The sequence below is a fragment of the Notolepis coatsorum genome (assembly GCF_963971535.1).
Source record: "Notolepis coatsorum genome assembly, chromosome: 2".
Classification (NCBI taxonomy): Eukaryota; Metazoa; Chordata; class Actinopteri; order Aulopiformes; family Paralepididae; genus Notolepis; species Notolepis coatsorum.
In genome coordinates this window covers 206,755,435-206,827,523 of record NC_140166.1, presented here as the reverse complement: position 1 = coordinate 206,827,523, position 72,089 = coordinate 206,755,435, and positions in this window count along the sequence as shown.

Below are 72,089 nucleotides of genomic sequence, written 5' to 3'. Positions count from 1 at the left end.
TGCATCCATGGGATATCACAATATTACAATACTGTAATGTGCACTGGATAAAATCTATACTTCACACACTAATAAAACGAATTGTCTATTGGCTGAGCGTGGCATTCGTGTGACATCATGCCCGGATTCACATCAACCAGGAAATAATTAACGCTATAGTTGTTGTTTTTGTCGTCGTCACAAATTGATAATAATCACAAGATACATCCAGTGTGAATCTAACTAAATTGATTCATGGATGGAGACGCATTCACGCAACGGCTCTTCCAATTCGTTCTACCGGCAGCAAAAAAAGTGAGTTTCAGCCTCTGCGTTATGATATTATGATATGAAAATGTAATTGTAGTGCTGTCAGACCCGGATACGGATTGTCTTTTCCCTTTATTTTCTTCTCTGAGTGCTTTGTTTACATGTTAAAATCACAATGATTTTCTTCTGTGAGACAATGCCCCCACACACCCACCACTCTAAACAACTTTTTTTTTCACCGATAGACTATGCAATGTCGCCCCCCATAGGATCTATAATGATTGAATAAATGTATTAAAAAAACGATGGTTTCGAACATTCGTTCAAAAAACCCTAGCAAAGTTCGAATCCTAAAAACTTCGGGGACAGCTCTAGTCCTCCATTAACACTATGATCGCCGCGGACGAGTTTGCACGTCATTCCGAGCCATGCTCATTCTGCCGAAGACGCCGTAACTCGTCTTTGATGTCAATATTTCAAAAATCTGTCATCGAAATCATATTTCCTTTCCGGAGCCCTGAGACACACTGGTGATCTCCTCTCAACTCTCTAGCGGTTCAAGAGCGCCATCTGGTGGCCGATCGGCAGATCGCCAACCGGATATTAACCTTTGAACCGGTAGTACTCATCCATATGTGGTCCGGCCACTCGCTATAGCTCCCGCGACTCCATCTTGAAACACTGGATAATAGATTGCTCGCCCTAACTCAATAAACAACGTTATTTGGACGTATATACTATTATACAACCTGGAAATGGATCGGGCATTTCTACATCCCATAATAGAAAAAAATCTGTTCCACGCTCATCTGCCAGCGGCGCGAGGAAGCCACGGTAAGATTCAGCGTTATTTTCTAACGTATTCTATACTAACTGATCTGATGAACATATGACCCACTCTGGATGAATCATCTAACGCTGCCCACGGAATTATAAACGATCCCCCACCCATCCGGTCATCATCAGATGGTGCGTAGAAACTTCTAGAACCACGTCCAGTTGAAACTTTTTATCTCGCACAGATTCCTACCAAACTGTATTTGATCATCAATATAATGCATTTAGGGCTATAAATCACGTTCTGAAGAAAGCTGCAGAAAACGATAAAAACATACTTATACTTTAGACCATATTTTAGTATGAATATGTGAATGAAAAAGTTTAACGTTGCTACACCCTGAACAATACATATAGGACATTGAATGGGCCATAATAATGGCAATTTAGCAATAGAATTTAAAAAGTTATAGCCCTGCAAAGAAGGGGAACTTATCCATAGACAAATAGAGCTGGCGAGGGATGGTAAATTATGAATTTAACCCATGGCGATTAAAGTGTTAAAATGTTACTTAAGTAAAAGTTGAGAAGTATGTGCTCTTGAATGTACTTAAGTATCTAAAGTAAAGGTATGCATTCTACATAATGTTTGTGTATTCCAGTGCTTGGGAGCATTCAATTCTCTACCCATTGACATCTATAGGTTATTATGTTAAAGTGGTATGTGGTCCATTTATGCTGCTCTGATTAAAGGTTGTGTTAAAGTGGTACAGTATGTGGTCCAGTTATGCTGCTCTGATTAAAGGTTGTGTTACTTAAAGTGGTACAGTATGTGGTCCAGTTATGCTCTAGACTAGAATGCTCTGATTACGTCTTTTTGCAGTTGACAGGCTTCAAATATGAAAGTATTCTTCATACATTTCTGCCATGTTTTCTATGCAAAATGATTGTATTCAAAGTAACTAGTAACTGATGGGTTGAGATAAATATAGTGGAGTAAAAAAGTACAATATTTCCTTTGAAATGTAATAAAAGTGGTACTGTAAACATAAAGTTCCCTAAAAGCTGCTTGTGACTGTCTCATTAGTCCTTGCCCCACAATGGTGGAATTAACTACCCACCCCAGTTAGGACAGCCAAAACCCGTCCAATCTTTTGCCGTCGACTAAAGATGCACTTCTTATCTGAAATGAATAAGTCAAGATAGACTGCGCTCACAAAATATAACACTGGGTGCTGAAATCCCGTGGAGTATATTAGAAAAAGAAAGCAATACGCTTGGACCAGCACTCACAGATTTTGATTATTTAATGGCAGCCTGAAACATACATGTTTCGGAACAATTTATGTTCCTTCCTCAGTGTTGATGGCTAGCTAATGTTCTCACCGACAATAATGTTTATATACCAAGCAAAGCTGAAATGAAAAAATATATATATATTTAACCAAGTTTCAAGTTTCTTTAATAGTTGTCATACAGAAGTACAGAATACTTTTGTACAAAATGCTTCTTACTGTTGCGCTCCAGAGACTGTGCATGACAAGATAAGTATGAAATAAAAACATAGTAAAAATAGTAAAAATTAGAAGTAAAAAAAGAGGTCACAGTGTTCAGTTTAGACATATGTACAATGTTCGTAGACGTAGTTACCATACAATATACAATACTGTGCAGTGTACTAATATACAATACTATATAGTGCAAGGCATAAATGGACGAGGTGCAGTTTAGGTACAATTCACAGTAGGTGTACGAGTTGTAGTGCAAATCCTTTATCAATAAATATAAAGTGTAAGTGTGTTTGTGTGATCTAAAGTGTGGAGAGTGGGTGCTGCAGTGTGTTGTTTGTTTGAGTGAGTGTGTGCGTGTGGGTGTGTGTGCTGTGTGCATTTGATGGTTGTTGCATAGTGATTATTGTTCGTTTAGCGATTATCGTTCGTTTAGCAGCCTGATGGCCTGGGGATAGAAGCTCCTTCTGAGTCTTTCTGTGCTCGCCATAAGACTCCGGTATCGCTTGCCTGACGGCAGCAGTTCAAAGAGGCAGTTGTTCGGGTGGCTCGAGTCCTTAATAATTCTCTTAGCCTTCCCCTTGCACCGCTTGTTGTAAATGTTCTGGAGGGTGGGAAGCCCCCCTCTAATTGTGCGTTCGGCTGAACGTGTCACTCTTTGTAGTCTGCTACGGTCTTGTGCAGTGCTATTCCCAAACCAGGAGGTGATGTTGCCGGTCAGGATGCTCTCTATTGTACATGAGTAGAAGTTCCTAAGGATCTTCTGACTGACTTGGAACTTCCTTAGGCGCCTGAGGAAGTAGAGGCGTTGTCGTGCCTTCTTCACAACACTGTCAATGTGTGTGGTCCATGTCAAGTCCTCGGATATGTGGGCTCCGAGGTACTTGAAACTGTTCACTCTCTCAACTGGTGCCCCGTCGATGCTGAGGGGGCTGTAGTCCTTGACCCCCGACCTCCTGAAGTCCACAATCATCTCTTTTGTTTTGCTGACGTTCAGGGAGAGGCAGTTCTCCTGACACCACTGTGACAGGTTCTCTACCTCTTCCAGGTAGGCCCTTTCGTCGTTGGCAGAGATCAGGCCCACCACTACTGTGTCATCAGCAAATTTGATGATGGTGTTGTTGTTCCGCTGTGCTACGCAGTCATGTGTGTACAGGGAGTAGAGGAGGGTCTACTCCCTAACCCTAACTAACCTTACTGTCATGCACTAATAAACTAACCTACACTGTAGCACTCAACACTTTGATGAACATTGTTACTCAGCTGATAGAGTTGTGCCCTTCCTGATGACTTGTCGTACAGAACTTGTAAGTCGCTTTGGATAAAAGCGTCAGCTAAATGACTAAATGTAAATGTAGCTAACAATCGTATATGGGTGTTTGTATGCCGCTCTTCATTGAACCCTGAAGAGAGCATGTAGCCTCCTGACTCACATTGCCTGTCAATGATAAACATGGACTGAGAGTTTAAAAACAATTCATATTAATCCAAGACATTCCACTTTGAGTGAGTAAATCTTAAAATAAATGCCATTAAGGAAAATAGCTTTCAAATGGCAGAATATCTCAAGTGCCCCTTGAATCAAACACACCAGTGCCAATTAACACCTTTACCACAACTTCCACCTGTTTCCAATCAACTAATTAGACAAAGAGAAAGGTGACTTGCTGTCAAACCTGCAGAACACCTGAGTGTTTCCATTAAGAGGTCTGTGAGGAAAGACAGCTCCAGTGTGTGTTTGCTGAAGGTGGACAGAAGGGCCTGGAGTGGATTCAAGTTTCTGGACTAGATTGAAACTATGGCTAAACCCATAGGATTTGTTCTAAGGTAGGGTTGCTCCTTTGTGTTGTCATTCTGACATAAGTAAATATTTAATCTAAATGTAAACATTTGTTTTGTGTAGAGTGGTGCTGCTGTCTTTGCTGGCTGTTGGAAGACATCATGCAAGCGGTGAGAACCCTTTGTTTTACAACCTGATTGTCAGGCTTATGTGCATTTAACTTTTAAAAAACTTATTTACTGTAATTTCTATTCCTACAGCATCTGTGACCAATGCTAAAGGGACAAGCTACCAGCACTACAGTAGCTCTAATGTTGATGAATCACTTCCTAGTAGTTATGGTCCAAGCTCAGGTTCACTCAACACTTATGGCCCTAGTGAATCTCACAGTAATTCCTTCAGTAAGACCAAGTCTACTGCTGAGCCTAATTCTGGTTATAGCTCAAATGTCAACACTGCCCAGTCGGGTTCATTTGCTAGCCCAGGGAGTAGCAACAGACAACCTAGTTACCAGCAGCAGCCTAGCTACCACAAGCGGCCAAGCTATAAAAAGCGACCTAGCTACCAGCAGCAACCTAGCTATCAACAGCAGCAGGCAAGCTACAATAAGCAGACTCCACAGTCTAGCTACCAGCAGCAGCCAGGCTATGATACGCAGCCTATGCAGCAGGCTGGCTACCTCGGTGTGCCTGGACAGCTGCCTAGCTACCATGTCAATCAGCAGCATCCCCAGGTGCGTAGCTTTTCTCACCCTAGATACCAACCCCAGCAGACTGCCTACCAGTCCAAGCAGCCCCAGCAGACTAGCTACCAGTCCAAGCAGCCCCAGCAGACTAGCTACCAGTCCAAGCTGCCCCAGCAGACTAGCTACCAGCCCCAGCAGACTAGCTACCAGTCCAAGCAGCCCCAGCAGACTAGCTACCAGCCCCAGCAGACTGCCTACCAGCCCCAGCAACCCAAGCGGCCCCAGCAGACTAGCTACCAGTCCAAGCAGCCCCAGCTGACTTCCTACCAGCCCCAGCTGACTTCCTACCAGCCCCAGCAGACTAGCTACCAGCCCCAGCAGACTGCCTACCAGCCCCAGCAACCCAAGCGGTCCCAGCAGACTAGCTACCAGCCCCAGCGGCCCCAGCAGACTAGCTACCAGCCCCAGCAGACTAACTACCAGTCCCAGCAGACTGCCTACCATCCCCAGCAACCCAAGCGGCCCCAGCAGACTAGCGACCAGCCCCAGCAGACTAGCGACCAGCCCCAGCAGACTAGCGACCAGCCCCAGCAACCCAAGCGGCCCCAGCAGACTAGCGACCAGCCCCAGCAGACTAGCGACCAGCCCCAGCAGACTAGCGACCAGCCCCAGCGAACTAACTACCAGTGCAAGCAGCCCCAGCAACCCCAATGGCCCCAGCAGACTAGCTACCAGCCCCAGCAGACTACCCAGCAACCCCAGCAGACTAGCTACCAGCCCCAGCAGACCGGCTACCAGTCCCAGCAGACTGCCTACCATCCCCAGCAACCCAAGCGGCCCCAGCAGACTAGCTACCAGCCCCAGCAGACAGGCTACCAGCAGACCGGCTACCAGCCCCAGCAACCCAAGAGGCCCCACCAGTCCAACCAGCCCCAGCAGACTGGCTACCAGCCCCAGCAGACTGCCTACCAGCCCCAGCAGACTAGCGACCAGCCCCAGCAGACTGGCTACCAGCCCCAGCAGACTAGCGACCAGCCCCAGCAGACTAGCGACCAGCCCCAGCAACCCAAGCGGCCCCAGCAGACTAGCGACCAGCCCCAGCAGACTAGCTACCAGCCCCAGCAGACTACCCAGCAACCCCAGCAGACTAGCTACCAGCCCCAGCAGACTGCCTACCATCCCCAGCAACCCAAGCGGCCCCAGCAGACTAGCTACCAGCCCCAGCAGACTGCCTACCAGTCCAAGCAACCCCAGCAGACCGGCTACCAGCCCCAGCAGACTAGCTACCAGCCCCAGCAGACCGGCTACCAGTCCCAGCAGACTAGCTACCAGCCCCAGCAGACTGCCTACCATCCCCAGCAACCCAAGCGGCCCCAGCAGACTAGCTACCAGTCCCAGCAGACTGCCTACCAGCCCCAGCAGACTGCCTACCATCCTCAGCAACCCAAGCGGCACCAGCAGACTAGCAACCAGTCCAACCAGCCCCAGCAGACTGGCTACCAGCAGACCGGCTACCAGCCCCAGCAACCCAAGAGGCCCCACCAGTCCAACCAGCCCCAGCAGACTAGCGACCAGCCCCAGCAGACTAGCTACCAGCCCCAGCAACCCAAGCGGCCCCAGCAGACTGGCTACCAGCCACAGCAGACTAGCAACCAGTCCATGCATGCCACAGAAGACTGCCTACCAACCCAAGCGGCCCCAGCAGACTACCAGCCCCAGCAGACTAGCGACCAGCCCCAGCAGACTAACTACCAGCCCCAGCAACCCAAGCGGCCCCAGCCGACCGGCTACCAGCCCCAGCAGACTGCCTACCAGCCCCAGCAACCCAAGCGGCCCCAGCAGACTAGCTACCAGCCCCAGCAGACTAGCTACCAGCCCCAGCAGACTGGCTACCAGCCCCAGCAACCCAAGCGGCCCCAGCAGACTAGCTACCAGTCCAAGCAGCCCCAGCAGACTAGCTACCAGTCCAAGCAGCCCCAGCAGACTAGCTACCAGTCCAAGCAGCCCCAGCAGACTAGCTACCAGTCCAAGCAGCCCCAGCAGACTAGCTACCAGTCCAAGCAGCCCCAGCAGACTAGCTACCAGTCCAAGGAGCCCCAGCAGACTAGCTACCAGTCCAATCAGCCCCAGCAGACTGCCTACCAGCCCCAGCAACCCAAGCAGCCCCAGCAGACTAGCAACCAGTCCAAGCAGCCCCAGCAGACTAGCAACCAGTCCAAGCAGCCCCAGCAGACTAGCAACCAGTCCAAGCAGCCCCAGCAGACTAGCAACCAGTCCAAGCAGCCCCAGCAGACTAGCTACCAGTCCAAGCAGCCTCAGCAGACTGCCTACCAGCCCCAGCAACCCAAGCGGCCCCAGCAGACTAGCTACCAGTCCAAGCAGCCCCAGCAGACTGGCTACCAGTCCAAGCAGCCACACCAGCGGCCCCAGCAGACTGGCTACCAGTCCAAGCAGCCACACCAGCCCCAGCAGACTGGCTACCAGTCCAACCCACAACCCCAGGTAGCTCATGTTCCATGTCGGCTAGACCAGGAAATGCTGCCCAACACTGGAAGCTTCAAGTTTTACAATCATGAACTACTTCATTCTAAATAGTTATTTCTGCACTTCTTTAAAATGTGTTATTCCTTCTGACTCCACAGGTTTGGAATGAGCAGAGTTCCAGCCAGGCTTTGTTAATCCAGGATGGGGAGTAAGGACACTTGATGAGTAAGGACACTTTAAATTAAATTTCTGTAGTTTCACTTTCATCAGTTCTAATGTGTTTTGGCTCTGGGCAAAAGTATTTTAAAACCAAGTTTTACTCTTTTCAGATACTTCAACCTTGAAGATTCCTCCAAGTCTCCACACAACTGATCCACTCTACAACCCTGTATAGACTGATTTTGAAAATAAAATGTTTTAGTACTTTTCACTGGTGTGGTACCTCACTTGTGTATCTGGATTGTCTAAATGTTTAGTAGAAATTATGCTTGTCCAGTTGTAGGGCAATTTACCTGACTGGACATGATAAATAATCTGTCTGGGTAACAAGTTTCCTTTATTCAAGGGTGCTGAGACATTTCAACTTAAATGTTGCTTTAAAATTTTAAAGACACCACCACACAGGGGCGTAGCTGGGGGGGGGGGGGGTAGCTTAGGATGATTCCAAGGGCCCAGCACTTTTTTTTTTTTTTACTAGACATCACTCGGGTGTATTATTGATGCTCTCATTGATACTATGTTTGTTTCTGAAGTGTGTGTGTGTGAGATATATATAGAGAGAGAGGGGGGGCTTTGGTAGACTATTGCATTGGTCCATTCATTGAAGATGAACGCAATGCGACATAGGCTCACCCACCAACAGTGCAGGTGCTGAATTGCTGATCTGAATGTATAGGTAAAAATCATATTATGCGTTTTCATCAATAAAAAAATGGCCAAAAAAATTTCCGCTCGCACTGGGGGCCTACAAATACATTCTTTCTTGGGGCCCAGAATCTGGAGCTACACCCCTGCCACCACACGCACCTATTGGGTCATAAGTGATGATTGAGAAGGCTTGAGTCTGTAGGAGTCTATACATTGTGGCATTTCATTGGGAAAATGCTATTCATTGTGCCTGAAACTCTTCGTTCCTTATTCGTCTGTCGGAGGATGCTGTGCATAAAAACACTAAACATTGAGGTTTTGACAACTAAGTAATGAAGACTGCAGCCTTTTTCTCTGAAGAGAGCACAGCTGCACGCTGCAAAAACCAACTATGCCCAGCAAAAGATGCTCATAATTCATTAAATACTAATTAAAGGTGCATTTCACCTATGTTGGTTTGAATATTATCTGTCCCTAGCTTGGATATGTCAATTCCACTAGACTTACACATGTAAACCATTTGTTGATCAGAATCTCGTTCATGTAGCAGATATTCAGATTCTCACTGATTAAGCTTCTACCTATGGCTCTTCTCTCTGACTCGCAGGCTGGCCTCAATACCATCTACATCCTACCCTACAGTGCTCTCCCCCTGCTCCTCAGTGACGGGGTTACTGACATCCTGCCAACTGTGGTTTTCTAGACTAGAATGCTCTGATTATGTCTTTTTGAGGTTGACATGCTTCAAATATGAAATATAATCTTCATACATTTCTGCCATGTTTTCTATGCAAAATAATTGTATTCAAAGTAACTAGTAACTGATGGGTTGAGATAAATGTTGTGGATTAAAAAAGTACAATATTTCCTTTGAAATGTAATAATTGGTGCTGTAAACGTAAAAGTTCCCTAAAAGCTATTGCGACTGTCTCATTAGTCCTTGCTCCACAATGGTGGAATGAACTGCCCACCCTAGTTAGGACAGCCGAAACCCGTCCAAGCTTTCGCCGTTGACTAAAGACTCACTTCTTATCTGAAATGAAGAGAAAATAATAAAGAAATCTAATGCTAACTAACCTTACTGTCATGCACTTATCCTAATAAACTAACCTACACTGTAGCACTCAACACTTTGATGAACATTGTTACTCAGCTGATAGAGTTGTGCCCTTCCTGATTTGTCGTACAGAACTTGTAAGTCGCTTTGGATAAACGCGTCAGCTAAATGACTAAATGTAAATGTAGCTAACAATCGTATGGGTGTCTGTATGCCGCTCTTCATTGAACCCTGAAGAGAGCATGTAGCCTCCTGACTCACATTGGCTGTCAATGATAAACATGGACTGAGAGTTTAAAAACAATTCATATTAATCCAAGACATTCCATTTTGAGTGAGTAAATCTCAATCAATGCCATTAACACTGAGTGCCGGCGACAAGATTTCTCGTTAGTTCATGCCAATCGTTGAGTGCCAGAGAGACGAGAGATCTCCTTTTTATTCGTTTTCTTTTTTATTAGCAATTTCCATTAATATTTCATCAATCTAGCCTCCCGTTACCACTGGAACTCTCTCTGAGCTCCATTGGGAAAATACCGCCCCCTATCGTCTCTCCCTTTGGTACTGCACCCCATTGGATTAGACTGAATGAAAAGCATGGGGGGGGGGGATCCTGCTTCCTCATTTTACTTCTAAGACAAGTCACCCGAGACGATCGCATTCATTCTGGACCATCAGAACAGCGTGGAATCTGTGTTTCGACCACCCAGCGTTGGATCAATAAACGCGGTGGATATTTGGAATGGCGATCAGGAATTGGAATAATCTTTTTGGAGAACATCTGATCTGAGGTAAGGAATCTATTTTACCAGTCTTAGGATAATCAGAGCTTTTTTCACAGAGATAGCAACGTGGGCCCTGTGTGTGTGTGTGTGTGTGTGTGTGTCTGTGCGATCAGGAAATAAGAGATTCGATTTTTCAGCCCGCTTGTATAACATGCATAAGTACACATATACTATCAATAATCTAGCATTTATTTGAAAACTATTCATAAATAGGCAGAAAAATGACAACGTGTTTTGTGTATTACAGTAAAGGGCGTTTATCACAGAATCTTCTGGAAGTTTCAAGAAACTAGCGTTTTTAAAAATGGTATAAAACGGAAATGAACCGATTAAAAACCAATCCGTTTCCACAATGTTGACTGCAAACAAGTCATTGATAAGCGACAGCCAGACTAGACACATAGCCATAATTTAAGATATAGTAAATGCGTTCACAAATGCGAGTGCTCTATCATTGACGTGGGTGGTGGCATACAGTACGCTTGCTTTTAAACCAAGGGACCTGTGGCATCCAAAGTGTTAAAGAAAATAGCTTTCAAATGGCAGAATATCTCAAGTGCCCCTTGAATACCAGTGCCAATTAACACCTTTACCACAACTTCCACCTGTTTCCAATCAACTAATTAGACAAAGAGAAAGGTGACTTGCTGTCAAACCTGCAGAACACCTGAGTGTTTCCATTAAGAGGCCTGTGAGGAAAGACAGCTCCAGTGTGTGTTTGCTGTAGGTGGACAGAAGGGCCTGTTTCAAGTTTCTGGACTAGATTGAAACTATGGCTAACCCCATGGGATTTGTTCTACGGTAGGGTTGCTCCTTTGTGTTGTCATTCTGACATAAGTAAATATTTAATCTAAATGTAAACATTTGTTTTGTGTAGAGTGGTGCTGCTGTCTTTGCTGGCTGTTGGAAGACATCATGCAAGCGGTGAGAACCCTTTGTAGAACAACCTGATTGTCAGGCTTATGTGCATTTAACTTGTATTTACTGTAATTTCTATTCCTACAGCATCTGTGACCAATGCTAAAAGGCGTGGAGCGAAAGGGACAAGCTACCAGCACTACAGTAGCTCTAATGTTGATGAATCACTTCCTAGTGGTTATGGTCCAAGCTCAGGTTCACTCAACACTTATGGCCCTAGTGAATCTCACAGTAATTCATTCAGTAAGACCAAGTCTACTGCTGAGCCTAATTCTGGTTATAGCTCAAATGTCAACACTGGTGAGTCTGCCCAGTCGGGTTCATTTGCTAGCCCAAGGAGTAGCAACCGACAACCTAGTTACCAGCAGCAGCCTAGCTACCACAAGCGGCCAAGCTATAAAAAGCGGCCTAGCTACCAGCAGCAACCTAGCTATCAACAACAGCAGGCAAGCTACAATAAGCAGACTCCACAGTCTAGCTACCAGCAGCAGCCAGGCTATGATAAGCAGCCTATGCAGCAGGCTGGCTACCTCGGTGTGCCTGGACAGCTGCCTAGCTACCATGTCAATCAGCAGCAGCCCCAGCAGACTGCCTACCAGTCCAAGCAGCCCCAGCAGACTAGCTACCAGTCCAAGCAGCCCCAGCAGACTAGCTACCAGCCCCAGCAGACTAGCTACCAGCCCCAGCAGACTGCCTACCAGCCCCAGCAACCCAAGCGGCCCCAGCAGACTAGCAACCAGTCCATGCAGCCACAGCAGACTGCCTACGAGTCCAAGCAGACTACCTCCCTGCCCCAGCAACCCAAGCGGCCCCAGCAGACTAGCTACCAGTCCAAGCAGCCCCAGCTGACTAGCTACCAGCCCCAGCTGACTAGCTACCAGCCCCAGCAGACTAGCTACCAGCCCCAGCAGACTAGCTACCAGCCCCAGCAGACTGCCTACCAGCCCCAGCAACTCAAGCGGCCCCAGCAGACTAGCAACCAGTCCATGCAGCCACAGCAGACTGCCTACGAGTCCAAGCAGACTACCTCCCTGCCCCAGCAACCCAAGCAGCCCCAGCTGACTTCCTACCAGCCCCAGCAGACTAGCTACCAGCCCCAGCAGACTGCCTACCAACCCCAGCAACCCAAGCGGCCCCAGCAGACTAGCTACCAGCCCCAGCGGCCCCAGCAGACTGCCTACCAGCCCCAGCAGACTAGCTACCGGCCCCAGCAGACTAGCTACCAGTCCAAGCAGACTGCCTACCAAACCCAGCAGCCCCAGCAGACTGCCTACCAGCACCAGCAGACTGCCTACCATCCCCAGCAACCCAAGCGGCCCCAGCAGACTGGCTACCAGCCCCAGCAGACTGCCTACCAGCCCCAGCAACCCAAGCGGCCCCAGCAGACTAGCAACCAGTCCATGCAGCCACAGCAGACTGCCTATGAGTCCAAGCAGACTGCCTCCCTGCCCCAGCAACCCAATCGGCCCCAGCAGACTAGCTACCAGTCCAAGCAGACTGCCTCCCTGCCCCAGCAACCCAATCGGCCCCAGCAGACTAGCTACCAGCCCCAGCAGACTAACTATCAGTCCCAGCAGACTGCCTACCAGCCCCAGCAACTCCAGCAACCCCAACGGCCCCAGCAGACTAGCTACCAGTCCCAGCAGACTGCCTACCAGCCCCAGCAACCCAAGCGGCCCCAGCAGACTGGCTACCAGCCCCAGCAGACTGCCTACCAGCCCCAGCAACCCAAGCGGCCCCAGCAGACTAGCAACCAGTCCATGCAGCCCCAGCTGACTTCCTACCAGCCCCAGCTGACTTCCTACCAGCCCCAGCTGACTTCCTACCAGCCCCAGCAGACTAGCTACCAGCCCCAGCAGACTAGCTACCAGCCCCAGCAGACTGCCTACCAACCCCAGCAACCCAAGCGGCCCCAGCAGACTAGCTACCAGCCCCAGCAGACTGCCTACCAGCCCCAGCAACTCCAGCAACCCCAACGGCCCCAGCAGACTAGCTACCAGTCCCAGCAGACTGCCTACCAGCCCCAGCAACTCCAGCAACCCCAACGGCCCCAGCAGACTAGCTACCAGTCCCAGCAGACTGCCTACCAGCCCCAGCAACTCCAGCAGACTAGCTACCAAACCCAGCAGCCCCAGCAGACTAGCTACCAGCCCCAGCAACCCAAGCGGCCCCAGCAGACTAGCAACCAGTCCATGCAGCCACAGCAGACTGCCTACGAGTCCAAGCAGACTGCCTCCCTGCCCCAGCAACCCAAGCGGCCCCAGCAGACTGGCTACCAGCCACAGCAGACTGCCTACCAGCCCCAGCAACCCAAGCGGCCCCAGCAGACCGGCTACCAGTCCCAGCAGACTAGCAACCAGTCCATGCAGCCACAGCAGACTGCCTACGAGTCCAAGCAGACTGCCTCCCTGCCCCAGCAACCCAAGCGGCCCCAGCAGACTAGCTACCAGTCCAAGCAGCCCCAGCTGACTTCCTACCAGCCCCAGCTGACTTCCTACCAGCCCCAGCAGACTAGCTACCAGCCCCAGCAGACTAGCTACCAGTCCAAGCAACCCCACCGGCCCCAGCAGACTAGCTACCAGTCCCAGCAGACTGCCTACCAAACCCAGCAGCCCCAGCAGACTAGCTACCAGCCCCAGCAACCCAAGCGGCCCCAGCAGACTGGCTACCAGTCCAAGCAGCCCCAGCAGACTGGCTACCAGTCCAAGCAGCCACACCAGCCCCAGCAGACTGGCTACCAGTCCAACCCACAACCCCAGGTAGCTCATGTTCCATGTCGGCTAGACCAGGAAATGCTGCCCAACACTGGAAGCTTCAAGTTTTACAATCATGAACTACTTCATTCTAAATAGTTATTTCTGCACTTCTTTAAAATGTGTTATTCCTTCTGACTCCACAGGTTTGGAATGAGCAGAGTTCCAGCCAGGCTTTGTTAATCCAGGATGGGGAGTAAGGACACTTGATGAGTAAGGACACTTTAAATAAAATTTCTGTAGTTTCACTTGCATCAGTTCTAATGTGTTTAGGCTCTGGGCAAAAGTATTTTAAAACCAAGTTTTACTCTTTTCAGATACTTCAACCTTGAAGATTCCTCCAAGTCTCCACACAACTGATCCACTCTACAACCCTGTATAGACTGATTTTGAAAATAAAATGTTTTAGTACTTTTCACTGGTGTGGTACCTCACTTGTGTATCTGGATTGTCTAAATGTTTAGTAGAAATTATGCTTGTCCAGTTGTAGGGCAATTTACCTGACTGGACACGATAAATAATCTGTCTGGGTAACGAGTTTCCTTTATTCAAGGGTGCTGAGACATTTCAACTTAAATGTTGCTTTAAAATTTAAAAGACACCACCACACGCACCTAGTGGGTCATAAGTGATGATTGAGAAGGATTGAGTCTGTAGGAGTCTATACATTGTGGCATTTCATTAGGAAAATGCTATTCATTGTGCCTGAAACTCTTCGTTCCTTATTCGTCTGTGTCGGAGGATGCTGTGCATAAAAACACTAAACATTGAGGTTTTGACAACCTAATGAAGACTGCAGCCTTTTCTCTGAAGAGAGCACAGCTGCACGCTGCAAAAACCAACTATGCCCAGCAAAAGATGCTCACAATTCATTAAATATTTACTAATTAGGGACTAAAGGTGCATTTCACCTATGTTGGTTTGAATATTATCTGTCCCTAGCTTGGATAGTCTATTCCACTAGACTTGCACATGTAAACCATTTGTTGTTCAGAATCTCGTTCATGTAGCAGATATTCAGATTCTCACTTGATTTTGAGTTTTGACTAACTTAAGCTTCTACCTATGGCTCTTCTCTCTGACTCGCAGGCTGGCCTCAGTATCATCTATCCTACCCTACAGTGCTCTCCCCCTCCTCCTCAGTGACGGGGTTACTGACATCCTGCCAACAGTGGTTTTCTAGACTAGAATGCTCTGATGTCTTTTTGAGGTTGACGGGCTTCAAATATGAAATATAATCTTGTTTTTTTTTTCTATGCAAAATAATTGTATTCAAAGTAACTAACTGATGGGTTGAGATAAATGTTGTGGATTAAAAAAGTACAATATTTCCTTTGAAATGTAATAATTGGTGCTGTAAACGTAAAAGCTATTGCGACTGTCTCATTAGTCCTTGCTCCACAATGGTGGAATGAACTGCCCACCCTAGTTAGGACAGCCGAAACCCGTCCAAGCTTTCGCTGTTGACTAAAGACTCACTTCTTATCTGAAATGAAGAGAAAATAATAAAGAAATCTAACGCTAACTAACCTTACTGTCATGCACTTATCCTAATAAACTAACCTACACTGTAGCACTCAACACTTTGATGAACATTGTTACTCAGCTGATAGAGTTGTGCCCTTCCTGATGACTTGTCGTACAGAACTTGTAAGTCTCTTTGGATAAACGCGTCAGCTAAATGACTAAATGTAAATGTAGCTAACAATCGTATGGGTGTCTGTATGCCGCTCTTCATTGAACCCTGAAGAGAGCATGTAGCCTCCTGACTCACATTGCCTGTCAATGATAAACATGGACTGAGAGTTTAAAAACAATTCATATTAATCCAAGACATTCCACTTTGAGTGAGTAAATCTCAATCAATGCCATTAACACTGAGTGCCGGCGACGAGATTTCTTGTTAGTTCATGCCAATCGTTGAGTGCCAGAGAGACGAGAGATCTCGTTTTTATTCGTGTTCTTTTTTATTAGCGATTTCCATTAATATTTCATCAATCTAGCCTCCCGTTACCACTGGAACTCTCTCTGAGTTCCATTGGGAAAATACCGCCCCCTATCGTCTCTCCCTGTGGTACTGCACCCCATTGGATTAGACTGAATGAAAAGCATGGGGGGGGGGGGAAATCCTGCTTCCTCATTTTACTTCTAAGACAAGTCACCCGAGACGATCGCATTCATTCTGGACCATCAGAACAGCGTGGAATCTGTGTTTCGACCACCCAGCGTTGGATCAATAAACGCGATCGATATTTGGAATGGCGATCAGGAATTGGAATAATCTTTTTGGAGAACATCTGATCTGAGGTAAGGAATCTATTTTACCAGTTTTAGGATAATCAGAGCTTTTTTCACAGAGATATCAACGTGGGCCCTATGTGTGTGTGTGTGTGTCTGTGCGATCAGGAAATAAGAGATTCGATTTTTCAGCCCGCTTGTATAACGTGCATAAGTACACATATACTATCGATAATCTCGCATTTATTTGAAAACTATTCATAAATAGGCCGAAAAATGACAACGTGTTTTGTGTATTACAGTAAAGGGCGTTTATCACAGAATCTTCTGGAAGTTTCAAGAAACTAGCGTTTTTCAAAATGGTATAAAACGGAAATGAACCGATTAAAAACCAATCCGTTTCCACAATGTTGACTGCAAACGAGTCATTGATAAGCGACGGCCAGACTATACACATAGCCATAATTTAAGATATAGTAAATGCGTTCACAAATGCGAGTGCTCTATCATTGAAGTGGGTGGTGGCATATACGCTTGCTTTTAAACCACGGGACCCGTGGCATCCAAAGTGTTAAGGAAAATAGCTTTCAAATGGCAGAATATCTCAAGTGCCCCTTGAATAAAACACACCAGTGCCAATTAACACCTTTACCACAACTTCCACCTGTTTCCAATCAACTAATTAGACAAAGAGAAAGGTGACTCGCTGTCAAACCTGCAGAACACCTGAGTGTTTCCATTAAGAGGCCTGTGAGGAAAGACAGCTCCAGTGTGTGTTTGCTGAAGGTGGACAGAAGGGCCTGGAGTGGATTCAAGTTTTTGGACTAGATTGAAACTATGGCTAAACCCATAGGATTTGTTCTAAGGTAGGGTTGCTCCTTTGTGTTGTCATTCTGACATAAGTAAATATTTAATCTAAATGTAAACATTTGTTTTGTGTAGAGTGGTGCTGCTGTCTTTGCTGGCTGTTGGAAGACATCATGCAAGCGGTGAGAACCCTTTGTAGAACAACCTGATTGTCGGGCTTATGTGCATTTAACTTTTAAAATAACTTGTATTTACTGTAATTTCTATTCCTACAGCATCTGTGACCAATGCTAAAAGGCGTGGAGCGAAAGGGACAAGCTACCAGCACTACAGTAGCTCCAATGTTGATGAATCACTTCCTAGTGGTTATGGTCCAAGCTCAGGTTCACTCAACACTTATGGCCCTAGTGAATCTCTCAGTAATTCCTTCAGTAAGACCAAGTCTACTGCTGAGCCTAATTCTGGTTATAGCTCAAATGTCAACACTGGTGATTCTGCCCAGTCGGGTTCATTTGCTAGCCCAAGGAGTAGCAACCGACAACCTAGTTACCAGCAGCAGCCTAGCTACCACAAGCGGCCAAGCTATAAAAAGCGGCCTAGCTACCAGCAGCAACCTAGCTATCAACAACAGCAGGCAAGCTACAATAAGCAGACTCCACAGTCTAGCTACCAGCAGCAGCCAGGCTATGATAAGCAGCCTATGCAGCAGGCTGGCTACCTCGGTGTGCCTGGACAGCTGCCTAGCTACCATGTCAATCAGCAGCAGCCCCAGCAGACTGCCTACCAGTCCAAGCAGCCCCAGCAGACTAGCTACCAGTCCAAGCAGCCCCAGCAGACTGCCTACCAGCCCCAGCAACCCAAGCGGCCCCAGCAGACTAGCAACCAGTCCATGCAGCCACAGCAGACTGCCTACGAGTCCAAGCAGACTACCTCCCTGCCCCAGCAACCCAAGCGGCCCCAGCAGACTAGCTACCAGTCCAAGCAGCCCCAGCTGACTAGCTACCGGCCCCAGCAGACTAGCTACCAGTCCAAGCAGACTGCCTACCAGCCCCAGCAACCCAAGCGGCCCCAGCAGACTAGCAACCAGTCCATGCAGCCACAGCAGACTGCCTATGAGTCCAAGCAGACTGCCTCCCTGCCCCAGCAACCCAATCGGCCCCAGCAGACTAGCTACCAGTCCAAGCAGCCCCAGCTGACTTCCTACCAGCCCCAGCAGACTAGCTACCAGCCCCAGCAGACTGCCTACCAGCCCCAGCAACCCCACTGGCCCCAGCAGACTAGCTACCAGTCCCAGCAGACTGCCTACCAGCCCCAGCAACTCCAGCAACCCCAACGGCCCCAGCAGACTAGCTACCAGCCCCAGCAACCCAAGCGGCCCCAGCAGACCGGCTACCAGTCCCAGCAGACTAGCAACCAGTCCATGCAGTCCCAGCAGACTAACTACCAGCCACAGCAGACTGCCTACGAGTCCAAGCAGACTGCCTCCCTGCCCCAGCAACCCAAGCGGCCCCAGCAGACTAGCTACCAGTCCAAGCAGCCCCAGCTGACTTCCTACCAGCCCCAGCAGACTTCCTACCAGCCCCAGCTGACTTCCTACCAGCCCCAGCAGACTAGCTACCAGCCCCAGCAGACTAGCTACCAGTCCCAGCAGACTGCCTACCAGCCCCAGCAACTCCAACGGCCCCAGCAGACTGCCTACCAAACCCAGCAGCCCCAGCAGACTAGCTACCAGCCCCAGCAACCCAAGCGGCCCCAGCAGACCGGCTACCAGTCCCAGCAGACTAGCAACCAGTACATGCAGCCACAGCAGACTGGCTACCAGCCCCAGCAACCCAAGCGGCCACAGCAGACTAGCAACCAGTCCAAGCAGCCACAGCAGACTGCCTACGAGTCCAAGCAGACTGCCTCCCTGCCCCAGCAACCCAAGCGGCCCCAGCAGACTAGCTACCAGTCCAAGCAGCCCCAGCTGACTTCCTACCAGCCCCAGCTGACTTCCTACCAGCCCCAGCTGACTTCCTACCAGCCCCAGCAACCCAAGCGGCCCCAGCAGACTAGCTACCAGCCCCAGCAGACTAGCTACCAGCCCCAGCAACCCAAGCGGCCCCAGCAGACTAGCTACCAGCCCCAGCGGCCCCAGCAGACTAGCTACCAGTCCCAGCAGACTGCCTACCAAACCCAGCAACCCAAGCGGTCCCAGCAGACCGGCTACCAGTCCCAGCAGACTAACTACCAGCCCCAGCAGACTAGCTACCAGCCCCAGCAGACTGCCTACCAGCCCCAGCAACCCAAGCGGCCCCAGCAGACTAGCAACCAGTCCATGCAGCCACAGCAGACTGCCTACGAGTCCAAGCAGACTGCCTCCCTGCCCCAGCAACCCAAGCGGCCCCAGCAGACTAGCTACCAGTCCAAGCAGCCCCAGCTGACTTCCTACCAGCCCCAGCTGACTTCCTACCAGCCCCAGCTGACTTCCTACCAGCCCCAGCAGACTGCCTACCAAACCCAGCAGCCCCAGCAGACTAGCTACCAGCCCCAGCAACCCAAGCGGCCCCAGCAGACCGGCTACCAGTCCCAGCAGACTACCAACCAGTACATGCAGCCCCAGCAGACTGCCTACCAGCCCCAGCAACCCAAGCGGCCCCAGCAGACTGGCTACCAGTCCAAGCAGACTAACTACCAGCCCCAGCAGACTGGCTACCAGTCCAAGCAGCCCCAGCAGACTGGCTACCAGCCCCAGCAACCCCAGCGGCCCCAGCAGACTGGCTACCAGTCCAAGCAGACTAACTACCAGCCCCAGCAGACTGGCTACCAGTCCAAGCAGCCCCAGCAGACTGGCTACCAGTCCAAGCAGCCACACCAGCCCCAGCAGACTGGCTACCAGTCCAACCCACAACCCCAGGTAGCTCATGTTCCATGTCGGCTAGACCAGGAAATGCTGTCCAACACTGGAAGCTTCAAGTTTTACAATCATGAACTACTTCATTTTAAATAGTTATTTTTGCACTTCTTTAAAATGTGTTATTCCTTTTGACTCCACAGGTTTGGAATGAGCAGAGTTCCAGCCAGGCTTTGTTAATCCAGGATGGAGAGTAAGGACACTTGATGAGTAAGGACACTTTAAATTATATTTCTGTAGTTTCACTTGCATCAGTTCTAATGTGTTTTGCTCTGAAGGCAAAAGTATTTTAAGGCGAGACACTGCAGGTGAATAGTCAAATATACTTTTTTTGTTGATTTTAAGATTTTGTTACATTTTGCTTCCTAAACATGTCTTCTATGAAACTAGTGACAATAAAACGTCAATAACACACTTAGTTGTTTATTTTACATAATTTTGCCTTATTGCATCCATAAATGTGCACATATTTAATGGGGGAAGTGCCTCATTTGCATATATAAACATACATTTCAGAAAACTTGCAATATATTTTTTCTTAGTTTATATGTACATAACAAATTGGGAAAGTTTCATAGTGATATCTATTCAAATATTTTTTGCCTATTGGGGGGTACTACACTGTACTAGACTGTTTGTAGCCTGTGTGTAGTTCTGTTCAGTTCAATAACATCATTATTATTATTATTCAGTTATCATGCATGTGTTTAGGTTGTCTATTACTAATGGTTTGATTAGGTATTGTGTTTGTAAATATCTGTTTAAAAAAAAAAGTATGGCATTTTACAATACAGAACTTTGAAGGCGTTTTCCCAAAAATTAGTTAAGAGTTTTTCCTCATACTCTGAGCCAGAAATCTCCACTTCAGTAGCACACACATACACCAAACCTTCCAGTTCTATTCATATCTATGTTCTGAAGGTATTTACAGAAGGGTTTGTTGATATCGCATTCATACCCTGATTTATATCACATTGTATTCCTAAAAACATGGCGAAATATGGAATTTTACCATAAAAATGGACTGAATGGAGTATTTTCTGATTTATGGAGTGATAAAAAGAGATATCCAAAATCCCCTCTGTAATAACCTTTGGCTCTAATATGTCAACAAAATGAAACTATAATTTTTGAAAATGGCTTTATCCAATGTTCAGATTTCTGTCCTGGAATTATAATGCAAATTCGTGCATATTTAAGTAGATCATGCCACATTTGCATATTTAAACATACAATTTCACAACTTGTAATACAAAAAAGTCTTGTAATCAACTGGGGAAGTTTCATTGTGATATCTATTAGTTAATTTTTTTACCCTATTCACCTGCAGTGTCTCCCCTTAAAACCAAGTTTTACTCTTTTCAGATACTTCAACCTTGAAGATTCCTCCAAGTCTCCACACAACTGATCCACTCTACAACCCTGTATAGACTGATTTTGAAAATAAAATGTTTTAGTACTTTTCACTGGTGTGGTACCTCACTTGTGTATCTGGATTGTCTAAATGTTTAGTAGAAATTATGCTTGTCCAGTTGTAGGGCAATTTACCTGACTGGACACGATAAATAATCTGTCTGGGTAACAAGTTTCCTTTATTCAAGGGTGCTGAGACATTTCAACTTAAATGTTGCTTTAAAATTTAAAAGACACCGCCACACGCACCTAGTGGGTCATAAGTGATGATTGAGAAGGCTTGAGTCTGTAGGAGTCTATACATTGTGGCATTTCATTAGGAAAATGCTATTCATTGTGCCTGAAACTCTTCGTTCCGTATTCGTCTGTGTCGGAGGATGCTGTGCATAAAAACACTAAACATTGAGGTTTTGACAACTAAGTAATGAAGACTGCAGCCTTTTCTCTGAAGAGAGCACAGCTGCACGCTGCAAAAACCAACTATGCCCAGCAAAAGATGCTCACAATTCATTAAATATTTACTAATTAGGGACTAAAGGTGCATTTCACCTATGTTGGTTTGAATATTATCTGTCCCTAGCTTGGATAGTCTATTCCACTAGACTTACACATGTAAACCATTTGTTGTTCGGAATCTCGTTCATGTAGCAGCTATTCAGATTCTCACTTGATTTTGAGTTTTGACAACTTAAGCTTCTACCTATGGCTCTTCTCTCTGACTCGCAGGCTGGCCTCAGTACCATCTATCCTACCCTACAGTGCTCTCCCCCTCCTCCTCAGTGACGGGGTTACTGACATCCTGCCAACTGTGGTTTTCTAGACTACAATGCTCTTATGTCTTTTTGAGGTTGACAGGCTTCAAATATGAAATATAATCTTCATACATTTCAGCCATGTTTTCTATGCAAAATAATTGTATTCAAAGTAACTAGTAACTGATGGGTTGAGATAAATGTTGTGGATTAAAGTACAATATTTCCTTTGAAATGTAATCAGTCCTTGCTCCACAATGGTGGAATGAACTGCCCACCCTAGTTAGGACAGCCGAAACCCGTCCAAGCTTTCGCCATTGACTAAAGACTCACTTCTTATCTGAAATGAAGAAAAAATAATAAAGAAATCTAACGCTAACTAACCTGTCATGCACTTATCCTAATAAACTAACCTACACTGTAGCACTCAACAGTACACTTTGATGAACATTGTTACTCAGCTGATAGAGTTGTGCCCTTCCTGATGACTTGTCATACAGAACTTGTAAGTCGCTTTGGATAAACGCGTCAGCTAAATGACTAAATGTAAATGTAGCTAACAATCATATGGGTGTCTGTATGCCGCTCTTCATTGAACCCTGAAGAGAGCATGTAGCCTCCTGACTCACATTGCCTGTCAATGATAAACATGGACTGAGAGTTTAAAAACAATTCATATTAATCCAAGACATTCCACTTTGAGTGAGTAAATCTCAAAATCAATGCCATTAACACTTTGAGTGCCAGCGACGAGATTTCTCGTTAGTTCATGCCAATCGTTGAGTGCCAGAGAGACGAGAGATCTCGTTTTTATTCGTGTTCTTTTTTATTAGCGATTTCCATTAATATTTCATCAATCTAGCCTCCCGTTACCACTGGAACTCTCTCTGAGTTCCATTGGGAAAATACCGCCCCCTATCGTCTCTCCCTGTGGTACTGCACCCCATTGGATTAAGTTCAAGTTCTTTAATAGTTGTCATACAGAAGTACAGAATACTTTCATACAAAATGCTTCTTACTGTTACGCTCCAGAGACTGTGCTAGACAAGATAGTATCAAATAACATAACATAATATAGCATGAATTTAGAAGAAGAAAATGAGGTCACAGTGTTCGGTATAGACATATGTACAATGTTCTGAGTTACCATATAATATACAATACACAATACTATGCAGTGTACTAATGTACAGTACTATCTAGTGCAAAGCGGAAATGGGATGAGGTACAATTTTAGGTACAATTTACAGTAAGGTGTACGAGTTGTAGTGCAATCCTTCATCCATAAATATAAAGTGTGGGGAGTGGGTGCTACAGTGTGTTTGTTTAAAGTGGGTGTGTGCTATAAAGTGTGTGGAGTGGGTGCTACAGTGTGTTTGTTTAAAGTGAGTGTGTGCGTGTGGATGTGTGTGCTATGTGTGTTTGGTGGTTGTTGTTGTGTAGTGTTCATTCATTGTTCGTTTAGCAGCCTGATGGCCTGGGGATAGAAGCTACTTCTGAGTCTTTCTGTGCTCGCCTTGAGACTCCTGTATCGCTTGTATTTAGACTGAATGAAAAGCATGGGGGGGGGGGGGGTATCCTGCTTCCTCATTTTACTTCTAAGACAAGTCACCCGAGACGATCGCATTCATTCTGGACCATCAGAACAGCGTGGAATCTGTGTTTCGACCACCCAGCGTTGGATCAATAAACGCGATCGATATTTGGAATGGCGATCAGGAATTGGAATAATCTTTTTGGAGAACATCTGATCTGAGGTAAGGAATCTATTTTACCAGTTTTAGGATAATCAGAGCTTTTTTCACAGAGATATCAACGTGGGCCCTATGTGTGTGTGTGTGTCTGTGCGATCAGGAAATAAGAGATTCGATTTTTCAGCCCGCTTGTATAACGTGCATAAGTACACATATACTATCGATAATCTAGCATTTATTTGAAAACTATTCATAAATAGGCCGAAAAATGACAACGTGTTTTGTGTATTACAGTAAAGGGCGTTTATCACAGAATCTTCTGGAAGTTTCAAGAAACTAGCATTTTTCAAAATGGTATAAAACGGAAATGAACCGATTAAAAACCAATCCGTTTCCACAATGTTGACTGCAAACGAGTCATTGATAAGCGACGGCCAGACTATACACATAGCCATAATTTAAGATATAGTAAATGCGTTCACAAATGCGAGTGCTCTATCATTGAAGTGGGTGGTGGCATATACGCTTGCTTTTAAACCACGGGACCCGTGGCATCCAAAGTGTTAAGGAAAATAGCTTTCAAATGGCAGAATATCTCAAGTGCCCCTTGAATAAAACACACCAGTGCCAATTAACACCTTTACCACAACTTCCACCTGTTTCCAATCAACTAATTAGACAAAGAGAAAGGTGACTCGCTGTCAAACCTGCAGAACACCTGAGTGTTTCCATTAAGAGGCCTGTGAGGAAAGACAGCTCCAGTGTGTGTTTGCTGAAGGTGGACAGAAGGGCCTGGAGTGGATTCAAGTTTCTGGACTAGATTGAAACTATGGCTAAACCCATAGGATTTGTTCTAAGGTAGGGTTGCTCCTTTGTGTTGTCATTCTGACATAAGTAAATATTTAATCTAAATGTAAACATTTGTTTTGTGTAGAGTGGTGCTGCTGTCTTTGCTGGCTGTTGGAAGACATCATGCAAGCGGTGAGAACCCTTTGTAGAACAACCTGATTGTCAGGCTTATGTGCATTTAACTTTTAAAATAACTTGTATTTACTGTAATTTCTATTCCTACAGCATCTGTGACCAATGCTAAAAGGCGTGGAGCGAAAGGGACAAGCTACCAGCACTACAGTAGCTCCAATGTTGATGAATCACTTCCTAGTGGTTATGGTCCAAGCTCAGGTTCACTCAACACTTATGGCCCTAGTGAATCTCTCAGTAATTCCTTCAGTAAGACCAAGTCTACTGCTGAGCCTAATTCTGGTTATAGCTCAAATGTCAACACTGGTGATTCTGCCCAGTCGGGTTCATTTGCTAGCCCAAGGAGTAGCAACCGACAACCTAGTTACCAGCAGCAGCCTAGCTACCACAAGCGGCCAAGCTATAAAAAGCGGCCTAGCTACCAGCAGCAACCTAGCTATCAACAACAGCAGGCAAGCTACAATAAGCAGACTCCACAGTCTAGCTACCAGCAGCAGCCAGGCTATGATAAGCAGCCTATGCAGCAGGCTGGCTACCTCGGTGTGCCTGGACAGCTGCCTAGCTACCATGTCAATCAGCAGCAGCCCCAGCAGACTGCCTACCAGTCCAAGCAGCCCCAGCAGACTAGCTACCAGTCCAAGCAGCCCCAGCAGACTGCCTACCAGCCCCAGCAACCCAAGCGGCCCCAGCAGACTAGCAACCAGTCCATGCAGCCACAGCAGACTGCCTACGAGTCCAAGCAGACTACCTCCCTGCCCCAGCAACCCAAGCGGCCCCAGCAGACTAGCTACCAGTCCAAGCAGCCCCAGCTGACTAGCTACCGGCCCCAGCAGACTAGCTACCAGTCCAAGCAGACTGCCTACCAGCCCCAGCAACCCCACTGGCCCCAGCAGACTAGCTACCAGCCCCAGCAACCCAAGCGGCCCCAGCAGACCGGCTACCAGTCCCAGCAGACTAGCAACCAGTCCATGCAGTCCCAGCAGACTAACTACCAGCCACAGCAGACTGCCTACGAGTCCAAGCAGACTGCCTCCCTGCCCCAGCAACCCAAGCGGCCCCAGCAGACTAGCTACCAGTCCAAGCAGCCCCAGCTGACTTCCTACCAGCCCCAGCAGACTAGCTACCAGCCCCAGCTGACTTCCTACCAGCCCCAGCTGACTTCCTACCAGCCCCAGCAGACTAGCTACCAGCCCCAGCAGACTAGCTACCAGTCCCAGCAGACTGCCTACCAAACCCAGCAACCCAAGCGGCCCCAGCAGACCGGCTACCAGTCCCAGCAGACTAACTACCAGCCCCAGCAGACTAGCTACCAGCCCCAGCAGACTGCCTACCAGCCCCAGCAACCCAAGCGGCCCCAGCAGACTAGCAACCAGTCCATGCAGCCACAGCAGACTGCCTACGAGTCCAAGCAGACTGCCTCCCTGCCCCAGCAACCCAAGCGGCCCCAGCAGACTAGCTACCAGTCCAAGCAGCCCCAGCTGACTTCCTACCAGCCCCAGCAGACTAGCTACCAGCCCCAGCAGACTAGCTACCAGCCCCAGCAGACTGCCTACCAACCCCAGCAACCCAAGCGGCCCCAGCAGACTAGCTACCAGCCCCAGCAGACTAGCTACTAGTCCCAACAGACTGCCTACCAGCCCCAGCAACTCCAGCAACCCCAACAGCCCCAGCAGACTGCCTACCAAACCCAGCAGCCCCAGCAGACTAGCTACCAGCCCCAGCAACCCAAGCGGCCCCATTAGACCGGCTACCAGTCCCAGCAGACTACCAACCAGTACATGCAGCCACAGCAGACTGGCTACCAGCCCCAGCAACCCAAGCGGCCACAGCAGACTAGCAACCAGTCCAAGCAGCCACAGCTGACTTCCTACCAGCCCCAGCTGACTTCCTACCAGCCCCAGCTGACTTCCTACCAGCCCCAGCTGACTTCCTACCAGCCCCAGCAGACTGCCTACCAACCCCAGCAACCCAAGCGGCCCCAGCAGACTAGCTACCAGCCCCAGCAGACTGCCTACCAGCCCCAGCAACCCAAGCGGCCCCAGCAGACTAGCTACCAGTCCCAGCAGACTGCCTACCAGCCCCAGCAACTCCAGCAACCCCAACGGCCCCAGCAGACTAGCTACCAGTCCCAGCAGACTGCCTACCAAACCCAGCAACCCAAGCGGCCCCAGCAGACTGGCTACCAGTCCAAGCAGCCCCAGCAGACTAACTACCAGCCCCAGCAGACTGGCTACCAGTCCAAGCAGCCCCAGCAGACTGGCTACCAGTCCAAGCAGCCACACCAGCCCCAGCAGACTGGCTACCAGTCCAACCCACAACCCCAGGTAGCTCATGTTCCATGTCGGCTAGACCAGGAAATGCTGTCCAACACTGGAAGCTTCAAGTTTTACAATCATGAACTACTTCATTTTAAATAGTTATTTTTGCACTTCTTTAAAATGTGTTATTCCTTTTGACTCCACAGGTTTGGAATGAGCAGAGTTCCAGCCAGGCTTTGTTAATCCAGGATGGAGAGTAAGGACACTTGATGAGTAAGGACACTTTAAATTATATTTCTGTAGTTTCACTTGCATCAGTTCTAATGTGTTTTGCTCTGAAGGCAAAAGTATTTTAAGGCGAGACACTGCAGGTGAATAGTCAAATATACTTTTTTTGTTGATTTTGTTACATTTTGCTTCCTAAACATGTCTTCTATGAAACTAGTGACAATAAAACGTCAATAACACACTTAGTTGTTTATTTTACATAATTTTGCCTTATTGCATCCATAAATGTGCACATATTTACATTTACATTTACATTTAGTCATTTAGCTGACGCTTTTATCCAAAGCGACTTACAAGTTCTGTACGACAAGACAGCAAGAAGGGTACAACTCTATCAGCTGAGTAACAATGTTCATCAAGTGTTGCGTGTTACAGTGTAGGTTAGTTTATTAGGACAAGTGCATGACAGTAAGGTTAGTCAGGGTTAGGTTTTTTTTTTTTTTTTTTTTTTCAGATAATGGTTGAAGAAGTGAGTCTTTAGTCGACGGCGAAAGATTGGACGGGATTCGGCTGTCCTAACTGGGATGGGTAGTTCATTCCACCATTGTGGGGCAAGGACTGAGAATAGGCGGCTTCTCTTTGATGACCCTCCGGGAGCTTGGATAGGAGTAGGTCTGAGGCGGCCAGAAGATGCAGAGCGTAGGGGTCTTGAGGGTGTGTAGTTAGAGACCATTGACCGGAGGTAGGCGGGAGCGGTTCCCTTTGCTGCACGGTATGCTAGGTCGAGGGCCTTGAAGCGGATACGTGCAGCAATGGGGAGCCAGTGCAGGTCCCTAAGAAGTGGGGTGACATAATTTAATGGGGAAGTGCCTCATTTGCATATATAAACATACATTTCAGAAAACTTGCAATATATTTTTTCTTAGTTTATATGTACATAACAAATTGGGAAAGTTTCATAGTGATATCTATTCAAATATTTTTTGCCTATTGGGGGGTACTACACTGTACTAGACTGTTTGTAGCCTGTGTGTAGTTCTGTTCAGTTCAATAACATCATTATTATTATTATTATTCAGTTATCATGCATGTGTTTAGGTTGTCTATTACTAATGGTTTGATTAGGTATTGTGTTTGTAAATATCTGTTTAAAAAAAAAAGTATGGCATTTTACAATACAGAACTTTGAAGGCGTTTTCCCAAAAATGTGTTAAGAGTTTTTCCTCATACTCTGAGCCAGAAATCTCCACTTCAGTAGCACACACATACACCAAAACTTCCAGTTCTATTCATATCTATGTTCTGAAGGTATTTACAGAAGGGTTTGTTGATATCGCATTCATACCCTGATTTATATCACATTTTATTCCTAAAAACATGGCGAAATATGGAATTTTACCATAAAAATGGACTGAATGGAGTATAAAAAGAGATATCCAAAATCCCCTCTGTAATAACCTTTGGCTCTAATATGTCAACAAAATGAAACTATAATTTTGAAAATGGCTTTATCCAATGTTCAGATTTCTGTCCTGGAATTATAATGCAAATTCGTGCATATTTAAGTAGATCATGCCACATTTGCATATTTAAACATACAATTTCACAACTTGTAATACAAAAAAGTCTTGTCTTAATATAAGTAATCAACTGGGGAAGTTTCATTGTGATATCTATTAGTTAATTTTTTTACCCTATTCACCTGCAGTGTCTCCCCTTAAAACCAAGTTTTACTCTTTTCAGATACTTCAACCTTGAAGATTCCTCCAAGTCTCCACACAACTGATCCACTCTACAACCCTGTATAGACTGATTTTGAAAATAAAATGTTTTAGTACTTTTCACTGGTGGTTACAGTACCTCACTTTGTGTATCTGTATTGTCTAAATGTTTAGTAGAAATTATGATTGTCCAGTTGCAGGGCAATTTACCTGACGGGACACAATAAATAATCTGTCTGGGTAACAAGTTTCCTTTATTCAAGGGTGCTGAGACATTTCAACTTACAATGTTGCTTTAAAATTTAAAAGACACCACCACACGCATCTAGTGGGTCATAAGTGATGATTGAGTCTGTAGGAGTCTATACATTGTGGCATTTCATTAGGAAAATGCTATTCATTGTGCCTGAAACTAGGGATGCTCGATATTTGCTTTTTTACCGATATTCCGATATTGTCCAACTCTTAATTTCCGATATCAACAGATACCGATATATGCAGGGTTTCCCCGTCCAAAAAACTGAATAATTTCAGGTAACAATTTCACTGGATATATATATAACAAATATTTTTTTTTTTTTGTTTTTAAACAGATACCGATATTTTCCGATATCACATTTTACTGCCGATATCTGACATCCCTACCTGAAACTCTTCGTTCCTTATTCGTGTCAGAGGATGCTGTGCATAAAAACACTAAACATTGAGGTTTTGACAACTAAGTAATGAAGACTGCAGCCTTTTTCTCTGAAGAGAGCACAGCTGCACGCTGCAAAAACAAACTACGCCCAGCAAAAGATGCTCACAATTCATTAAAATATTTACTATTTCACCTACAGTATGTTATACTGGTTTAGGTTTACTTTATTTGTTCAAGGGGGACAGACAGTGTACATTAATAAAACATTTTACAAATGTAAATGCACCCAATTTTAGCCAAAAGGCTAATTTCCATTGGCAGTCCCCCTGCCAGAAGGTACAGGCTAAAATCCTGTGTAAAAAAAGGGGTTGGCAATAAAAACAAATAAACAGATAAATAACATTAGAATAAAAACACAACAAAAGCACAGACATAGTAGGGATACAGGTCACAATACAGTCATGGACACAAGGACAGAGCACATGACATATTAAGAGACCCAGACATGGACAGACGCACCATATCCACACACACACATACACACACAGACACCTCAGTGTTGACAGTTCTGGTTTTCAATGAGCCATTCCCTAACCCTGCACTTGAATAAATGGTATGATGTGGAAACTCTAATTGTTTGAGGAATTGAGTTCCATTGGTGGGATGCTCTGTATGAGAAGATGGCCTGGCCAAATACACTTTTTTTTTAAAGGGATTGTACAGTCCCCCCTTGCCGCACCTCTAGTGTTCCTGGTTGAGGCAGACTTGAGGTTGATGAAACCGGACAAAGGAGGAGGAGCCAATCCACACTTTATTTTAAAAACTAGACAGACGTTTTGATATAGGGTCAGGTTTTCCCAACTGAGTAGATTATATTTTTTTAGAATGTGACAATGATGGTACCTGAATGGTTTCTTGTCTAGAATTTGTATTGCTTGTTTGTAAAGTGATTGAAGTGGTTTCAGAATGGGGGAATGTGAATTGGACCAGGTTATCAAACAGTATGTGATGTGGGAAATAACCATTGAATGAAAATATAGCGTTACTGCCTCGGTTGAAAGGAAGTTTCTAATGTACCTGAAGTTTGATAGGCTGAACGTTACCTTATTGCAGACTTTTTTTATGTGATTTTTGCATATTTGAATATTATCTTGTCGATAGCTTGGATATAGTCAATTCCACTAGACTTACACATAGCTTTTTGCTCATAGCTCTTCTCTCTGACCGGCAGGCTGGCCTCAGTACCATCTACAGTGCTCTCCCCCTCCTCCTCAGTGACAGGGTTACTGACATCCTGCCAACTGTGGTTTTCTACCTGTCGCTGGACTTTAATCGACTGACTTGACTCTACTTCTCAAGAAGCAGGGTGCGCACCATGGGGGAGCTGGGGCAGCCATGGCTCCCCTAGCCTAGATGAGACATCAGCTCCCCTGAAAACATGATTTGTGAATTTTTGGGGGGTCTCTAAAATACTGACAATAAATGCTGTTTTTGCCATGCATTTCAAATTTTTCTGTAATTTTCTGTATCGTCATCGTGTATAATAATACAATTTGGCTATTTTGATGTATGATTAATGATTTGGGCACTAATTCACCGTAATAGATGGCAACATGCATGCTATTCTTGCGATTACCATTCGGAGTGTGGTGGCGCTGCAGCCTGCAGGCACGCACAAAGCAAACAGTGGTGGGCGTCACTGCAGCCAATGTAAATGGGGCAAGCAAATAAATGTAGCCTATTAGGGTCTTCAAATATGATGTCTGGGGGGCTCGTTTTCTAGTGCTCGAAGCAAGCTCAGTGACTCGTCAGTCGAGAAAATAATGCTTGGAACCAGGAGTATTTCATTGAGTGAGTTAGCTTAGCTAGGCTATACTAAGTCAGGAGTCGGAGAGATAATCACGAGATACTGTAGACAGTGTTGGAGCTATCTATAACTAAATGGATACTTTTTTATCATGGAAAGTGCAAGCCCAGACGACCGGACCACAAAACAACAACAAGTGAGTCTATTACAATATGTGTTCTGTAGTTACTGAAACTGATTGAATATATCACAAGATTCAAGAGGTTTATTTGTCACATACATACAGTCCTCCCTGCGATGAGCTCCCCCGAAGACCATGACATGGTTCGCACACTGTCAAGAAGTACTATCAATGGGCGAGCTCCCGTAGCTCACCGCGTACCTTGGCGCTATTTCTGCGTCGGGGACAACCGTGCTCGTCACGGATCTGGGGTACACGAGTTCGATTCCCGGACCCGCCGTATTTTCTCAGAGTGTCTTCCCCTACTCTACATCCCATTCAACCTGTTTCTGTCGGTCATGCTTGACCAGAAAAAGCGATAAACGCTAAAAAATAAAGTAAAAAAAAAAAAAAAAGTACTATCAATGCGGCCAACCCGCACTTCCTCTCCCAAGCACTTGTTCCTTCCCAGACGTATTTGAAGGCCTTTTACTGTTGTTACTTTCCACACAGCGTAGCTGCTGGTTAACCTTAGCTTACCGGTAGCCTTTGTTGCTTTTCCAGGCACCCATGGCCACTGCCTGAGTGAACAGACGTGGATTGATCCTGATTTTGCCTTTCCTTCAATAGGCTACCGGCTATTTATTCTGTCAAAAGTAGTTTTTAAGATGTATGAGGGAGAGCAAACATGAGATGGATAAAGCAGTGATCCTGGGCTTTAGGCTACAGTACACGCAAAAAACGATTGAGCCAACTGCACTTCATTCCAACTTGATTCAAACTTTCTAGATATGATGGTGCCTGCAGGGTCCTAATGCCCACATGCCACAGAGTTATTATTAAATGCATCACGTTTAGGGTAGTTGGAAGGTATTCAGAAGAAGACTATAGGAGTGAAGCACATCTAAGATCATCTGACAGCTTGATGAAAGGTTACTGTAATGATTTCATCGCAAAAATCCAAATTGACTGAAAATGACAAAGGTATTTGACCGAGATTTGACTAAAACGTGTATATATTCCATTGAGTAATTTAATATTTGAAATTATATTATACATATTCATAGCCGTCAGTGTTGATAAAATTATTTTTTAATCAAATCAAATCATGACCTTAAAATGTAATCATGGATGTGGAGAATCGTGACACCCCTAATCGCTATTCTATGCTATATAAAAAACTGTTGGCAGGATGCTTACATAGTTTGAAATGTTTATTTTGTTAGTGTGTCAAGTTACTGTATATCAAGCAATTATTTTCCAACACTGGCCGCCATCGCCTGTTCAAGCTATTTTGAAAGGTTATGATCGATCCATCCGATCCGTTAAATGTAATAAAGTTTGGAGAGAAAGTGTTGTTACTTTGTACTTTCACTTTTGACACCTAAGTAAATTTTAACACCAGATAAATACTTTTGATACTTAAATACATTTAATGTGAGCTACTTTTAAGTCTTTTACTTAAGTGGTTTTCTTATCGGTGACTTTAACCTTTACAGTCACATTCAAGTAATATATTCTTTACCTTTACTCAAGTATGGCTTTCAAGTACTTTTATCCGCCACTGACGTTAACAACTTTTACATTCCATAACCCCTGGATGTTTTTGTGGTATAAAAAAAATAAATATATATATTTGATTACTTCTGACCAATGCACAGACCAACATATAACGTATCGCGTATATCATGCCAATTAGGGTACCTTGTGTATACTGGACCTGTGTATACTGTATACTTTACTTACTCATAGTATATATTCAGATTTTAATTGTTATTGGCCATATTTATTGTAACGTATAACAGATAGGGCATACAGACCCTCATCTGCACCTTTGATTACACTGCCTACTTGCTCAAATTCTTATATTCACAGTTAATTATAGTTTACACTGCTTTTACTTTTTCTACTGTACTATAATTTGATTGCCTATAATATATTATGTCTTTTTACTATTACCCTGCCCATACCTGTTTCCCCCACCCCCCCCCCCCCCCCCTCCCCCATGCTGCTATGATGCCTGCATTTCCCCAAGGGGATCAATAAAGAAGGAATATCTTACTGTATTTCAGCTCCTTACTAGCCTGTGTAAGGATGTAATGATGTAATAATGATGCAACACCCTTACTTCCCTCCATCCCATACTCTCAGAAGTTGACTTTCCCACCAGAGCAGAAAATAGCGGTGTGTGGTCAGATATGTACAAACCGTGGGAGCACATACAATTAATTACACCCCCCTTTTATGATGAATTATAGTTGTCGATCATTAAATGCGCATTCCTCGATGCCAGTGGAGAAAACAGACGGCCGCCCACCCGTCTCTCACAGCATCAGCACTTCCACACCAGCAACCCGCAGCTTCATTCCCTGGCCAGGTGGGTGGCGTGAACATCCACACTGAGGCGTCACAGCTCCGACAAGACAATGTATTTATTCTTAATCGTGCAGAGAAGGCCACGGTTTAGTGTGGCTTACTGAAATAGAAATGGAAATGTTTCATGTATTTGGTCTGTCGCACGCCGTGGTCCTGTAAGGCACTTTCACAGTCACCTGAGCAACACTAATGGCATGGCTAATAAGATGTAATGCTCTTAGTCTGCTGAGGCCCTGTGTTTTAAACTGAGGTAGCTACACACACACACACACAGGCACACTCACACCTCAGATATACATCACTTCACTGTAGCAGTTTGTTAAAGGCCTTGCTCAAAGGCACGCTGTGTTGTTGAGGGTGTTTCTTCTTAATTTTCCTTCAACCAGGCATTGGAACAGGGACTTAACACCATATTGATTTTCTAGCCAGTTGACTATACCTCCGCCACCAAGGTCACAATCTGAAATATTTAGTGTATCATCTATCTACATAAATTACATAAATTATTATTTTGTTTGTTTATTTTAGTTTATTGTTATTTGCACTTACAAACATACATTCTGGAATAAAAAGAAGTAAAAGAAGAACAGTTAAAATGTGCAGGAAAGGTCATAAAGCCCAAGGGCTTATAAGCGACCGCCCCTCTTAAAGTGGAACATGTTTCTGTTAGATTTGTTATATCATTCCACATCACTGCACCTTGATAGACAAATGAGAATTTGGCAACAGAGGTCCTACAGAAAGTAATGCATAAGTCATTATTTATTCTTGTGAGATGTGCGTGGTAATGAGAATTAAACTCAAAATAACTTTGAAAGAAAATAGGTAAAGATGAAGGAAGACCAATTACTTTATACATAAGAACCCCTGTTTGGTACTTGTTGACCTCATACATTGTGAGTAGTTGCAGTTGTTTAAATAATGGTTTGGTTGGGGCTAAATAAGAATAGTTGGTTGCAATTCTTACAAAGGATTTCTGAGATCTGTGGATTGCTTGTAAGTAAGAAGGGTAAGTGTTGGCAAGGACGCGGGAAGGGGGGGTGCGGCAGGGGCTGCAGCACCCCCTGCTGGATGGGAGTGTAACTGCAACTGCAAGGTTGTTTTGGCATTTATTCCATTGTAACCGAGGCTACTCAATGTCAAAGAGCGAAGCGGCACTGCAGATTTACCCTACTTCATTGCCAGATCTTCATAGGGGCGCTGTCCGATAATGCAGTGTTATTAACAGCGTGTAGCCGACGCATGAACCGGTTGGGATTCGAATAGACGTGGCCTGGAAGCGTCAACGCGGAACTGGAAATCCGTTGGTATAGACTTTAGAGTAGGCTGCTACAGTAACGTTAGTACTAGTTTGAGTTTGAGTTTGGAGACAGCAGGGTAGCTAGCGCTAACGGCGTGAAAGCGAAAGTATGAGTCAGTTTAAAGTTCCCCCGCCAGAGAAATTCACCTTCAAGGCAGAAGACTGGACAAAATGGATAAAGGACTGACTGAAGTGGAGAGCTGCCTGTCGCCCATTCTAACGCAGGACCCTTGAGCAGGTAAGCGATTTTAGATGTATAATCACTTTGGAAGTGTGCGGCTGTTGTCCGAATAGTGAACATTGAAAAATAAAGGCACGACATTTAGAGACGTCCCCGTCCGTCGTAGCGTTCTGGTACGGGGGCGCAACAGGTGGGGTAGGCTGGTGATGTATGCTTGTTGTTGCCGCTTGCAATAAATCATCTTCTGCTTCGCGCATGCATTTAATATGACGGTATTATTATTATTTATCTCTGACTCGACCGCACCCCCAAGTCAGAATGAGTTCCCGCGTCACTGAGTGTTGGTCCAGATTATATTGCAGTAAGAGATGTGAGGATAAATTAAACTGTAATACAAAGTTAGTAATGTGCTCTTTTTTTATTGGTTTTTAACCCTTTTTATAATGTCCAACGATTTTGAAACCTTCTTGCAAACAATTTCCCAATAATTCTTAAAGCAGAGTTTCTCATCGATATTGACACCTATAACTTCACAGATGAAACTTGTGCAAGTTCATTGTTATTTATACAAATATTGGTTTTGTCTGAAATGTTTTTGTTCTTATTTCTAAAAATAATGAAGTTAGATTTGTTGACATTGAGTGATAACTTGTTTAACTGAAACCAATAGGAAAAATGTATGAGTCCAGAATTTGCTTTATCAATAAGGGAATACAAATTTGTGTCAGTGACTTCCGTCACATCAGAAACTCTCTGTCAACAAAAGCAGAAGCACTGTATTTGAACCCATTATCCGCCAATCACGTGTTAAGGCGGGTTTCTCCGCCATGCGTTGTCTGCCAATCACGCCGTAAGGCGTGTTTGAGATCAATATTTCATATTTTCGTCATGGTATTCATATTTCACCCACAGAGTCTTGGCTGATGCTGTCTGAGCCATCACAACTCTGCAACGCTTCAATACCGCCACCTGGTGGCCGATCGGCGATTTGCCAAACCGGAAGTTCCCATTGGAGCTCGGCCCGTCCCCTATTTTCGTCCGGCCACTCGATTATCGTCCCGGGGCTCAATACAGACACCGTGGATATGGATCTTTGCCATAACTCAATAATCAACATGATTTGGACGTGTATTAGTAATATACAAACGGGAAATGGATCGCATCGATCAACATCCCATAATTGGGATCTGTTTGCTCCACTCTCATCGCCCAACGCTACGAGGAGACTGACGTGAGTTTCAGCATTTTTCTTTATAATTTTCGATACAAACTGCTCTGATCAATATATCACCCATACTACATAAATCATTTAACGTCGGTCATTGAATTATAAACGACCCCCCCCCCCCCCTCCGGTCACCCGCAGATGATCAGTCATGACGTTTAGGACCATGTACAGTTGACATTTTTTAATATAGCATGGATCGGTATCAAACTGCATTTGATAATCTAATATATGCATTTATGCCTATATCTCACATTCTATGAAATACTGCAGAAAACGATAAAAACATATTTATACTCTAGACGGTATTTTAGTATGAATGTGCGAATGAAAAAGTAAAACGTTCCTACATCCTGAACGATAGATAATTGTTGTTGAATGGGCCATAGTAATGTCAATTTAGCAATGCAATTTAAAAAGTTATAGCCCTGCAAAGAAGGTGAACATCTCCATAGACAAATAGCGCTGGCAGAGGATGGTTTAGGATGATCAAAGTGACAGAGAATGGGTTAAGTGCCAAAAACGAGATTTCCTTTTTTTGATTATTATTATTCTAAATAGTCATGCAGACCTTGGTGTGTGTTCCTGGGACCTCTGAGTAAATTATAATTGAAATGATGATCGAATCCCGATAGGTGGCAGTATCGCCTACCTTTTGAACTGGGCTAGTTTAGTGTGGGGCCCCCCCCACGCCGCAGTTGAGAGCACTAGGGAACAGCAATGATTAGAGAGGTACCAATGGCGATCGTGACTTTTGGAGATTATTATGAAGAGGACAAAACGATCACATGATAACGTGTGTTTTCACAAGACTACATTGGACTCAGCACTTCTGGTAAATCATAAAAATACTATAGTCAAACCGGCCGAGGAGGTAACATTATCTGTCGCTGAGTTGAGAGCACCCCAGACTAGAGCCAACTAGCGTTCGGCAATGGCGATCGCCTAGAGCAGCCTTGGCACGGCCCCTGTTCAAAGGAGGAAACAATACCGACCCCAACTGCTACCGCCCAATTTCAATTTTACCCTGTATAGCAAAAGTGCTAGAGAGACTAGTTTGCAAACAACTCACAAGCTTTCTAGAAACCTACAACATACTTTCGGAAAACCAATCTGGCTTCCGCTCAGGGCATGGATGTGAGACTGCTACGATGAAAGTCCTCAATGATGTCCTCAATGCCCTTGACTCCAAACTCTACTGTGCTGCTGCCTTTATAGATCTGGCCAAGGCCTTTGACACTGTGGATCATGAACAGCTTTTGGAGCGGCTGAGAGACATTGGTGTCACTAATCACAGTGTAGCATGGTTCGAGAACTACCTCTCTGATCGCACTCAGTCAATAAAAACCGACAACCTATTAACCCAGTCCCTATCCATCTCTAAGGGGGTCCCCCAAGGCTCCTTACTAGCTCCAATCCTCTTCTCCATCTATATAAACAACATAGGCCAGTTCGCTGGAAACTCCCTAATTCACCTCTATGCTGATGACACAGTCCTGTACACCTCTGGTCCCTCCCCGGATGCTGTCCTGCTTTCTAAAAATCCAAGCTGGTTTCTCCGCCCTTTGCCTGGTCCTAAACACCAGCAAGACCAAAGTTATGTGGTTCGGCCACAAGGGTACCTCCCAGACTGGCACCATTGTAGCCGCCGATGGCAAAAAGCTTGAACTGGTCACCTCTTATAAATACCTGGGAGTGTGGATCGACACCAAACTCTCCTTCTCTGAACACCTAACTAAACTGCAGGCCAAAGTCAAAGCAAGGCTTAGCTTTCTTTATAGGAACCGTTCCTCCTTCACTAGATCTGCTAAACTCACCCTGGTCCAGATGACCGTCCTGCCGCTATTTGATTTTAGCGATGTAATCTACCGATTTGCCCGTAAAGGTGATCTAGAGCGCTTAGATATCCTATATCACTCCGCCATTCGCTTCGCTACCAATGCCCCCTACAGGACCCACCACTGCGAGCTATACTCCCTAGTAAACTGGCCCTCCCTGGAGATTAGACGCAACATCCACTGGCTGGCCTTTGTATATAAAACACTTCACCCAAATTACCACACCCGGTCAGCCACACATATCCTGGTAAACGCCCCCCATGCCAACTCCTCACAAGGCCGTTCCTCCTTTCAGTACGCAGCAGCTGATAGCTGGAACACACTACAAAAAACCTTAAATATGGAAACGTTTATTTCAATTCGATTGTTTAAGGAAACTTTAACTTTAACTCCCTAGAGCACTCATGTAGATGTTTCTCCATGTGCTAACACCATGCTGCCACTATTGTTCTGTTGTCAGCCAGTTGTTGTTCAGTTCAGTTGTTGCTCTGTATGTATGTCCTGCCTTTTTAATAATGTTCCTTTGTGTTTATTTTTATTTATTTGATTTTATCCCCCATCCCCTTTCCCCTAGGGGGCTTTTTACCCCCAAATAGGCCGTTATTGAAAATAAGAACTTGTTCTTAATTAACCTGCCTATTCAAATAAAGGTTTGATGATGATGAGAGCGAACTATTGGAGATTATTATGAAGAGGACAAACTGTGACGATCCATCCATAACATAAGGTGCGTTTTCACTAGACTATGTTGGATTCTAGTATTTTCAAACAGGCTTTTTGGATGTAACGTTACCTGGATGTAACGTTACCCTGGCGCTGCTAACGGGCCAACTAACATTATATTTATTGGTCCTGTTCTGACCCAAGACACTTGGAACAAGAGTGGACAGGGTTTTGGTGGACGTGCTGACAAAGATAACGTCTATTTTACCGAAACCCCATCATAAAACATGCCTTTGTAATGATCCCAGCGTCGGAAAATGACCCCCCCTCCTGGTGGCTTTGTGAATAGAAACATTCCATATATGGTCATGTTTACCTTTGACCTGGAAATAATATAGGTTTCAAGTGAGCAACCCGCACGAAAATGTGCATGCTGCACAACACACGTCATATCTCTTGTTCCAGAAAACGAGACTGGATTATTTTGAAACGGGACAATTTTTTGCATGGGATAGCGCACAAACGAAGGCATGTAGAAATAAATGTTTTTTTTTACCTTGTTGGAGTATAAAAAGTGCCTGTCAAATGAGCCATACTATTGTCTCCATAGCTATAATATAGAATATACGATGGGTCTGTAAACATTGTGAAAATGGTCAAAAAACCTGGCTCCAGGGAGTAAAGATGGAAAAACAGCGTGGCAGTTAATGAGAGCGGGTACAATCCTCAGCTGCGAGATGCAAGCTCTCTCTCTCAGCTCGATATTAATGCTACAGAAATGACTGCTAGCAACGCAAGACCTCAATAGAAGTCCATGTTTACATTTAGGCTACATGCAAAAAGTGTGACAAAGGACAAAGTGAACAAATTACGTAAAGTAGCTAATTACCGAAATGGCTGCACTTGATTTGCCGACTGTTGGACATCTTATTTCCAATATAACGTTATTTTGATTGCCAAATTAGGAAATTATCTGACTTATAATATTGCTATTTAAATGGAACTATTTAAGATAAAGTTCAAGTTAAATAAAGTTTGAAAATGCAACTACATTTTTGTCAGTAAGCTACAACTTTTTTATTTGTTTTAATAAAGAAACGCCCACTTGCGGTAATAAGCAGTAGCCTATCGGTAAAAATGTTTAAGCTGATGATTTGTTACATGCCTACAGGATATATATATATATAATATATATATATATATATATATTATAAAACATTATATAATATAATAAGGAAAAAAAAGGCTAAAATGGCAGCTTATGCAACCGGTTAGTCCGCATATGGCAAGAAACTACCCTGGTTTTGTGTATTGCAATTGACCCTAGCTTTGCCTATTTTATCGGTTGCTTTTAACTTTTACAAATTGTTTTCTTTTTTAACTTTGCTTTGTGAACTCTGAGATTTCATTGAAAAATGTAAAGTGCACTACAAATAAAATGTATTATTATTATTATTATAGTGGTAGTAGTAGTAATAGTAGCAGTAGTAGCTAATAAGGGGTTAACACAGTTTTTAATTGTTGAAGCGATGGTACTGCCACAGCAAATAACTAGGGCTGTCAGTTTATCGCGTTAATTAGATTAATTAATTACACAGCAAATTATCGCGTTATGAAAATTAACTCAAAATGTATTAAAATCTCATTAATTCCATAAGAACGTAGAATAAACATTTACAGACTTTTTTTTTAAATGGCCCATTTGCATGTTCTTGGTATCTGATTCTTCTAGGGACATCTATGGATCTCAGGGAATGTATTCCTGTTATGGTTTGTAACCGACCCCAATCGCACAACACAAGACAGGTATGATGGTTTGCCAAGAAACAGATATTTATTTAGAACAGGGAAAAAGGGCACTGTCCCTTTAAGGGAGAAAACACAAGACACTGGAATAACACAAGAGGGGAAGGTAAAGTGCCTTTAAGAGGCGGGCAGGAAAAGGGAACACTATGGGAAGGTAAAGGGAACGCCTAAGGGAAGGTTAAGGGAACGCCTTGGGAACAGAGGACTAGGGACTAGGAGAGCTAGGGATAGAGGACTAGGGACTAGGAGAACTAGGGATAGAGGACTAGGGACTAGGAGATCTAGGGACAGAGGGACAGGTACTGGGGAACATAGGGAACAGGTTCTGGGGAACAGAGGGCCAGGTTCTGGTGACAGAGGGAACAGAGGACCGCGGAGGCGGGCTGGGGACAGGGAGGAACTGGGGACTGGTGGGAAAACATCTGGGCCGCTCTGCAGAACAGAGGAGAGGGTTAATATTCAAAGGGAAAAAACAGAGCAGATGCAGAACAGTCCAAAAAACAAAGTAACAAAGTAAATACTATCTTCGTGTGAACAAACACACAGTGGGAGATGGAATGTCCAAAATAATATCCAAGTGAGAACTAAAGGAGGCAATACGCTGGGAGAGTGACATCACAATCAAAACTCACCCAGGCGTATGCGTAATGGTGCAGGAACAGCTGCGGGACGAGGGCAAGGGGCATTACGCTGGATGAGTGACATCACAATCAAAACTCACCCAGGCGTATGCGTAAAGGTACAGGGACAGCAGCGGGAACGGGGGCAAGAGGCATTACGCTGAGTGAGTGACATCACAATCAAAACTCACCCAGGCGTATGCGTAAAGGTACAGGGACAGCAGCGGGAACGGGGGCAAGGGCACTACGCTGAGTGAGTGACATCACAATCAAAACTCACCCAGGCGTATGCGTAAAGGTACAGGGACAGCAGCGGGAACGGGGGCAAGGGCACTACGCTGAGTGAGTGACATCACAATCAAACTCACCCAGGCGTATGCGTAAAGGTACAGGGACAGCAGCGGGAACGGGGGCAAGAGGCATTACGCTGAGTGAGTGACATCACAATCAAAACTCACCCAGGCGTATGCGTAAAGGTACAGGGACAGCAGCGGGAACGGGGGCTAGAGGCATTGCCACCGGGTGGCTGGCTGTCCGAGCCGAGGAACAGAGTGCTGGAACAGTGGCGGTGGCGAGGATGTCGTCCACCGGGTAGCCGCTGTCGGAGCCGAGGAACAGGGTGCTGGAACAGCGGCGGTGGCGAGGATGTCGTCCACCGGGTAGCCGCTGTCGGAGCCGAGGAACAGGGTGCTGGAACAGCGGCGGTGGCGAGGATGTCGTCCACCGGGTAGCCGCTGTCGGAGCCGAGGAACAGAGTGCGCGCCACACCTTGGTGTGCGCGTCGGAACAGTGGCGGTGGCGAGGGCGTCGTCCACCGGGTAGCCGCTGTCGGAGCCGAGGAACAGAGTGCGCGCCACACCTTGGTGTGCGCGTCGGAACAGTGGCGGTGGCGAGGGCGTCGTCCACCGGGTAGCCGCTGTCGGAGCCGAGGAACAGAGTGGCGCGCCACACCTTGGTGTGCGCGTCGGAACAGAGAGACGCATCGGGGTGCGTCTGCGAGGAGGAGTGTGCCAAGCAGGAAGGTCTGGAAGATGCGCGTCAGTGCGCTGGTACGGAGGAGCGTGCCAAGCTCGAAGGTCTGGAAGATGCGCGTCTGTGCGCTGGGACGGAGGAGCGTGCCAAGCTCGAAGGTCTGGAAGATGCGCGTCAGTGCGCTGGTACGGAGGAGCGTGCCAAGCTCGAAGGTCTGGAAGATGCGCGTCTGTGCGCTGGTACGGAGGAGCGTGCCAAGCTCGAAGGTCTGGAAGATGCGCGTCTGTGCGCTGGTACGGAGGAGCGTGCCAAGCTCGAAGGTCTGAAGTGGAACACTGGAATACCTCCCGTAGAGGATTAGAGAGCGCAGTACAGTGTCTCCCTCCAGGCAAACGGCGGCAGGTGGCGAAGGCTTGAGCGCATCTGGCGCGCTGGTCTGGAGTGGAACACTGGAATACCTCCCGTAGAGAATTAGAGAGCGCAGTACAATGTCTCCCTCCAGGCAAACGGCGACAGGTGGCCAAGCCCTTGAAGATGCGCGTTGCGCGCTGGTGACTGGAGAGCGTGCCAAGCCCGAGGGTCCGGGAGATGCGCGTTGGTCTAGATGTGCGTCAGGACGAACAGCTGCGCTGGGGTCTGCAGTGGAACGCTGGGGTGCCTCCCGTGGAAGTTACAGGGAGCGCAGAACAGTCTCCTCCACAGGCTACGGCGACAGCAGACGAAGGCTGGAGCAAACATCTCAAGGCTGGAGAGATCCATCTTACAGCATTGGTAGACCAGAGGATCTCCCGAAAAAGTCTAGATGTTAGAGAATATGACTCAGCATGAATACAACACGACCCCACGCCAAAACGAGGGGAAGCGCCCTGGTATTTAAAGCCCACAGGGGGACTAATTAGCCTGCCATCACAGGTGCGAGAGATAATAGAATATCAAACAGGTGTGGCCACTAAGGGTAAGGAACGAGAGGGTGGGGGCTAGAGAGAGTGAGTAGGGAATTCCTAACAGTAGGCTTAAAGAAGACAGAGAAAAGGTAGTGAGCAGCGGGCAAAACCTCACAGTACCCCCCCCTCAACGGGAGCCACCCGGCGACCCAAAACAAATACAGACAGAGTGGCAGGGGGCAAAACAAGAGGTACTGGCCAAGCCAGCAGGGGAAGCCACCACAAGAGTGGGGCTAGCAAAAGAAACAGGGTCGCCGAGGGGTAACTAGGGTAGCAGAGGGGCAACTGGTCTAGAGGAACTGGGTCTAGAGAACTAGTCTAGCGAACTGGGCAAGAGAACTGGTCTAGAGAACTGGTTTAGGGAACTGGTCTAGAGAACTGGTCTAGAGGAACTGGTCTAGAGCAACTGGTCTAGAGGAACTGAGGGGCAAGCAGGGTAGCTAAGGGGTAACCATGGAAGCACCGGGAAAGGGCTAGCAGAGGGAAGGTTAGCTGCCAGGGCACTGACAGCTACAGGGCCTATGCTAGCTGTACTGCTACATCAACATAGAGGCTGCGCAAGCTGCCGGAGCCAGGCTAGCAGAGGGAAAGGGTAGCTGCCAGGGCACTGATAGCTACAGGGCCTATGCTAGCTGTACTGCTACATCAACATAGAGGCTGCGCTAGCTGCCGGAGCTAGGCTGGCAGACAGGGCTGGACCAGCATGAGAGCACAAGCTAGCTGGAAGGACAGTCCTAGCTGTGTGAGAAAAACTGACCTTGCTAGCTGAAAGGGCAGTCCTAGCAGTGGGATAAACTACACAAAAAAAAAGTGGAGGCCATGCAGAGGGACCGGGTTAGCTGCTTGGGCCTGGCTAGCTACAGGGCCTATGCCAGCTGCAAGGCTGCATTAACATAGAGGCTGTGCTAACAGCCGGGGCCAAGCTAGCAGACCGGGGCCATGCAGAGGGAAACTGGGTTAGCCGCCAGGGCATGGCTAGCTACAGGGCCTATGCCAGCAGCAAGGGCTGCATAAACATAGAGGCTGTGCTAGCAGCCGGGGATAAGCTAGCAGACAGGGCTCTGCTGAGGGACTGGGTTAGCTGCCAGGGCATGGCTAGCTACAGGGGGGTCAAACAGGGCAAAACGGGAAGCAAACAGGGGAGCTAACCGGGGAGACTAACAAGCTAAACAGGGGAGTAACAGGCTAACAAGGGAGCTAAACAGGACTAACAGGGAAGCTAAACTGGGCAAACAGGGAAGCTAACAGGGCTAACAGGGGAGCTAGAGGGGAGACTAACAAGCTAACAGGGGAGCTAACAGGGCTAACAGGGGAGCTAGAGGGAACAAGAAAAAAAAAGGCAAACTCAACATACACCGTCTGTGCTGGCTGGGGTCGTCGATTTGGTGGGGTCGTACTGTTATGGTTTGTAACCGACCCCAATCGCACAACACAAGACAGGTATGATGGTTTGCCAAGAAACAGATATTTATTTAGAACAGGGAAAAAGGGCACTGTCCCTTTAAGGGAGAAAACACAAGACACTGGAATAACACAAGAGGGGAAGGTAAAGTGCCTTTAAGAGGCGGGCAGGAAAAGGGAACACTATGGGAAGGTAAAGGGAACGCCTAAGGGAAGGTTAAGGGAACGCCTTGGGAACAGAGGACTAGGGACTAGGAGAGCTAGGGATAGAGGACTAGGGACTAGGAGAACTAGGGATAGAGGACTAGGGACTAGGAGATCTAGGGACAGAGGGACAGGTACTGGGGAACATAGGGAACAGGTTCTGGGGAACAGAGGGCCAGGTTCTGGTGACAGAGGGAACAGAGGACCGCGGAGGCGGGCTGGGGACAGGGAGGAACTGGGGACTGGTGGGAAAACATCTGGGCCGCTCTGCAGAACAGAGGAGAGGGTTAATATTCAAAGGGAAAAAACAGAGCAGATGCAGAACAGTCCAAAAAACAAAGTAACAAAGTAAATACTATCTTCGTGTGAACAAACACACAGTGGGAGATGGAATGTCCAAAATAATATCCAAGTGAGAACTAAAGGAGGCAATACGCTGGGAGAGTGACATCACAATCAAAACTCACCCAGGCGTATGCGTAATGGTGCAGGAACAGCTGCGGGACGAGGGCAAGGGGCATTACGCTGGATGAGTGACATCACAATCAAAACTCACCCAGGCGTATGCGTAAAGGTACAGGGACAGCAGCGGGAACGGGGGCAAGAGGCATTACGCTGAGTGAGTGACATCACAATCAAAACTCACCCAGGCGTATGCGTAAAGGTACAGGGACAGCAGCGGGAACGGGGGCAAGGGCACTACGCTGAGTGAGTGACATCACAATCAAAACTCACCCAGGCGTATGCGTAAAGGTACAGGGACAGCAGCGGGAACGGGGGCAAGGGCACTACGCTGAGTGAGTGACATCACAATCAAACTCACCCAGGCGTATGCGTAAAGGTACAGGGACAGCAGCGGGAACGGGGGCAAGAGGCATTACGCTGAGTGAGTGACATCACAATCAAAACTCACCCAGGCGTATGCGTAAAGGTACAGGGACAGCAGCGGGAACGGGGGCTAGAGGCATTGCCACCGGGTGGCTGGCTGTCCGAGCCGAGGAACAGAGTGCTGGAACAGTGGCGGTGGCGAGGATGTCGTCCACCGGGTAGCCGCTGTCGGAGCCGAGGAACAGGGTGCTGGAACAGCGGCGGTGGCGAGGATGTCGTCCACCGGGTAGCCGCTGTCGGAGCCGAGGAACAGGGTGCTGGAACAGCGGCGGTGGCGAGGATGTCGTCCACCGGGTAGCCGCTGTCGGAGCCGAGGAACAGAGTGCGCGCCACACCTTGGTGTGCGCGTCGGAACAGTGGCGGTGGCGAGGGCGTCGTCCACCGGGTAGCCGCTGTCGGAGCCGAGGAACAGAGTGCGCGCCACACCTTGGTGTGCGCGTCGGAACAGTGGCGGTGGCGAGGGCGTCGTCCACCGGGTAGCCGCTGTCGGAGCCGAGGAACAGAGTGGCGCGCCACACCTTGGTGTGCGCGTCGGAACAGAGAGACGCATCGGGGTGCGTCTGCGAGGAGGAGTGTGCCAAGCAGGAAGGTCTGGAAGATGCGCGTCAGTGCGCTGGTACGGAGGAGCGTGCCAAGCTCGAAGGTCTGGAAGATGCGCGTCTGTGCGCTGGGACGGAGGAGCGTGCCAAGCTCGAAGGTCTGGAAGATGCGCGTCAGTGCGCTGGTACGGAGGAGCGTGCCAAGCTCGAAGGTCTGGAAGATGCGCGTCTGTGCGCTGGTACGGAGGAGCGTGCCAAGCTCGAAGGTCTGGAAGATGCGCGTCTGTGCGCTGGTACGGAGGAGCGTGCCAAGCTCGAAGGTCTGAAGTGGAACACTGGAATACCTCCCGTAGAGGATTAGAGAGCGCAGTACAGTGTCTCCCTCCAGGCAAACGGCGGCAGGTGGCGAAGGCTTGAGCGCATCTGGCGCGCTGGTCTGGAGTGGAACACTGGAATACCTCCCGTAGAGAATTAGAGAGCGCAGTACAATGTCTCCCTCCAGGCAAACGGCGACAGGTGGCCAAGCCCTTGAAGATGCGCGTTGCGCGCTGGTGACTGGAGAGCGTGCCAAGCCCGAGGGTCCGGGAGATGCGCGTTGGTCTAGATGTGCGTCAGGACGAACAGCTGCGCTGGGGTCTGCAGTGGAACGCTGGGGTGCCTCCCGTGGAAGTTACAGGGAGCGCAGAACAGTCTCCTCCACAGGCTACGGCGACAGCAGACGAAGGCTGGAGCAAACATCTCAAGGCTGGAGAGATCCATCTTACAGCATTGGTAGACCAGAGGATCTCCCGAAAAAGTCTAGATGTTAGAGAATATGACTCAGCATGAATACAACACGACCCCACGCCAAAACGAGGGGAAGCGCCCTGGTATTTAAAGCCCACAGGGGGACTAATTAGCCTGCCATCACAGGTGCGAGAGATAATAGAATATCAAACAGGTGTGGCCACTAAGGGTAAGGAACGAGAGGGTGGGGGCTAGAGAGAGTGAGTAGGGAATTCCTAACAGTAGGCTTAAAGAAGACAGAGAAAAGGTAGTGAGCAGCGGGCAAAACCTCACAATTCCCAGTGTCAGAAATACTAGGCTTGAGTAAACTGTAATGAACCAAATGAGAATATCAATTAAAGTATTTTTAATCTTTTTACTGTGAATAACACCATGCTAAAATTGACCAGACCTGAAAAATCTAAGCAACTGAATAAAGGGAAGATGATTAAACAGAAGGTTTTGTAGATACAATACTGAATTCTGCCATCCGGACACATGCTATTTGAAATATGATTATAGAATATAAAATATCAGGCCTAAAATGGTTATGCGATTAAAATGTGATTAATTTGATAAAAAAATTGAATCGCCTGACAGCACTACAAATAACTTAACAAGCATAAATACAGTATGATATCACATACAGATATAAGCTCAAATGAAGCTTTGGAATTCACGCCTCAGTAGGAGAAAAAGGCTTGTGTTCATAACATTAGCAGCGGACTGCAAAACAGACCTTTGTTTCAACCAAAATTGGATAAGTGGAGTGGGTCAGCTTACTATAAATAAACCTCACAGAACCCGTATACATCTGATTAGTGACGACTGTAAATAGTTAAACCCCAGAGGCAGGGGGATGCTGACAGAACTCTTTTGTATTTATAGCACAGCATCCACAAAGAAAGCCCCCCCCCCCCCCCCACGTCTTCTTTAAGGAGAAAAACAAAACGAGCAGAGAGAGAGATGCCAGAGGGATCCTACCAAACTCCATCTCCTCCCTGCAACCAGGAGTCTTTCTGAGGAAAACAACAGGGCCGTCAACAGCTCGCTAGTGCAGCGGGTTGCTAGGGGCCAAATGGAGGAGGAAGCTGCACTTAATGTAAGGGAATGGATTAGAGCGGCTGATTATGCCTTGAAGGTGAGACAGAGTGCAGAACAAAGTGAAAGAAGAGAGAAAGGCACAGCGATAGAGAGAGGGAATGTGTGTGTGTGTGTGTGTGTGTGTGTGTGTGTGTGTGTGTGTGTGTGTGTGTGTGTGTGTGTGTGTGTGTGTGTGTGTGTGTGTGTGTGTGTGTGCGCGCTAGACAGAGTTGAGGGAAGGAGACTGAGACGACAGTAAACAAGCTTACATTCTCTCCTCGAAGCCTTTTCTCTGTCTTTGTTTCTACTCCAATGTGCCCCAGTTCTTACCATGAAATGCAGGTGGTCAAACAGTAGCATATAACATAACAAATAGCTCCTACAGTACCAGTTCGTGGAATTCAGTATCGGTACCCAACGGTAACTTTTTTCAATACGTAACTCTCTCTGTAATAACAAAAAAAATTATTGCAGTTAAATAAGTTCAAATTGTTGTTTATTTAGAACATGTTGTCATTTATTGTTTTAAGACACGACACAAAATAAATTGCATGATCATGTATTATGTTTTTAAATGTTTAAAGGTCCCCTATTGTAAAAATGGCCTTTTCCAGTGTTTTGCATAGTTTTCAAGCAATGTGGGGTTGTACCAGGACTGACAAAATGTGAAATCTATACCAAGTCCCGTTTCTGCAGTTCAGCTGAGACAAGGACGCCCCCCCCCCCCCCCCCCACTGGAACAAGCCATTCTGAATTGACTCGCGCTGTGACGTGGATAGGCGCTGATCTGCCACCGCCCGCCCACAATCAACTGTGATTCGAGGAAATTATGAGCAAAACGGGCAAGCAGCGAGTGGAAATAATGCGGAAGCGGTTTCGACAGCAGAGTTGCCACCTTCAGCTGTTACACTGTCAGCACTTCCTCAAAAGTGTTCGACAGCGTTCCTAATCATTTCCTAATGATATCGTGCTCCACAAGCAATGGGCCAGGGCAGTGGCAGGAGACTCAGCCATGGCTGAGATGAGACTTGCTTTACCGGCTTCTCTCCTCCCGTCTCTCCCTCTCACAGACACACAATCACCGAACAGCAGCGCTTCTCTCCTCCCGTCTCTCCCTCTCACAGACACACACACACACTCACCGAACAGCAGCGCTTCTCTCCTCTCGTCTCTCCCTCTCACAGACACACAATCACCGAACAGCAGCGCTTCTCTCCTCCCGTCTCTCCCTCTCACAGACACACACACACACTCACCGAACAGCAGCGCTTCTCTCCTCTCGTCTCTCCCTCTCACAGACACACACTCACCGAACAGCAGCGCTTCTCTCCTCCCGTCTCTCCCTCTCACAGACACACACTCACCGAACAGCAGCGCTTCTCTCCTCTCGTCTCTCCCTCTCACACACACACACTCACCGAACAGCAGCGCTTCTCTCCTCCCGTCTCTCCCTCTCACAGACACACACACACACACACTCACCGAACAGCAGCGCTTCTCTCCTCCCGTCTCTCCCTCTCACAGACACACACACACACTCACCGAACAGCAGCGCTTCTCTCCTCTCGTCTCTCCCTCTCACAGACACACACACACACTCACCGAACAGCAGCGCTTCTCTCCTCCCGTCTCTCCCTCTCACAGACACACACTCACCGAACAGCAGCGCTTCTCTCCTCCCGTCTCTCCCTCTCACAGACACAGACACTCACCGAACAGCAGCGCTTCTCTCCTCTCGTCTCTCCCTCTCACAGACACACACACTCGCCCAACTTATGTCACGTACATGCACATACACACACACCCAGAGACGGAGCGGGTGTCTGTGTGCTTTGAAAAGGTTCCTCCATCCTAGCGTATCTGCCAGTGCAGGTGGGTGCCTGTCAATCAAAGTGCATTGCGAGTATAGGTGGAGCCCAGCCAAAAACAGCTTGTACTTTGGAAGGGGAGAAAGTGGTGCACCAAAGTACTTGATTAAAAATACAAAACAATGAATTGTATTGAAAAAAACCTTACAGATGTGTTCCATAGACTCACAGGAATTGTGTAAAATTGCCCAAATAGTGAACAATTGTGGACCTTTAAATATCAACATTATCTGACCATCCTCAGTAAATATTATCAAACTCCTCTGACCTCATCTGAATCTGGTCTTTCCAAAGACCCAAGAGACGGGACAGTAATATATGTATATATATATACATATATATATATTGTGACAGATCTCCTCCCCCCTCCTTTGGATATGTAAAGGATGGGAGATACATCCGTCACGGAAGGAGTAGAGGCAATTAGGTAGCTGATTAGTACTGATAGAACACACCTGTGCATCATTAGTCCAGCCACGTCTCACGTGCACACACCCAGTCCCACACACTACATTAACACTAGGTTAGAGAGGAGTAAGTGGAGCGGAGTAGGAGTTGGAGTTGTAGTATTGAGAGAGAGAGAGATTGGATATTCGGAGTTGTGACGGTGAGAGGAAGTATTAGGAGAGGTAAAGGCGAGTAGGTGTTCTTTGTGTACTGGACCCTGGACTGGCTGAGATACCCCCTTGTGTACTGACCCTGGACTGGACGACTACCCCGAATTGTGAACAATCCCTTTTTCTGTCAGCGAGCCTGTTTTGTGTTTTTGACCCCCAGACTGAATCACGACCATTCTTTTGCTTTTCCCCTCTGGATTCTGCCTTGAATTCAATAAGTACTTGTATTAATTGATATTGCTCCTGTGTGGACATTTGAATTTGTTTGTATTTGAACCGTGGCGAGCCTGAACACTACCAGGTTCGTCACAATATATATTATATATATATATATATATATATATATATATATATATATATATATATATATATATATATATATATATATATATATATTGTGGAAAAGGCTCCCTCATGTCTAGTATACACTCTTATACTAAACATGTAAAGGTACCAACATTTGTGTGAATTGGTACTCAGTAGTAGCCTACCGATGTAATTTTGTCGGTACTGAGTTCGGTACCCAACCATACTTCTAGCTGACAGATCTGGATTATCAGCAGTTAACTGCAATATTATTCACTGTATGATGACTTAGGCCTATGATGAATGGTTCTTATTTGACCATTAAATCATCAAATTACTATATATTTCAACGTTAGGGCTACGCTGTGCTTTTAAGAGCCAGTGCACACAGATATGCCTATTGCTATGCAGTAAGACTGGCATCATTTCTTTAATAGCTGTGGTACCTGGCAATGGGACGCATTTAATTTTTCTTTCCTAGAGAGAGCTCATCTTTATGTTTACGTCTACAATTCTGCAGCACTGCCTAATTTGCATGAACGCATGCGATTGGCCAAGGAGCTGCCACTGCAGGAGCCACTGCAGGAACCCAGCTCTGCTGAAGTGGCGAAGCTGCGTTGGTTCACCAGAGCCTGTAATTGCCATTCATTCATTCATTCATTCATTCATTCATTCATTCATTCATTCATTCATTCATTCATTCATTCATTCATTCATTCATTCATTCATTCTCAATTAGTATTGTTTTGTAATTATCTTTGGAATCATTTTTTTAAAGCGGTAGCTACAACTGCTATCCCTGCCACCCCTATAAAGTCGCCACTGAGTCGCTTCACCATCCCTGACCACCGCAGAGACTCTGAGTTCTAATCCAGCTGTCAGCTGTACCTCCGGCTTGGTCAGTCGTCCCTACGAACACAATTGGCAGTGTTCACGGGTGGGAAGCCTCTGGAGTTGAGGTATGTGTCCTGGTTGTTGCAAACAGCGACTCCTACTGGTCGGTCGGAGTGCCTGTTCAGCAGGGAGGGGATCTGGGGGAAATAGCGTGAACCTCTGCATGCGTTACCTTCTCCCAGTGAAACTTCTCGCTGTCAGGTGAAAATAAGCGGCTGGCGACTCCACATGTATCATGTATGTATCATGTATCACCCTCCCCAGACCGACAGCAGGGCAATGCGACCTGAACGACCAGGAAGGGAATTGGCATAACGACTAAATTGGGGGATGGGAGAAAATATAAAACATTTAATAAAAATATATTTGGCACATGGCACGTGTGTACCAGCAGTGTTAGGGGATGGTGTGGGGGAACCGGAAAAATCAATTATGCACGTGCACAGATCTTCACGGTGAGCTTAGCCCAGAGGAGTGCTTCCATCGTGGCCACCTGAATCACGTGCTGTGGGAGAGGAGTTTGCTCGAGCCTCTTGCTGACTATCCAGGAGGGGACTGTGGAGAGGCTTGGCCCTCGGCCCCCGAAGGAAGGAGACGTGGCTATTGTCTTAATCAAAGGAATGTTAGATTCTTCCGTGATGGATAGTATGAAATGACTGACAGATAAATCATGTATTTATTTTGCAGAAGGTCCCATGATCTCAATACATTATATATACTGTACGTGTCCTTAAAGCGATATTTCACTTCAGCATTGTGTTTGAAGTGTGCCTTAATGAGCAGTCAGCCAGCAGTGTTGGCTGCCCCAGTTAGTGATGATGTCACTTGCTTTCTGATACACGACATGAATCCCCTACTGTAAATAGAAGCTTATTTTCCCTGACTGAATTAATCATTGTAGTACACCAAAATACAATCATTATTTTGCTTTATTTTGGTGGTACCGGTAACATGCAATGGAAATGGTTCTAAATGTACAATGTTGTTTAGGCCAAAAATTATGCAGTTCACTAAATATGTTTTAACTAGCTGTTATGCACGTGGACAGATTTTCATGATCAATTATTATTTTATTAGTAAAACGCATGGATCAAAGTACAAGTAAGAGAGGTCAATGAGCTTGGCCACCGAGATTACACTGAGAGAGGTCAAGGGGAAGTTCAAGTTTCAAATTCAAGTTTCTTTAATAGTTGTCATACAGAAGTACAGAATACTTTTATACAAAATGCTTCTTACTGTTACGCTCCAGAGACTGTGCTAGACAAGATAAGTATAAAATAAAATAAAATAAAATAAAATAAAATAAAATAAAATAAAATAAAATAAAATAAAATAAAATAAAATAAAATAAAATAAAATAAAATAAAATAGCATGTAAATTAGAAGTAAAAGATGAGGTCACAGTGTTCAGTATAGACATGTACAATGTTCGATGCAGAATAGAAGTAACTGAGTTACCATATAATATACAATATACTATGCAGTGTACTAATATACAATACTATATAGTGCAAGCAGAAATGGGATGAGGTACAATTTAGGTACAATTTACAGTAAGGTGTACGAGTTGTAGTGCAAATCCTTTATCAATAAATATAAAGTGTGTTTAGGTGATCTAAAGTGTGGAGAGTGGGTGCTGCAGTGTGTTGTTTGTTTAAAGTGAGTGTGTGCGTATGGATGTGTGTGCTGTGTGCATTTGATGGTTGTTGTATAGTGTTTATTGTTCGTTGAGCAGCCTGATGGCCTGGGGATAGAAGCTTCTTCTGAGTCTTTCTGTGCTCGCCTTGAGACTCCGGTATCGCTTGCCTGACCTCAGCAGTTCAAAGAGGCAGTTGTTCGGGTGGCTGGAGTCCTTGATGATTCTCTTAGCCTTACCCCTGCACCGCTTGTTGTAAATGTTCTGGAGGGTGGGGAGCCCCCCTCCAATTGTGCCTTCGGCTGAACGTGTCACTCTTTGTAGTCTGCTTCGGTCTTGTGCAGTGCTATTCCCAAACCAGGAGGTGATGTTGCCAGTCAGGATGCTCTCTATTGTACATGAGTAGAAGTTCTTAAGGATCTTCTGACTGACTTGGAACTTCCTTAGGCGCCTGAGGAAGTAGAGGCGTTGTCATGCCTTTTTCACAACACTGTCAATGTGTGTGGTCCATGTCAAGTCCTCGGATATGTGGGCTCTGAGGTACTTAAAACTGTTCACTCTCTCAACCGGTGCCCCGTCGATGCTGAGGGGGCTGTAGTCCTTGACCCCCGACCTCCTAAAGTCCACAATCATCTCCTTTGTTTTGCTGACGTTCAGGGAGAGGCTGTTCTCTTGGCACCATCCCGCCAGGACCTTGACCTCTTCCAGGTAGGCCCTCTCGTCGTTTGCAGAGATCAGGCCCACCACTACTGTGTCGTCAGCAAATTTGATGATTGTGTTGTTACTCCGCTGAGCCACACAGTCGTGTGTGTACAGGGAGTAGAGGAGGGGACTCGGAACACAGCCCTGGGGGGCCCCTATGTTGAGGGTGATGGATGAGGAGGTGCAGTTGCCTGCTCTCACCACCTGGGGTCTGCCCGTCAGGAAGTCCAGGCAGGAAGTGGAAGTAGTCTTGGAACAAACAAAGGGATTCCTCCACAAACTAAATGTTTTATATGTAGTATTCTGTATTCTGCTTTTATTCATTGAATTGGCCTGCGCCAGGGAAATAATTTAATCAGCATGGCTTCGAATTTCAATTTGTTTGTCACTTCCTGGAAGTTAGTTTTTCCTGTTTGCAATTATTGACATTCCAGAGACATCTATCATCATTGCAGGTGGTGTGTTCTTTGTGCCACGGTGAGCTAAAGTAGTGACATTTCACCGTAACCCCTTAAGCCCGATCATTATCGGGCCGAGATTTATTTCACGTTCTCCACGCAATTATTTCGTTTAGCAATAGGAATACATCAAACCAACAATAAATAATATCATAGAGAAGAAGACAGTATATGGCATATTAATACAGTATATTCCACTATACAGTAGCTATATCCACGGCAATCAGTTTAGTTCTTATTTCTTTAGTTTGTGTGTGTAATGCTCACAATGCCTCAATGAGTCAGGAGTATAAATGCAAAATGTAATTATTAATGATACAAATATTGTCGTATTAATTATCATTATAATTATTTAATTCCACGGATGTCTGTAGTATCGGCAATCCCCAATGACTTGTCCTGGAGAAAGCTGTTGGAAGCACGGGGGCACACCGTTCTGTCCGACTTATGACTGCCTTTTCGAGTTCGTAAATCGTACATAAATCCTACAAAGACTTTACAATACAAAGCCTTTCGAGAATGCCGAATAAGTACGTAAATCGAGTTATGAAGGAATTCCTTGGTAACTTTTACGTATGTCTGTTCGAGAATGAGGACCATTGTTTACAGAAAATCACACTCCTCTCCGCCAATACATGACAACTAGCATATTGTACTATGTCTGTACTGTGTTATGTTCTATATAATATGTCTTGTTTTGTTCTATATAACATGTCTTGTTTTCTTGTTATAGATGTTCTTGTTTATTTGTTTCGTTTTTTCTGTGTTCCCCTCTCAAAAGCACCGGCTGCAGCTTATCCTTATTCCTTTTCATACAACCTCAACTTATACATGATCTGTATGATGCTTGTTTTTTGTATGAATAAAAATATATCGTATCGTATCTCTATATACACACACGCGCACACACACACACACACACACACACACACACACACACACACACACACACACACACACACACACACACACACACACACACACACACACACACACACACACACACACACACACACACACACAGAGGCTCATTGCCCTAAGCATGGCAGGATTCAAGTGCTGTCTGGGGACCTATAGTGAGCTCCATGCAGCCATCAGTCATCTGAATTCATGCCAAATAATAATCGGCGAGAATTAATTACCAGAAAATCTGCCATATCGTCGTCTGACGTGCCACTGACATGCCTAAGTGGGGCCCCCAGGGCCCTGGCACTAAGATGTCTACCATAAATCTGTGGAACATATTTCAAATCTAAACACCGGGCATTCAGATTCAGATTCCTTTATTGTCACGTCATTCAGTACCTTACAGCTAAAAAAAATAGTGAAATTCACTTTGTTGTGGTTCCTCAACCATAGCAGCATCCAATAATATAAATAAAATAAAATTAGCATAGAATAGAAATAAAATAAGATAAAATATGACTAAAATAAAGATGACTATATACAGTTGTAAAAAGTTTGCAGTGCAGATAGCAGGATGTAGATACTACATAAAATCTAAATAACAAAATGGCTATGTACAGCTAAGAAAAATATCTGTTGTGTGATGTGAAATGAGCCATGTGAAATAATTGGGTGGGTAAAATGCAATGTGCAATAGGTACAGTTTATCAGCAGCAACAGTGTTTCTCAAGTGTAGTCCGGGGGGGGGGGGGGGTTAGAGCAGAGGTCTGATGGCTTGGGGGGAAAAGCTGTTCTTCAGCCGGTTGGTTCTGGCTGTGTGACTGCGGTAGCGCTTTTCTAGACTGCATCAGCTGGAACAGTCCGTGGTTGGGGTGATTAAAGTCCTTGATCATTTTCCTGGCTTTTTCTCGTAAATATCCTGGATGGAGGGAAGCTCACCTCCACAGATAATTTCGGCTGTCCTCACAACTCTGCTCAGCGCTCTGAGGTTGAGGTCGGTGCAGTTCCCCCTCCAGGCGGTGATGCACCCCATCAGGATGCTGTCTGTTGTCCCTCTGTAGAACGCCTTCAGGATGTTGGGTGTCATGCCGAACTTCTTCAGCCTCCTGAGGTGGTAGAGGCATTGTTGGGCCTTCTTTACCACATGATTAGTGTGGACGTCCCAGGTGAGTTTGTCGGTGATGTGGACACAGAGGAACTTAAAACTGCTGACTCTCTCCACTGCAGCCCCGTCGATTGTAATGGGGTGCAGCTTCTCTCCCTTTCTCCTGTAGTCTATAACCAGCTCTTTGGTTTTGTCCACATTGAGAGAGAGGTTGTTCTCCTGGCACCACTTTGCCAGGTTGTCAACCTCTCTCCTGTAGTTCATTTAGTCGCTCTTGGTGATTCGGCCTATCACTGTGGTGTCATCAGTGAATGTAATCACTGTGTTGGAGGTGTGCTTGGCTACGCAGTCATAGGTGTTCAGTGAGTAGAGGAGAGGGCTCAGGACGCAGCCCTGGGGCGCTCCAGTGTTGAGAGTCAGGGGGGCGGAGGTGTGAGGGCCCATCCTCACCACCTGGCGTCGATCCGACAGGAAGTCCAGGATCCAGTCACACAGACTGGGGTTGACTCCTAGTTCCCTGAGCTTGGTGTCGAGTCTGGCAGGGACTGTAGTCCTGAGCTGTAGTCCACAAACAGCATCCACATAGTTCCCCCCCTTCTCCAGGTGGGTGGTGTCCTCTTGTAGTGTTGTGGCCACTGGCTATTGCATCTTCTGTGGATCTGTTTTGTCTGTAAGCATATTGGTGTTTGTCCATTCAAGATGCCTCAATACATGTGGCTGGTGATATTATGGGAGTTTAAAATCTTGACACATTCCCGGCCAGCCATTAGATGGGCCCCACTCTAGGAAGGCCACCTTTCCATTACAAACGTTCACTGTGCGTCACGTTGTTTGTAGAGCTAAATCTATATTTTATATTATAGCTATGGGTCCAATGTCATTGTTAATTGACAGTATGAACCTTCTGTTCAATATGCCATAAAAGAAAAAAATATTTCATCAATACGTTCCCGTTTTATACCGTGGTGAATATGAGTGTTATATCGGAATGATCTGGGATAATTCCTGCAAAGCTATTTATAAGGCGCTAAGCTAATAACGTTAAATCGATTGGCGTTTCGTCCCTACACAAGTTAGAGTTAAAAATCCCAATGCATATGATCGGTATTATGTTCCATCATGAATGCATGAAAGGGGGGGGCGGGGGCGGTCGTTTCTGATTATTGATTACCAATAACGGCATTCGTTATTACCACAACATAGGATGAGCAGGGGGATGGCTATTAAATCCTTGCACGATCAAGCTGAAATTGACGTCAAATTGCTCTTACCTGTGGCCGGTTGGATTCCAAAAAGAATTGTCCAGTTATTTGATCGCCATCTGCTAGATCTATGTCCATTGGCTGATGCCATATTCCTTTACTGCATAATGAATTCGGCTTCGCAAAAAGTATTCCATGCGATCTGGTGAAGCCCTCGCTTCACGCTAACAGAAAAGTCCGCCCGGAGCGTAAAAAATTTGACACCAAGTCTGCAACAAGGATTACTGCATTCTCGAGACAGCGCCAATACCAGGATCTGGTCGGTACTGCACTTTCCACATCCCAATATGCCTTTTCCAGCCAAAATACAGCTCTGTGACATTGAATAGGATATTAAAATCGAATAAAAGAAAAAAACTAGTTAAAACGTATATATACATGATTGGCCGTGAATGTGTCGACAGGTGCAAAGGTCAAAATAATAATAATAATAATAATAATAATAATAATAATAATAATAATAATAATAATAATAATAATAATAATAATAATAATAATAATAATAATAATAATAATAATAATAATAATAATAATAATAATAATAATAATAATATAGCACCTTTCATACAAGAATGGCAGCCCAAAGTGCTTCACAGCATTGATGTAGAAAATAATTATATATAGGCATAAAATGAGCAAAAATGGAAATAAAACCTCCCCTAAAATGTTTAATAGTTTCAATAGATTGTTTTCATAGAGGGGTGCCTGGACAGGTCTCACTCATCTCCAGGGTCTGAGGCCTCACTTGTATCATGCTAAATAAATGCAAGTGCAGACATAGAATGAATGTAATAATAAACAATAATATAAAAATACAATAAATATCCAAAGTGTAACGTTAGGATATACAAAAGAAGACTCTGTTGTCTTACTTGTGTCACACACCAGCTTTAATCATCTCAATAAACAGACACAGCCCTAGGGGTAATTATAGAATCAGCTGGCTATGGCAGATTATTATTTGATAAAAAGCAGGTGTTGGTTTCTGCCGCCAGCCCAAGCTGTAGTTATAGATGCTAAACTGGGATTCACGTTTTTGGTCAGTTTTAAAGAAATAGATGCAGTGTCTGTTCTTTAAATAACTAAATACTGAATGGACACAGACACTAAATGGAACCAAATACATACAAGGGAATCAGTTGCTTTGTGGTAAATGGTAAATGGTGCATTTATATACCTCTTTTGTCCATTCACACACCGACGGCGGAGGCAACCGTGCAAGGTGCCAATGGGCACCAGCCATCGGGAGCAATTAGGGGTTAAATGTCTTGCTCAAGGAACGAAACGCTGCCCTGGGAGGAGCGAGAATCGAACCGGGAACATTACCAGACAACCGCTCTACCTCCTGAGCCACTGTCGCCAGTGTCACCAGAGCCACTGCATGGTGTGACAGGTACAGAAGGTGTCTCTCTGTTCAGCCTGCTTGCATGCTTGTTGTCACCGGCATTCACAAAATCTAAATAAAGTTCTAAAATAATAATATAATAATAATAATAATAATAATAATAATAATAATAATAATAATAATAATAATAATAATAATAATAATAATAATAATAATAATAATAATAATAATAATAATAATAATAATAATAATAATAATAATAATAATAATAATATAAATACAACTAGTGAGGAAGTAACAACACCTATGACACAATGTAATCCTCCATGCACTCTCCACGGAGGACGCCATAGCCCATGTGCTGCACACAGCAGCATCACACCTGGACAAGAGGCAGGGGAACTATGTGAGAATGCTATTCATCGACTACAGCTCGGCATTCAATACCATAGTCCCCTCCATACTCATAGCCAAGCTCAGGGACCTGGGCTTGAACTATGACCTCTGCCAGTGGGTCTTGGACTTCCTGACTGGCAGACCCCAGGTGGTGAGAGCAGGCAACTGCACCTCCTCATCCATCACCCTCAACATAGGGCCCCCCCAGGGCTGTGTTCTGAGTCCCCTCCTCTACTCCCTGTACACACACGACTGTGTGGCTCAGCGGAGTAGCAATACAATCATCAAATTTGCTGACGACACAGTGGTGGTGGGCCTGATCTCTGCCAACGACGAGAGGGCCTACCTGGAAGAGGTCAAGGTCCTGGCGGGATGGTGCCAGGAAAACAGCCTCTCCCTGAACGTCAGCAAAACAAAGGAGATGATTGTGGACTTCAGGAGGTCGGGGGTCAAGGACTACAGCCCCCTCAGCAACGACGGGGCACCGGTTGAGAGAGTCAACAGCTTTAAGTACCTCGGAGCCTACATATCCGAGGACTTGACATGGACCACACACATTGACAGTGTTGTGAAGAAGGCACGACAACGCCTCTACTTCCTCAGGCGCCTAAGGAAGTTCCAAGTCAGTCAGAAGATCCTTAAGAACTTCTACTCATGTACAATAGAGAGCATCTTGACCGGCAACATCACCTCCTGGTTTGGGAATAGCACTGCACAAGACCGAAGCAGACTACAAAGAGTGACACGTTCAGCCGAACGCACAATTGGAGGGGGGCTCCCCACCCTCCAGAACATTTACAACAAGCGTTGCAAGGGCAAGGCTAAGAGAATCATTAAAGACTCCAGTCACCCGAACAACTGCCTCTTTGAACTGCTGCGGTCAGGCAAGCGATACCAGAGTCTCAAGGCGAGCACAGAAAGACTCAGAAGAAGCTTCTATCCCCAGGCCATCAGGCTGCTAAACGAACAATGAACACTACACAACAACAACCACCAAACGCACATAGCACACACATCCACACGCACACACTCACTTTAAACAAACACACTGTAGCACCCACTCCACACACTTTATAGCACACACCCACTTTAAACAAACACACTGTAGCACCCACTCCCCACACTTTATATTTATTGATGAAGGATTGCACTACAACTCGTACACCTTACTGTAAATTGTACCTAAATTGTACCTCATCCCATTTCTGCTTTGCACTATATAGTACTGTACATTAGTACACTGCATAGTATTGTATATTATATGGTAACTCAGAACATTGTACATATGTCTATACCGAACACTGTGACCTCATTTTCTTCTTCTAAATTACATGCTATACTATGTTATTTGATACTATCTTGTGTAGCACAGTCTCTGGAGCGTAACAGTAAGAAGCATTTTGTATGAAAGTATTCTGTACTTCTGTATGACAACTATTAAAGAAACTCCATCTCAGGTTGATCTAACAGTAGTAATTCCACCTATAATCCCTTCATGAATAATGGTACATAATGATAAGTACTTCTCTAATCACAGGGGTGTGGTATGACATTCCCAGGGAAATCATCTGTCGGACAGGAAGTGATGCATTTTTCGTCACCAGCAGTAACAGCGGGTTGTTTTGAAAAATAAATAGGATAGATCAGCATGTGAGCATGACTTTTCAAGATGGACAGCAAGTAGGTCAACGTATTCTCTTAGTAGCTTAGCTACGGAACCTTTGCAGTTATATTCACTTTATGTTAAGGATAGGGTTATGTTATGGTTAGGGTTAGGCTATTATTGTTATGGTTATGGTTGTAGTTAGAGTTATGGTTATGGTTAGGATCAGGGGCGGGTTATGGTTAGTGTTTGGAACTCACCGATTCTTCATAGGAAATGCTATGAAAACTTGGCACTCATGAGAATAGCCTGAGCAGTGCAGTGGAAACATTTAACACAGTGACGGAATAAATCTTTCCAAAATAAAGAATACAAATAAAAAAAGAGGATCTTGCAGATTACCACTTGAAATAGAGACTTATAGGTTCAAACTCCAGTCCCATGGTCAAGATGGATGGATGGATGATGGAAAATAAATGATAGAAGTTTAAAATAAATAAATATAATAATAAATATAAAACTTGATTTTATAGATGAAAGTGATAGAAATAGAAAACATTTAATTACTAGTGAGCAATTTATTTTCCTAACCTTTATTCAATTTGACATTAACATTTTCAATTGTTAAAATGTTTCGTGCTTTGCAGATCAAGAAGTATGCTCAAAATGTATTGTGTGTATATAAAAAAATAAAAAGGTTTTCTTCGCCATGTGCAACTATGCAAATACTGTAGATCACAAGCATCAAAAGTTGTTTATTTGTACAGAGAACGTCTTAACTGGACTGGAGTACTTGTTTGGCTGGAGATTCTATTCCTTGTAACCATAGAGACCAACCATCTTCAGCCCGGCTGGTTACATTGCTTTATGGAAAATGGCTTGTGTTGTTTGCAAATTGCATGAGATGCCTTATCAGATTCCATTATGTCGGCATGATGCTTTTTCAATTTCTGCATTTTTCATTGAAATACAGACCAACCAAGGCGGTTAGGTGGCCGAGCGGAGATTGCGTTCGTCACCAACCCCGGAGCTGTGAGCTGGATTCGCCTGTTCGAATCCGGCTCACAGCTCCGGGGTTGTCACCAGCTTGGCTGGCCGTCTGCACTAATACAATTGGCTGTATTAGAGGGTGGGAGAAGCTGGCGGGGTGGGTCCGGGTCGTTGTAAACAGCGACTCCTACAGTTCGGTCGGGGCGCCTGCTAAGCGCGGATAGGACTTGAGGGGGATAGTGTGATCCTCCCACACGCTACGCCCTCTCGATGAGAATCCGCGCTGCCAGGTGAAAAGAAGCGGTGATTGGCTGGACGTGTGTCGGAGGAAGCACGTGGTAGCCTCCACTCTCCCAGATGATCTGACTGTGGGGGGTAAGTGCGCAGCGACCAGGAAGGGACTGGGAATTGGCATACGACTAACATTGGGATGGGAGAAAATCGGAGGAAAATGGAGGGGGAAAAAGATAAAAAAATAAAAATAAAAAAATAAATACAGACCAACCTCTGACTCGGTCGCATATCATTTTGTTCTGTGTCAATATTTACCTCCTTTTTCTTTTCATTGTAAAATCCAAATTTTTAGACATCTACCTAGTTTGTGTGTGTGTGTGTGTGTGTGTGTGTGTGTGTGTGTGTGTGTGTGTGTGTGTGTGTGTGTGTGTGTGTGTGTGGGGGGGGGGCGTGTGTGCGTGTGTTTTACGCAGCCGTATTCTATTCACAACTTTCCTCATCTTCTGTGAAAAGAAAAATCATCTAAACTAAAAGCAAACGCTTGCATCTAATCCATGTCTCACACCTGTTTGCTCTCCCATCCTTCCTTTACTTTCTCTCTCTTTCAGACACACACACTAAATCTCCTCCCCGTCTCACTCCTTTCTCCAACCCCTTCTTTGCATAAAACACCACCTGAAGTTTAAACCGATGCCCCTTCTTTCATTCCTCATGTCACACACACACACATTCCCTCCCTCTCTCTCACCTGAGAGAAAAAGGGGAGGAGGGTGGGGGGCAGATGACCTGAGGCGAGGCAGAATGTAAGCACAGCATGAGTAATGAAATAACGACCGAAATAGAAAAGGGACGAGGTGTTTGCGGAGCGCAGAATCCATTACGGTCCTGTCAGAGGAGCGAATAACAAAGGTGCTGTAATTACCCGCAGCGCGCCAAGACGCCCAACGCATTCTTCACTCACGCACTCACTGGAACAAATGCAAAATGGCCGACCATGCGCTCTCTCTCTCTCTCTCTCTCCTCTTTGCGCCTCCCTCTGACCAATGGCTGAGTGCACTTTGATTGGCAAAGCCGTGAGGCAAAAAGGTGTTTAGATTACAATAGTCAAGGCAAGAATTGATCGGCTGCCGTCATAGTGATTTCTATGTACGAACAAATGAAGTCATGAACACACATATGATCTATTGGAAATATATCTGAAGTTTGGGGTCTGGTTGTTTGATTCTTTGTGACAGTATGTAATTATAGTCGTGAACTGTCAGGGGCATGGAAATCAGCACTTATTAGACAATAAACTCTCCAAAAAATGTCACCGAAGTTATCCATGCCGTCTCACAAATTCTATTCACAGGTGTTTGTTTCGTGTTCATTTCAGGGTATTTTGGCTCTCTGTAATTCATCAAGTGAGATTATTAACAGCCACAGTGCCAGAATGCAAATGATTCTCCCAACAGCTAATGTTTTTTCTGCCTCGCGCCTGTGTGTGTGTGTGTGTGTGTGTGTGTGTGTGTGTGTGTGTGTGTGTGTGTGTGTGTGTGTGTGTGTGTGTGTGTGTGTGTGTGTGTGTGTGTGTGTGTGTGTGTGTGTGTGTGTGTGTGTGTGTGCGTGTGTGAGAGATATCCTGTGGGCGATATCTAGGAGAATCATTTCTAATCCTGCACAACATGGCATTTGTTTCAACCCTAATTAAACGCCAGCGAGCGGCTACATGAGAAGCTCTGTCTTTCTTTGAGCGCCACCGGAGCATCCAGTTGGCTATTGTATTATCTTCGAGGAACATCTGTTTTGGCGTGGCAGGGGAACTTAAGAAAGTCATTGTGGAGATGTGATGTTTGTTTTTCTCAGATGGGAGGTTCGGAAAACCCCCAGGTCTCACACCTGTCCTGGCTTCCTTGATCTTAATCCAGAGTTGTGGCTCTCCCAGAACCGTGACATCAAAGCTCCCTTCAACAAGGTCTATTGATGTTTGGAACCGGCTTGAACAACCTTTTAGGTGGAAATGTAACAACCCGCTTCCCCATGAGGAGTTTCACTGAAGCACACCCACATATTACGTTGATATTCAATACATCCTCTTTTTTACCTTAAATTATAGTCTTAATTTTCTCCCACGGAGCACAGCAGAGCTATCCAACTCGGACTCATTCATTCACATTGCTACATATTCTATTCCACTGTATTTGTATTCTAATTTAGTGTATATTCTACAACAATCCTGCACAATTGTACAGCCCTGCCCTATATTATATTCCATATGACTTGTTGTCTGTTAATGTTGCACCAAACGACCAAGACAAATTCCTTGTATGTGCAAGCTTACATGGCAATAATGACCTTTCTGATTTCTGATTCTGATTCAGATTTTGATTTCATTGTGGCTCCGAGGCGACGGCGAGGTTATGGGAGAGCGTCAGAACACACGACGCGCCGCTCCTCACCTGAATGCCCGTCGGGTGCGCGGAGAGGACGTGTGTAATTATTTACTTTCCTCGCCCAAGGACATCTCAGGCAGCGGGTAAATGATGAGAGGAATAACGCTGCTAATTAGCATTGCATGCATAAATCAACTGTTTGCGATGTTCTTAACTATCCTCCCCAGGACCCCCCTGCCTTGTACCCGTCCATCAAACTGGCACCGTAATTAGCAACGGCTGCTTCCTCGCGGTAGATCCTCCCTTTGTGTTTTCCCTCGTTTATATATATAAACCAACGTACGTTATGTGGACAAGGGCTGAGCTAACTTTCTGAGGCGGAATGAGTGAATGAATGGTTATGTAAAACCTGTGTAGGTGGCACACCTATGTATTTCTCACAAGGCTGTTTCTTCCAGTGACATGAAATAATCGAACGGATGACATGTTTATTCGACTGTCACACCTCCTGGTTATTTATTGTTGACATTCGTGTTAATCACCTGAACAGATACATTACGGTAGCCGGAAGGTATGCCCCCCGCAACTATCTGTTTGATAAGCTGATAGGACCGCCCCCTTCTCTCGGTGGAGACACAGGAGAAGTCATGAATTTATATGAGTTTTTCGGTGGTAATGGAACACTGGGGAGAGTTGCCGATGCCAGGTTTACCGGGCCAAACCCCAGATGCAGTAATTTTACGAGTTCATCCAAAGCTAGTGAGGTGTCAAATAGACTGTGGTGATAGCCTAAACACTCTCAACAGCAAAAACGTTGGCCTCCACCTAGGCCTGAAATGATATTTAACGATGACAATGGCTGGTGGAGCCCCACAGAGAATCACTGCAAACAGACAGGGGGGGGTGGGGGGGGGGGGGGGGGGGGGGGGGAATAAAATGGTTGCTTTGCATAACAATTTACCTCCACCTTCAATGTCCTCAAAGAGCATTTTATGATATTATGTGCATACTTATTACTGATCATAATGATTGTGATACAGGAGATTGCGTGCAACAAGTGTACATTAATTTGATCAAGCCATATATAACTCCCTAGACTGGCAGTAGGGCAACACGTGGTAGTCTACACCCTCCCTAGACTGACAGTAGGGCAGCACGTGGTATTATATACCCACCTCAGACAGCAGGGCAGCACGTGGTAGTCTACACCCTCCCTAGACTGACAGTAGGGCAGCACGTGGTATTATATACCCTGGCCACCTCAGACAGCAGGGCAGCACAATGACCAGGAAGGGAATTGGCATAACGATGTGGGGATGTGAGCAAATGTTAAAAACAAAAAATTATAATAATATTATTGAGACCTAAGTGAGTTCCCTGGAGAGTAGATATAGTCTTTATTTTCCTTGTTGATCTTCTCCTTTGTTAAAGGGTAATTCCTGTATTTTTAAACCTGGACCCTGTTTTTCCATAATCTGGGGTCTAAATTAATAATAGGGACAACAATTTATGTAATTCAGCATCAAAAGAGATCGCTTTAGCTGGCAGCCGCAAAACGGGCTGCAATGTAATCACATGGGGCAATCATGCACGTCGAAGTACATCCACTAAAAGGGCTTGTTTTTGCCACTGAGAGGCTCAGGCTGTTATAATAATAAGTGTCTGGAGATTTCTTACCCAAAAACAGTCGGGCTCCAATAGAAGTCTGTTGAAATCCTGTGACACCAACAGTCAGTGATGAAGATTTGTTTGACTTGTTGGGAGCACAGAAAGCGCTGCGTTATCTACAGGATATAATACAATGGCTTTTGTTTGCGCATATCGCGATCGTACCGAGAAAATGTCAGGACGACAGTGGCTCAGAAGGTAGAGCAATCGTTCCCGGTTCGATTCCCACTCCTCCTCCCGGGCAGCGTGTCGAAGTGTCTTAACCCCTACCTGTTCCAGAGGAGCAGGTTGGCACCTTGGATGGTTGTCTCCGCCGTCGGTGTGTGAATGTGTGAGTGACTGGGTGAATGTGAGGAACAAAAAATTAAGTAAAGTGCTTTGGATAAAAGCATATAAATATATAAATGCATCATTTGCCATTTATGTCAAGCCACACTTTCAGCAGCTTAGACTACCTTTGTTGGATAGGGACACGCTGAAGTAAGTTGTTGCTAGTTGTGCTACAAATGGATGGAAACACTGCTCCTTGTAGACCATCAGGTCTGCGGTGATCATGTTCACTCTGATGACTATACTGCCAGTCATAGAGGAGAAGGAGTACTATACCAAAGCACCTTTTTCTTAAAGAAAAATGCTGTTCCAAGAGCGGAGAGGCCTGCCGCAGACAGAGTCGAGGTCGTCGACGGGTCTCATTCTCCAAGGACTTACGACAAAAAGGGCTTTCTCTTAGGGCCATTTGAGACCTTTTCGGGACGATTTTGGGATTCACCAACCGTCCCAATAAAACATATATAATTTATATTATATTATAATATATTGTCTATATTCATGTCTTGCCCGAAAAGGTCTCAAATGGCCCTAAGAGAAAGCCCTTTTTGTCGTAAGTCCGTTGGAGAATGAGACCCAGCGCTAAAAGTTATTGTGTTGTGTTGACCTGGCATCAGTACACACGAAGGCTCGGCAGGATAAGGGCAAAGACAATCACTCAATAAGCCAGTAGTATGTACAAGAGTCATGACTGATTATAAAATATCAATATACTGTAGATTTATTTCCCCTTTTCAGCCGCTATACACAGTCTGTTCTAATAATGTGCACATAGAAAGAGTGAATAATTCATTTAAGATTGAATAATTCTCTCCAGCATTGCCAAGCCGTTGCTATGTGACTATACTGTAGTAATGTAATGTTTACTCCACACATCCATACTATATGGTAAATCTGACTCGGAAGACAGGGAAATAGTTGTATTATATATTATTTAGTTGTATTATAATAGTTGACCATGAGGTAGTTTGTCATCTGTGGATGTAGCACTAACTGGTTTTCGAACATGCACCCACACAGGATCTCTAAAGGCGTACCAACCGTACCATTCTTCCATGGTGAAGTACGCTCAGAAGAGGCTGCACTTCAGTTCAGTTCAGTTCAGAGTTTTTATTTGCCACATGGAATAATACAATCATAGTTTCTTCATTAAAAAATCATAAATAGCCATTCCATGGACAAAAGGAGCAGGAAGAAGAATAAATCTTATAATTACCTGCCCCTTATTCCTAAACTAACATGTATTTTCTTAATGGTCGGCGTATAACCTTATTTACACAAATAATCATTTATACCATTATAAAAGAAACACAATCCACAGTTAAACAAGAAAAATTTAAATAATAATAATAATGATAAAGAATAAAAAAGAAAAGAAAGAGAAGAGAAAAAAAAAGATCTCACTATTCAGATCACATTTTGATTTTCATACTGACTAAATCTTTTTTTTATACATTTTTTTGAATTGATAAACACTGTTACATCCCTTAAGCTCGCTATGGAGAGAATTCCATAACTTTACACCAATAACTGAAGGACACATCTGTTTAAGTGTGGTACGTGCAAACTGATGTTTAAAATTGTATTTTCTCCTACTAAACTCACTTTCTAAATGAAAAAGATTTTGTCGTTTTTCTGGCAGTGTATTATTTCTTGCCCTAAACATAATTAACATTGTTTGAAACTTAACCATGTCTTCAAGTTTAATTATTCTAGATTTAATAAATAATATATTTGTGTGTTCTCGATAACTTCAGATATGACTCCGTGAGGGTCTGTACCCAGCTGGCAAATGTTGTTATTGTTTACTAGCTGGTAAAATATTCTGTGCAGAGCTCAGTGGCATTATGGAGGTTGAGAAATGTTGAAAACCATGAAACATCTAATAACCACTGTGTACAGTACTACCTGTACTGTAAAGTATAAACCTTGCATAGACAACATAGACAAATACCAAAAGAAAATGAACCGTGCCAAAGTTGGACCCGTTAGCATGGTTTATAATTTATTGTGGAAAGAATGTATGTTCTTGATTGTTTATGGTGTTCATCACTGGGCATTAGTGCTACTATGATGTGTATACAAAAAAAAGGAATAGAGAAACAGTCATTGTGTGTAGTGCTTATAGAAATGTAGAAAAATATGTTTATACTGTATGTATTGTGTTCAATTCTTATCTCCTGTAATAACAATCGCAAACAACTAAAACTACATAATGAATGAATGTGCTTCAACGTGATGGCTGAACTAGAACTACACACATCTTCAGAGGGACTCGGAACAAAAGGGCAACTGCATGCTACTTTTAGCCCCAGTACATATGTTCCACAATGTTGACAGCTCATGGACTAGCCTGACATAGTTGTTGTGTACTGCAGGATTTCAAAGTGGACCGAACACCATATTACACAACGTACATACAAACTTTATCACAACATCAATTAAATAAAAGACATACATGAAAAGGAAACATATTCCTCAGAAAGTGGGATGCTTGTTTTTCCCAGCTCCTCAACCGTAGATTTGTAGACAACAATATACAACGATCTATACAAACTTTACAATACAAGGTAAAAAAAACTGTGGATAAATACAAAATAAAAAGGTTAAATCTATAGTGTAAATAGCAGCAGTGTTTGTGTCTAATAAGTGTGCTTGTGTGGTGTGTAAGTCTCTAAGGTGCTTTTGTGTGTATGCTCATGTGATAATTCAGAGTCTATTCGTCAGTAGTCTGTTTGCCCGGTGGAAGTAGCTGTTCAGTGTTCTTTTGGATGTGGACCTGAGACCGCGGCACCATCTGCCAGACGGCATGAGGTCAAACAGTTTGTGGTTCTGGTGGCTGGGGTCTTTCAGGATCCTGTGTGCCTCGCTGACGCAACGCTCTGTGAATATACTGATCACCAAAAAGAGGGAAATAAATGTACACACCTTTCCACGGGAATCAGATCAAAGGGGAGAAAAGGGGGAGAATACTGAAGGAGGCAGAGTCAAATCACAGAATGTTGTGTAATTATAATGAAAGGGATATTACACCCTGTTACATATAGTTGTAAAAAATAAAACATGGCATAGGAAGATACAGTATACAGTGTTATAAATAAATAAGATGTCTGGAAACAAAATAAATAAATAAAAATAAAATAACCTTTGTACTGTCTTCTACTATCATACACTTTGCTACTACTAATCGTCCTTGCACTATGCTAATAATTATGTTTTACTACTATGCCCTCAAGACTGTAACACAGTCTTGCAGAACTTGCAAGTCGCTTTGTATAAAAGCGTTAGCTAAATTACTAAATGTAAAGGGTTTGTCTCCTTGAACCTAATGTAACTCAGTGGGGGGAGAGGGAGTTGCTTTTACAGTAATTGTATTCAAATATTTGAAATTGAAGATGTCCTGCTATTATTACAAAGAATGGAACGGGTACAGTTACAGTCACTCGTGGGACAGGTGTATAAAGAGTTCTATCAGGTCATTCCAAACATGGCCTCTGCCTCATTGAACCCAATGTAAGTGCCGGTGGGGGAGGGTTACCTGCTTCTGATGACACCACATACTATTGCCACGATCAAGTCACTCTCTTTTGAGGCGCGACAGTGGCTCAGGAGGTAGAGCAGTCGTCTGGTAATCGGAAGAGGTTCCCAGTTCCATTCCTGGTCCTCCTATACCGGGCAGTGTGTCGAAGTGTCCTTGAGCAAGACACTTAACCCCTAACTGCTTCCGATGAGCAGGTTGGCACCTTGCACGGTTGTCTCCGCCGTCGGTGTGTGAATGTGTGAGTGAATGTGAGGCATAACTTGCAGAGCGCTGTGGATAAAAGCGCTATATAAATGCAGTCCGTTTGTGCTCCCACTCCACTCACTAATCTCACTAGTCTGTGCTTTCTGGAGGAGGAGCCTAATAAATGATGCAACAGTAATTCCTCATCAATCTGATACATTACAGTAAATAAATTACATGTGTGTAAAACACTTGATGGATATTCGCCTGTTTATTTTGGGCACATGAAAACCTTTTCAGAGGGGAAGATCCTCTGACGTGGCGAGACGGTGTGTTTAGTGTCTGAGGCATCGTTCCTGGACACGTGAATATTTTAGGCAACCAACTTGTGTTTAGCGTTTCTCTGATTGGTCACTACGCCCATGTGACCGCGGCAGCGCGAGAGAGCTGCAGCGCGGAAATAGGCTGTCTATTGCCTCGCGCTGCAGCGCGGAAATAGGCTGTCTATTGCCATTCTCTAAGACAAACTCTAACCTTAACCAGCTCCTTAACAGCGCCTAAACTTAACCCTTCTAACCTTAACCAACTCCGAAACAATGCCTAACCTTAACCTTAACCTTAACCAACTCCGAAACCATGCCTAACCTTAACCTTAACCAACTCCGAAACAATGCTTAAAGTTAACATGCCTAAACTTAACCGGCGAAAGAATGCACGGTAAAAAAAAATTCAAAAAAAAAATTGAAGGGAATCAAACTTGTCACCAACAGACCACAGGATCCACAGCAAGGCAGCGCTGCCAGTTGAGCTAGTTGTCGATGTTAGAAAAGGGGGGATTACTGCTACATAATGCTGCCGCGACAGAGCTCCGCGGCAGCATGTATCTTTGAAACCGTAGCTTCTATCATCAGAGCATATATTTAGCCTTTTTTGATTATATATATTAGATTAGATTTTATATTATTAGATTTTATATATATATATATATATATATATATTGTAACTATATTTATTGTAGGGTAAATATAAGTAGAGAGGGCATATACCCTCATCTTGCACCTAGACCCTTTTACACTGCCTAGTTGCCCTTATGCGCATGGCCAGAGTTAATTATATTGTTATCTTGTTTACACTGCCTATTTTTTATTCTATTTTATTTTTTACTTCTCCACTGTACGATAATTTTACGACCTGTATCATGTCTTCTACTACCTGTACCTCCCCTCCCCACTCCCCCATGCTGCTATGATGCCTGAATTTCCCCAAGGGGATCAATAAAGGAATATCTTATCTTATCTTATGCGGTTTGTCCTTTTCATCCACACGCAAACACACGTTTTTTTATCCTGCCAGGGTGAAGATAAAAAAAGAAAAAAAATTGTATATATATATATATATATATATATATATATATAT